The 72,089-nt window shown below is 44.0% G+C and overlaps 2 protein-coding genes across 4 annotated transcripts in view; one reads left to right on the forward strand and one right to left on the reverse strand.

Annotated features, from left to right (window-relative positions):
- Nucleotides 1-9,177: 9,177 nt before the first annotated feature.
- Nucleotides 9,178-32,067, forward strand: STX5 (syntaxin 5). Of its 3 annotated transcripts, none has more exons than XM_040328977.1 (11): nucleotides 9,178-9,387; nucleotides 17,146-17,357; nucleotides 21,590-21,660; nucleotides 23,059-23,114; nucleotides 25,973-26,043; nucleotides 26,131-26,247; nucleotides 28,878-28,934; nucleotides 29,551-29,626; nucleotides 29,943-30,043; nucleotides 30,133-30,254; nucleotides 30,969-32,067. In XM_040328977.1, exons 1-11 carry the CDS (start codon nucleotides 9,333-9,335, stop codon nucleotides 31,126-31,128), a joined length of 1,098 nt encoding a protein of 365 aa, XP_040184911.1. In that variant the 5' UTR covers nucleotides 9,178-9,332; the 3' UTR covers nucleotides 31,129-32,067. The 3 variants fall into 3 exon arrangements, with proteins under 3 accessions (XP_040184911.1, XP_040184913.1, XP_040184912.1); XM_040328979.1 differs by having other exon boundaries at nucleotides 9,178-9,329; XM_040328978.1 differs by having other exon boundaries at nucleotides 9,180-9,319.
- A 23,307-nt stretch (nucleotides 32,068-55,374) lies between these two features.
- LOC120916932 (protein RD3-like) overlaps nucleotides 55,375-72,089 on the reverse strand; it is an 18,926-nt gene continuing 2,211 nt past the window's right edge. The window contains exons 2-3 of the mRNA XM_040327855.1: nucleotides 68,190-68,503; nucleotides 55,375-56,052 (exon numbers count right to left, since the gene is read on the reverse strand). Of these exons, the coding sequence (XP_040183789.1) occupies nucleotides 55,740-56,052; nucleotides 68,190-68,494 (618 nt within the window). The 5' untranslated portion in view covers nucleotides 68,495-68,503 and the 3' untranslated portion in view covers nucleotides 55,375-55,739. The remainder of the gene's footprint in view (nucleotides 56,053-68,189; nucleotides 68,504-72,089) is intronic.

Here is a 72,089-nt window from a genome sequence, read left to right on the forward strand (position 1 = left end):
CCTATTGGGAACCTCTGTGGATCCATCTGGCAGCACTAAGCTTAACCTTGCTACTATAGAGGTAAACATCTCCATTGAGCTTTCATTAGATATTTTCTTTTCCATTACTATTAAATGCATTAACAATTCATTTATACAATATATATTTATAGACATATTTTTCAATATTCTCTACTATTACCTTTATCTTTTTGCTTGCTTTTAGGAAGAATATAGATACATTTTTTGTCATCTGTATCTTCTCCTTCTTTGTGTGAGGAAATCCTCATAAACATTTCATTGTCCGCACCTGCCAAAATCAAGTGGATCTGGCTTCCACTGATTATAAGTGGAATAACTAATCTCCTGATTGCATCCAGTGCTTCTTTGCTGACTTCTGGGCAGGCCTTTCTGCCCAGCTCTCGGAGCTCTTTTTAACGGAAATGGTAAGCGCACTATATATCCCTCCTTATGTGTATATGTGTTAAAAACACACATTTTTTCAAATGTTTAAAATAAAACATATTAAATTATTGTACTATATCTGTATTAATGATGAATCTTTATGTCATACACAGACCGCTACATGCATTAAAGGAACAGGAACATTATGCAAGCCCTGATGAAGCACACATAGTGCGAAACTAGTTGGCTAAATCCGCATTAATCTTCCTTAAAATAACCAATTTCCCCCATACCTTGTTTTTCATGTAATTGTGGTTCTGACCATATATATATCTCATTGTATTAATGACTGTATGAAATATGATATTTTATATTTATATTGACATGATTAAATTATTTTTTGATACTACTTTAAACCTTGTGTTTTGTGCGCCTACCTTGGATACCAAGAGCAACACATCTCACATCAAAAAATCCCTATATTCGGAGAGGAACTGACCTCCCCTAATATATGCCAACTCCTTTTTATCTTTTACAAATTTTGATGGGATTGTGAGTGACTGTTGCTCGAGAGGAAGTCATTCATTCACTTACATAATTTATTTCTACACTTCCCTTTTCTCCGCCAACTTCTATCCCCTATCACTGCTATTATGGCAGCCATTTGTTAACTGAGAAGATTCCCCAAATATTCAGGAAGAGAAAGAAAAGAGAGGAAAAAGAGGTAGTAGTAGCAAGCACCCCCGCTGATCCTGGGAGATGTCTTTTCTAGGTTAGCAAGTTGCATCCATTACAAATTTGATCCAAGGGTCCCATGTTTTTTCGAAAAAAAAAGGCATCTTAGCCTGCAATAGTGCCAAAAGGCGTTCATTGATCATGATCCAAGACACCTTTAGACACCTTGAATTGCCTTTAGCAATTCAAACCGGATTGTATGGGATTTCCACGATCTAGCTATTGTGATTCTTGCAGCTACAAAGAGAAATGCTATCAATCTTCTTGTGGATTTTGGGACTCCCTCCACTTGATGGCCAAGTACTGCCTGTTGTAGAAATTTAATAAGGTTGGCACTGGTAAGAAAGTAAATAAAAGTATAGGTGTGACTCCAAAATCTTTTGACCATAGGTGAAAAGCTACAGTATCTGAATAACTTTTGGAACACAATACTTATTAGGTGTTATGTGTTCCCTACAGCTGGGTCTCCTTCTCTCCTCCTATGGCAGAACCTCTGCCCCTACACGGCTTCAATACCTTGGATTAGGGTCCCACACCCAATTTGGGCGTGGAACACATTGGTGTCCTAATTATTGGCCGGACTAGAGATTGTTTTCTCCCCATCTGGGGCGGCAGGTCAGCATTCGTCTTCTTTACGAAGGCCAACAATGTAGGTTTAAATACCTAAATATATAATATTGTATGTGATTTTGTCTTACATGCTATTTTTTATCGTTGTTAGAGCTGGCTACCCACTACTGGTCTTAGTCAAACCCCTGAGGAAGCCTGTACTAGGCGAAATATATTGGGTGACACCATCCTAATCAACCAGCTATCCACTCCTATTGGGACCTCCAGCGACCCTGAAATTCTATGTTTGATATACTACATATGTTCTTAAGTTGTGTGTCATGCGATGTATAATTTCTCATGATATTTTAATAAATCATTAAAATGTATTTGTTATACTTAGAATTTATTTAATTTAGCACCGTTATAATCCCATTACCTTCTCCGTTCTCACTTATGCCTATTAGCATGGTTGACAGACATCAAACTTGTCTCAGGGATAAAGCTCTGCTGTGGTTTTGTAGACATGGTTGTGCGGTTTACTGCCCGGGTTGGGTCTCTGCCCTTGGGGTTTGTGGGGGGTGGGGGTACTCCACGCTGCGCAAGCTCTATACCCCCCCAATGATGGATAGTTTCTCCATTTCGTCCTGGAATGTCCGAAGACTGAATTTAGCGGTCAAGCACTCCTGAGTGTTTAATTATCTTAAAACATATAGTCCTCAGATTTGTGTCCTGCAGGAGACACATCTGGTGAGGTCCTGCATCCTTGGTCTCAAAAAGGCTTGGGTGAGCAGTCACTATCATGCTACCTACTCTAGCTATTCCAGAGGGGTCAGCATACTGATTCATAGATCCCTTTCCTTTCCAACTTCGCATCAGGACAGACCCGGGCGGGAGATACGTAATCCTGCATGTCACCATTGCTACAGCAGACTATGTATTGGTGGGACTTTTCCTGCCATCTGCAGATATTTCTCTTTTTTCTGAAATCATGCAACATGTTATACAATGTGGTACGCCTAATTTCTAATGTCATTTTGCTGGGGCACTTCAATGTGACTCCATGTCCGACACTAGACAGACTTTACCCGTTGGATAGGAGGTCGCCTGATCTCCTACAATGGGCTGCCGTTTTTGATCCGATAGATGCTTGGCGTCATTATAATCCCTCCGATAGAGTATACACTTGCCACTCGGCTACATTTCATACCCTCTCCCACATTGACCTGGTGTTTATCACTCGGGCTCTGTTGCAGAGGGTGTTGGGGGTACGGATCCTTCCGAGGGGCATTTCGGACCATTCCCCCCTCATGGTAAATGTATCAATGGGGCCTTCTGTGGGTCGGAAATTGTGGAGACTGTCTGGTCACTAGTTGGCCGATCCCAAAGTTCAGAAGGACATGCCTTAGGGGGGAATACATCTCCCGTATTGCTAAAAGCCGGAAGAAGTCTGTGCGATCTTTGGAGGATCTGGAGAGAGAACTGAGAGAAAGGGAAGACGAGTATGTTGCTGCCCCAACCCCCTCAACTATGGGTCATGGCAGTATGCTCTCAGAGCGGTAGAACTACATAGAGTGTATATGACCAAAATGCTCAGTACAGCCCAACGGGTATTTGAATGTGGGAACGGGAAAATGCTGGCGTGGTTGTCTCGGGGGCAGTAAACCAGTACTCATATTGGGAAAATCCGGGATGAAAGGGGGGTCCTCCTTACAGGTCAGGATGATATTAATAATAGGTTTATGCATTATTATAGGCCCTTATATTCTACCAGGGTTAACTATGTGGTGGCGGATTTAGTGAAGTATCTTGATGGGGTGGATTTTCCTACTCTATCTTCGGAAACGAGCACCCAGCTAGAGAGGGAGATTACCTTGGAGGAGGTCCAGACCGCCATGGCACAGCTGCAACCTGGTAAAACTCCACGGGCGGATGGAATCCCGACCAAATTCTATTCCACATATTAGGAGCTGCTTTCCCCAAGGCTCACCCAACTGTTTGGCCAGCTCTCCCGGGGGGGTCCCTCCCTGAGTCTATGTCAGAGGCGATAATTGTGTTGGTGCCCAAGCTGGGTAAGGATCCTGAGGACTGTGCTTCGTATCGCCCAATTTCATTAATGTGGATGCGAAGTTGTTGGCGAAAAATTCTTGCCAACCGCCTATCCCCGGTCTTGGACAAACTCATCCATGTGGATCAAACGGGGTTCATGCCTGGCAAGGGCACTGATATCAATTTGAGACGCCTCTTTCTTAACATGTCTACTGATTACGATAATGGTGGCACCAGAGTCATTGCCTCTTTGGACGCCAAAAAGGCATTTGACTCGGTGGCGTGGGGCTACCTCTGGGAGACACTGGGCAGGTTCAGGTTTGGCACTCAATTTTTGCACTGGCTTAGACTACTTTACCAGTCCCCTACAGCTTGCATACGTACAAATGGCAGGATTTTAGAGAGCTTCCCGTTGCAGTGTGGCACACGCCAGGGATGTCCCCTCTCCCCTTATCTTTTCGCTCTAGCACTGGAACAACTGGCCATTCTGATCAGGGCCTCCCAAAAGGTGGTGGGGATGCGGGTTGGCCCCTTAGGGAAAAAAGTGTCTTTATATGCAGACGACACCCTGCTATATTTGCATGAAGCGGATTCTTCCTTGAGGGCAGCCTTGGTCGTCTTTGATGAATTTGGTTGTTTTTCTGGGGTTCGAATTAACTGGTCCAAGTCTGTCCTCTTCCCCTTAGATCCTATGGCACGAGCTACTGCGGCCCACACTCCACTACAATGGGTCGATAGTTTTAAATAATCTTGGTGTTCATATTCAACATGACCCGAATAAACTCTATGACCTCAATATCCACCCTGTGCTGGTGCAGCTGAGGGCTAAATGCGCCTCCTGGGGGTCTCTTCCACTGAACCTGCTTGGGCGCATCAATCTTTCAAAAATGGTATTCCTCCCGAAGTTTACCTACCTATTTAGGAATGCTCCGGTTTGGTTGCCGGGCTCTTTTTCCCAGGAACTAACCGGTTGCATTGGGGCCTTTATCTGGGGGGGGGGGTCCACTCCTTGTTTGACACGAGCTAACTTATGTCTTCGGTGCGGGGGGCTGGCGCTGCCGGATTTCCAGGTCTACTATTGGGCGGCCATATCGGTCTCAGTCCGTTGGTGGTTTGTCCACTCCAGAGCCAACGCCGCTGTGTGCCTAGAGGCACCTTACTAGGCTCCCTCTGTGATCTGGGGAACCTGGTGTACCGGGCCCTGGGGCCTACACTAGCCTGCCACTCCCGACTAGGACGACTCTTAAGAGTGTGGGTGGTAGCCAGGAGGAGATTTCTCAGACAAAATTCCTGGTCGCCCTTTCAACTGATATGGGGTAATCCTAATCTTCCTCACTTTCGGTTAGTTCCTGGACCCACAGGTCTGGGCGAGACATGGTATCAAAACCCTTAGGGATATAATGCCGGCAGGGAAGATGCTTGGATACGGGGACTCAGGGTTTGACAAATTTGCTTGTAATCTAGGAGCAAGCTAAAAAATTTAGGAGCCAGAAAACGCGCCCCGTCCCACCGAGCTTGCGCGCAGAAGCGAACGAATACGCGAGTAGCGACCGCATATGTAAACCTTATTCAAACCACACATGTGAGGTATCGCTGCGATTGTTAGAGTGAGAGCAATAATTCTAGCCCTCCTCTGTAACTCAAAATATGCAACCTGTAGAATTTTTTAAACGTCGCCTATGGAGATTTTAAAGGGAAAAAGTTTTTCGCCATTCCATGAGCGGATGCAATTTTGAAGAGTGACATGTTGGGTATCAATTTACTTGGCGTAACATTATCTTTCACAATATAAAAAAATTGGGCTAACTTTACTGTTGTCTTATTTTTTAATGAAAAAAAGTGTATTTTTTCCTCAAAAAAGTGCGCTTGTAAGACTGCTGCGCAAATACGGTATGACAGAAAGTATTGCAAGGCCCACCATTTTATTCTCTAGGATGCTAGGATGTTGGCACCTATCTCAATATGTTTTGAACTTGCCCCAGAGTGGCTAGGTTTTGGGCGGCAGTTTTCGAGAATATAAATGAGCGCCTTCAGCTGTCCTTGGTAATGTCTCCTGAACTGGCCCTAATGGGTATACAGGAGGACGACCAGAGACCCCGATATACTAAACTCCTGATATCATATCTCTTGTATTATGTAAAAAAAAAAAAACATTTTACTTAAAGCGGAGGTTCACCGGTAAAATCCTGTTTTTACCCTTAGATCAGGCATGTCCAAAGTCAGGCCCGGGGGCCAAATGCGGCCCCCCTGTTGATTTAATATGGCCCCCCTGGGGATTTGGATGTATATATTGTTTGTGGCCCCCAGGGCCATTTATGGCACATGTGAGGCTGCATTTATGGCACATGTGAGGCTGCATCAGTTGCAATGGTAAGGCTGAATTGGTTGCAATGGTAAGGCTGCAATTATGGCAATTGTAAGGCTGCATACATGGCAATGGTAAGCCTGTGAGTGTTATACGCCGATAAATACGGTATATCCAAATAACACGCCCAAGCTCATCCTTAGTCCTAAGCAGCGCTCTGGGATTCGTTGGTGCCACAAATAAAATATATACAGTAGATCCAAATAACACGCCCGAGCTCATCTCTTCACCACACACAGCCACAAAGGCAAGAGAATTCTTGTTGGGCCGTGTATTAGTGCTCAGACGAACACACTTAGGCAGAATTTTAATGGTTCAAAGAATGTCAGGCAAAATAGTCGGCCCTTCACGCATGTTCACTTAATCAAATCTGGCCCTCTTTGAAAAAAGTTTGGACACCCCTGCCTTAGATGGATGCTCATTTAGGGGAATCGGCTAGTTGTTTTAAAATCCGAGCATTACTTACCGTTGTAGAGGGCGATCTTCTCCGCCACTTCCGGGTATGGGTCTTCGGGACTGGGCGTTCCTTCTTGATTGACAGTCTTCCGAGAGGCTTCCGACGGTCGCATCCATCGCGTCACGGTTTTCCGAAAGTAGCCGAACGTCGGTGCGCAGGCGCAGTATAGAGCCGCACCGACGTTCGGCTTCTTTCGGCTACTCGTGACGCGATGGATGCGACCGTCGGAAGCCTTTCGGAAGCCTGTCGGAAGCCTGTCAATCAAGAAGGAACGCCCAGTCCCGAAGACCCATACCCGGAAGTGGCGGAGAAGATCGCCCTCTACAACGGTAAGTAATGCTCGGATTTTAAAACAACTAGCCGATTCCCCTAGACTAAATGAGCATCCATCTAAGGTTAACAGAGCAAAAAACATCATTTATCGGTGAACTCCCGCTTTAAGTGGACCTCCGCGTCACCTCCAACAGTGGCTTTCTGGGAGAATGCTATTAATAGTGCTCTACCACTGTATAAACTGACCTATCTAAACAGGAAATGCCCCAAAAAGTTTGATGGTATTTGGTTGCCATGGACGGCATGAGTGGCTCTCTAACGGCGACATATGTTTGCAGGCGATCTTCGCCGGCCCCGCTCCCCCCTTCATCAGGCGTCCAATCACAGCGCCTGTTGTTTCAGCCAATCAGGTGACAGGTAACCAGACCCGAGCACCTGATTGGCTGAGAGGCGGGTCAGTGTTAGGAAAGCGAAAAAATCGATTTCCTAACACACCACTGAGTAAACAGCGAACGCACAGCATTGCGCCCACTGTTTACCAGAGTCTACGGCTCTAATCAGGCTCTTCCAATAAAAAATTTTAAATAACAGCCGCTGTAATTCAGGTGCCCGGCGCCCGACAAGGGGCTTCGGACACCTGAATATGGGGTGGCAGCGGCAACCATAGATAGATTCATGCAATGCATGAATCTATCTATGATGAAACAGAGGTGAAAGGAGAGAGGGGGCGGCGCTCCTGCGCCCTTTATGGACGCACCGCCACTGCATCCTACTATATAGGAAAGTTCCATTTGGCCCGAGTCATATAAATCTTAAAATATGGCACCCTTTAAAGCCATGCATTTCAATCGGAAATTCCGAAGAAGAAGCCAAGCAATTCCTATATGAAAACCATCTTGGCTCACCCATATTCCACTTGTTTTATACTCATTGGGCATTCTATATAGAAAAGTTCAATTTGGCCCGAGCCAAGTAATAGAAATCATAAGTAGAATTTGGGTGAGCCAAGATGGTTTTCAAATATTTACTCTAAATTTCCCCTTTACCACTTCAGACCCGCGCTGTAGAGGAAAGACGTCCACAGCACGGCTCTCAAGTGCCGGGTGGACGTCCTGCTATTTACATTCCCTGCGCACGCCGCCGAGGGCGCGCAGCGGGGAAAAACTGTGCCCCACGTGATGCCGATGCGCGTGCCTGGCGGCCGCGATGTCCGCCAGGTACCCGCGATCGGCAGTGACAGTGCAAGGACGTGGAGCTCTGTGTGTGTTTTTCAAAATGTTCTGTCTTTTTTTGTTTAGAGCGCAAAAAAAAAAACGGCAGAGTTGATCAAATACCACCAAAAGAAAGCTCTATTTGTGGGAAAAAAAATATAAAAATATAATTTGGGTAGTGTTGTATGACCGCGCAATTGTCACTCAAAATGCGTCAGCGCTGAAAGCTGAAAATTGGTCTGGGCAGGAAGGGGGTTTAAGTGCCCAGTAAGGAAGTGGTTAAAGTGGAGGTTCACCCTTTAAAAAAAATTCTGACATCACACGGAGTCGCCTCCATCCTACCGACAGAATGCCAGTGTTTTGTTTTTTCTCAGCACATACCTCTTAATCCCGATTTTTACCTCACGGCAATCCCGCGGGAGTGGGCGTTCCCAAGCACTGCCTGTGATTGACAGGCTTCCGAACGGCGCATACTGCGCGTCACAGGTTGCCGACAGAACCCGAACGTCGGTGCGCAGGTGCCGTATAGAGCCGCACCGACGTTCGGGTTTTTTTGGCAACCTGTGACGCGCAGTATGCGCCGTTCGGAAGCCTGTCAATCACAGGCAGTGCTTGGGAACGCCCACTCCCGCGGGATTGCCGTGAGGTAAAAATCGGGATTAAGAGGTATGTGCTGAGAAAAAAAAAAACACCGGCATTCTGTCGGTAGGATGGAGGCGACTCCGTGTGATGTCAGAATTTTTTTGGAGGGTGAACCTCCACTTTAAATACATACCACTTAGGGAGACAGAATTGTTGTTAAAGTTTACAATTTTATTAAAAACATTGCAGATGATTGTTAAGTAAATAATCACTTTTGTGAATTTTGTGAATAAAGATCCAAACTGAATAAGAAGCTGGCCGAATAAGGAGCCAACTTCATCAGTGCTGAGAAAGAGTACCGCCATGTCAGCCTACCATTGAGCATTCTTGCAGTGAGTACTCGCCAATGGCAGCCTCCATGTAGAAGATTATCTGCCATAAGAATGGCAGTCAATAACACGGAGTTCATTGTACGACGCTCCAGCAGTCTCTCAGTAAACAGACCTGATTTGCTCATCACCTCAGTTTCTCTGCCCACTTCCGGGTTGTCATATGAGCGCCTCAACAGCACGTCATCACCCTGCGCCGCCAGCCGCTTAGGAGCCAGTGACGCTTGAGTACGTGGCGCTGACGTCAGCGAAACCCCCGGCACGGACGAGGATTGCAAAGGCGGCCGGTGAAGCAGGAGGGATTTGTGACAGATCAGGAAGGACAGTAAGTGTCGGTAATGGAAGACTTGGCTGGATATTTGTGGCGAGGAGCGCGTACTTCGTATGGACATGGTGTGTGGTCTCTGAGGAAACCAGGGGGGGGGTCGTTGTTATACAGGCTGGTGACGTCATTACCTGGAGTCACCAGGGGCAGATACACTTTGGAGGGCTTAGTGTTATGATGTCAGCAGTGGTCACTCCACATGAATGATCAAAGTGCTTGTTGATGTGCCATTAGTTACCCCCTCCCCCCACCAAAGTGTATATCATCAGCTTCATTCCAGGAGTGTCATGGGGGAGCTCTAGGAATGTCCCCTCATCTCCCCCCCCCCCACCCCATTCCCTGCCTGGCACTGCCCATTCCAGGCGGTTACCGGCCTCATAGTGACCACATGAAATGTTTGTACTCCCTGTGAGATGGGGGTCACCAGCAGGCGGAAGGTGGTCCTGGTTCCCCTATACAGATCTTTAGTTATCATTAGAGGGGTCACCAGCAGGATGAAGGTGGTCCTGGTTCCCCTATACAGATCTTTAGTTATCATTAGAGGGGTCACCAGCAGGCGGAAGGTGGTCCTGGTTCCCCTATACAGATCTTTAGTTATCATTAGAGGGGTCACCAGCAGGAGGAAGGTGGTCCTGGTTCCCCTATACAGATCTTTAGTTATCATTAGAGGGGTCACCAGCAGGAGGAAGGTGGTCCTGGTTCCCCTATACAGATCTTTAGTTATCATTAGAGGGGTCACCAGCAGGAGGAAGGTGGTCCTGGTTCCCCTATACAGATCTTTAGTTATCATTAGAGGGGTCACCAGCAGGAGGAAGGTGGTCCTGGTTCCCCTATACAGATCTTTAGTTATCATTAGAGGGGTCACCAGCAGGATGAAGGTGGTCCTGGTTCCCCTATACAGATCTTTAGTTATCATTAGAGGGGTCACCAGCAGGAGGAAGGTGGTCCTGGTTCCCCTATACAGATCTTTAGTTATCATTAGAGGGGTTACCAACAGGCGGGAGGAGGTGGTCCTGGTTCTCCTATACAGATCTTTAGTTATCATTGGAGGGGTCACCCGCAGGAGGAAGGTGGTCCTGGTCCCCCTATACAGATCTTTAGTTATCATTAGAGGGGTTACCAACAGGCAGGAGGAAGGTGGTCCTGGTTCTCCTATGCAGATCTTTAGTTATCAGTATAGATCTTTAGGATGGCTTCCCACTGTCTTGTTTCTCTTTGGCCGTAGCGCTGTGTACCTGCGGAATAGCTGCGCTTTGCCACTATAGACTTCTATGATATCTCACAGTTTTGGTGTGTGCACAGCGGGCAGTGTGAAGATGCCCTTAGGCCTCATTTAGAATACTGTGTCCAGTTCTAGAGACCTTACTTACAAATATTTATTGATAATATAGAACGGGTCCAGAGACTGGCAACAAAAATAGTGAAAGGTCTGAGGGGTAAAACATACCAGGAGAGACTTCAGGAACTTAAAGAAGAGCTCCAGCCTCCCCACCAAAAAAAACAAATCGGCAGCTACAGATACTGTAGCTGCTGACTTTTTTAATATTAGGACACTTGTCTGTCCAGGGATCCTGTGATGTTGGCACCCCAGCTGATTTTTCAATTGGCCCTCAGGTGCTGCCACCGCCGTTCCTTGTAAGGCCCCTTTCAGACGTCCGCTCCGTCTGTCCGTTCATTACAAGTCCGTTAACGGACTTGTAATGAATCCCTATGGGGACGCGTCCGTTAGCGGATGGAGCATCCGCTAGCGTCCGCGTCAGTCGGGTTCCGCTTTTCCGAACGGAAAAAAACATATTTTTCTTCCGTTCGGCGGAACGGACCGGATGCAGACGGACCGTCTGCATCCGGTCCCCCATAGGGGAGAGTGAAGCAGAGACAGGGCGGTCCCTGCACTGTGTGCGGGGACCGCCCTATCTGCCGACAGCTCAGCGGGGATCCCCGCTGAGCTTTGGCGGACACACGGAGCGGACCGAGAAACGGTCCGCTCCGTGTGAAAGAGCCCTAAGGGAAATCGGCATGTGAAGCCGGTTCCCTACTGCGCGAAGCGTGCTCCACTTTGTGTAAATGGCCGGGCGACGGGGTAAGGTGGAGGGGGGCCGAACTTCCTGAGGACCTGGCTGTGGTGAGGTCACCTGTCAAAAACGCTCCCCCTCCCCCTCTGCTGCCTCATTTGGCACCTTTCAGGGGTAGGGGGAGCGTTTTTGACGGGGAAGAGGCAAACAAGCGGAGCTTGCCTATTTGAGGGAAGCTCTACTTTAAAGTGAAACTTCTCTCCTCCATACTTGGCCCTTTTTATATTTTTTTTTGGGGGGGGGGGGGGAGCAGGTACCTGGTTTTGTCAGGTACCCACTCTCCCACTTTCGGTCGGATAACCGTGGCGATCTAAACGGAAGTTCAGCCCACCCTGTAGCCTTCTGGGACATGCAGAAAGCTGCTGGACCATTAAGATAGCACGTCGTGGCTTACACATGCGCAGTGAGCAGCCAGCTGACCACAATTAGTATGCTGGGGACTGAAGCCTGGTGAAGAAACCGGCTGGGTGAGGACAGTGCTGGATCCTGGGGCAGGTGCGTGTCCTATTAAAATTCAGCAGCTATTCCACAATGGGCCCATTTGTGCCTCCTAGTTGCTCGCAGAACTATTATGTCCCACTGGATCTCACCAGCGCCACCTGAGCTAGGGGAAGTAAAGAGAACTATGTTATCGCTCTTCTACCTGGAGAGGCTTGACACTATTACACTAAACTTTCGCTCTACCTCACGCTTTTACACGAGATGGCGTACCTATATTGCGGCCACATTAACCCAGACAATCCTGCAAGAAGTCATGCAACCATTCCGCTATACCGACTGGTATTTGAGAAGAGATCTCACCAACTCGCTGGGCCACCTCAAGATCTCTGATCTATCTGACCCATCTACCTTTCGGCCTCCGTAGAACGACCATAGTTTCTTGGAGCCCCTTGACTTCCGTGACTCTTCTAAACTTACAGCTAATTAACCCCGTAGCTGTGCTAGCTATGGTTAAACCACTATATGCGACAACCAGTCTTTAATATATATACCATGCTTCTGCTCCCGAGGGTATTGTTACTACTACTGTCTTTGTTATTCTAGTATAAGTCATCACTTCCGATTGTCTGTCATACTGTTCTGCTATATTACTTACTTACAACTGCTCTGGGTTTGTTTTTGCCCTGTATGATTGTACTGTGAAAATCCGAATAAAGATATTTAGGAAAAAAAAAAAAAATTCAGCAGCTACAGTTTTTGTAACTGCTGACTTTTTTAGTTTTTAAAAATAAAATAAAAGATTGAACATCTGCTTTAAAATGTACAGTCTGGAGGACAAAAAGGAAAGGGGCGACGTGATTGAAACCTCAAAATACATCATGGGGTTGAATTGGGGGGCAGTATTTACAATATGAAGCCAAGATCAAGAAGGATCTTAGAAAGTTTTATTTTGCTGAAAGAGTAGTTGATGCTTGGAATAGATTTTCATTAGAGGTAATGAGTCAGGCAACAGTAAGTGGATTCAAACATGCTTGCAACAAACATAAATTTACATACTCGGATTAATATATATATATATATATATATATTAAGGTCTGGAGGTGCCATCTTCTCCAGGTGGTGGGAGATGGCAAATAGCCCTCCAAATCTCACGTTCTCTGCTGGGCCATACTTTGTGGGTAGGAGGCGAGCCCACAGCCCCTTCCAAAACACACAGACAGTGGGTTCTGTCACACTTGTATAGGGTGCAAATCTAGCTTTTAGACGCCTGAAATGAGATTCGTGGCCACGTCTTCAGGGGAAGCTCTTTTCCCAGGATCTGCTCCCACTTTCTCATATAAGCCTACTGAGCTGTGGGTAGAGTGGGAATAAAGAAAATAAGTTTATACACTTGAGGGATCGTACCCTCCAATTTAGAGAATTGGAAGCTATTCATGAGGGATTGGGCATAGTGGTGTGCTTTAGGTCCCAGAAAGTGCAATATTCTAAACTGACCAAAGTGAAACCATGTATTTTCCTTCTAGAAGTGGGACATCTGCGAGTTCAAAATATCTGGGATTGTTAGGTGTAAATAAAAAGAGGTTGCTAATGAGGCATTGGCAGTAAGGGAGTATGGCTGCTTAGCGCGCCTCCATAAGGTTTGCACGAGACATGGGTCCCAACAAGTGGGAAGTAACAAACATGGCATCACTTCTCCTCAGCATAGAGTTGGGCCCCTTTCAGACGTCCGCTCCGCCTGTCCGTTATTACAAGTCCGTTAACGGACTTGTAATACATCCCGAAGGGATCGCGTCCGTTAGCGGATGGAGCATCCGCTAGTGTCCGCGTCCGTCGGGATCCGGTTTTCGGACGGAAGAAAACCCTATTTTTCTTCCGTCTGGCGGAACGGAACTGATGCAGACGGACAGACGGTCCGTCTGCATCCGGTTCCCCATAGGGCAGAGCGGAGCTGAGACAGGGCGGTCCCTGCACTGTGTGCGGGGACCGCCCTATCCGCCGACAGCTCAGCGAGGATCCCCGCTGAGCCGACGGAGACACACGGAGCGGACCCAGAAACGGTCCGCTCCGTGTGAAAGAGCCCTTAGGATGGACATGCGCTAACCACAGTTTCTCAACCTCTGCCAGCGGTTTTATGCACAGAGGCAAGAGGCAAAGGAGCGCAGCTGAGCAGCCAAATAGTATTTAGCAACATTCAAGAAAGGCCTCCTTGATCCTGGGGGGCATAAAGGACAGATTTAGCAGACCTGTTTTTTGTAACCCCCCCAAATGAAGTAAAGTGGATTAAAGTTTAAGGTGTGAGGACAGAAATAGGGATGGTCAACGTCTCCAAAAAGGTAGAGAAACTTGGTCATACAGGGAGAGTGCTTGGCCTCTGGTCTGCAGTTGCCATGCTGCTACACATGTGAGTTATGACACTGCTCATCTAATGGCTTGACAGTTTAGAGCTCACCTAAACACACTAGTAACTACGGTGATCATTGAAGGCATGTCTTAAATGTAACTATTTTGGGGGAAAAATCATGGAGTTTAGTTCCACTTTAAAACAAGTAAAAAGGGGCATTGTGTTAGGGAATTTGTTATTACAGAAATCTGTTGCAGGGGAGGAATTTATCTGTATCCCCGAGATTGGCTGTAAAGTATATATAAAGCTGAAATTTTTTTCGCTTGTTTTTCAATGGGCGATTTTCTTTCGCATTCAGTCTTGAGAATGAAACAAGCGATCTGGTAAGTTAGGGAAATCTCCTCTTAGACAGTTTCTGGAACTTGTGTCCACATAGAAAGATTTCTCCACTATCTGTGTTCTGGTGGCAACTGAAAACTTTCATTTTATTTTCTCCCTTTCAGGGACTGGAACAATGGTCATTAGAAAAAATAGAGGGTGAAGTCACCAGTGGGGACACAGAAGGCAATAAACACCTGATGGGGGTTCTCTAACCCTTCCCTATACAATTTTTTTTTAAATGTGGTTCAAATACACTTTAATTAGCAACAATCTCTATGGGAATATTGTGTGAGATTCTGTTGTGTGGTGTAGAACAGTGCTGTGTGGTGCATACAGTTGTTGCACTGGAATATGATATTTGATCAGCAACATAAAATTCACAAATCGCCAGTTTTCAGATTGGACTACGTATGCTGTTGATGAAGGCACCACTTATGTCAGGGGTGTCCAAACTTTTTTCAAAGAGGGCCAGATTTGATGAAGATTTGATGCGTGAGGGCCGACCATTTTGCCTGACATTCTTTGAACCTTTAAAATTCGGTCTAATTGTTTTTGTTCGAGCACTAATACACTGCCCAACAAGAATTCTCTTGCCTTTGTGGCTGTGTGTGAGTAAAGACAGTAAATGGCGTATTATTTGGATATACCGTGTTTACCTGCGTATAACAAGCACCTTCACTTTAAAAGGGAAGTTTCAGGAAAAAAAAACGTACATTTTAAATAAAGAACTGTGAAGCAAAATAAGGGTCCGTGCCCATTTGCAGCCTCACAAGTGCCCATCTGCAGACCCACCATTTCCAGGAATGCAGCACCCACCATTGCCAGGAATGCAGCACCCACCATTGCAGCCTGATTGATGCCCATCCATCTGCAGCCTTGGAGGGGACAGGTAGGGGTTAGGACGAGTAAAGATTACTACCTACAGGAGACTCTCCTGTTTACACGGCAAACTCTTTAATAGAAAGTCCTGCCTCCTTTGATGGACAGAACAGTCGTCCAATGGCAGCGCCGGAGACAGGACTTCCTATTACAGAGGTTACCGTTAAACAGGAAATTCTCCTCCTGTATGTACAGCACTAGCCCCGTCTCCTCCCTGTCCCCCTCCAAGGCAGCCAGCATATACATCTTTTGTGGCCCCCTGACACTGGGAGATCGTCTGGGGCCACAAAAGATATATATATATATATATATATATATATATATATATATATATATATATATATATATATATATATATATATATATATATATATATATATATATATATATAATGTCCAAATAACCAGGCGGGCCATTCAAAACTGGAACGCGGGCCGCGATAGGCCCGCGGGCCAGACTTTGGACATGCCTGACTTATGTATTACTCTACAATTGGCATCATGAGGGGCCACAATTTACAGTATCATGCCAAATGAATGTATGTCTATTAATTTACTGAAAGAAATAGAGGCTGTTCATTTAGCAAAGTGAAGGAATCGCCAGTAGCTTGCAAGAAAAAAAGAATTCATTTTTTTTTGACTGGTACCTATTTGGCTGATGTGAGCACAGCTGGCAAAGTGAATGTTCAGTCTTGTTTTTGAAGGACAGATACGGGCAAAATAAAAAACTTGCAAACATGACCCTACCTGCATGGAGTTTGCAGGTTCTCCCTGTGCCTGCGTGGGTTTCCTTCCACATTCCAAAGATATGCTGGTAGGTTAATTGGCTCCTGTCTAAAAAGGCCCTAGTGTGTGTATACGTATGAATGTGAGTTGGGGGTCCTTGGATCACAACACAAGGCCCGCAGGCCCAATCTGACCCTCCAGGCCTTGTTATATGGCCCTTGCACCTAGTTTTGCAGCTGGAACATGGCAGAACTCCATTCTGCCACTTCCAGCTCTCACCCTCTGCTCCCAGCTGTCACTTGTAAACAAAATCTCCTTCTGTGTTTACATGGGACGGATTTGCTCTCAGCAGTTCCTGGAACTAAGCTATATGCTAGATATCCAAAATCTGAGAGAGAATGATCTCCCTGCGAGGCAGAGACATCTGCACAGGGAGGTACTAGAGCTGGGCCAGGAAGGGGAGAGAGATGTGAGGAAGCATTAGGGGGGGTTGGGGGTTGCACACTGTGTACAGTTGTTTGTGTTGCGACCATCTCTTGTCAACAGTATACTGCTGAGAATAATTTTCCCTATGTCTGTCTAATCCTCATCAGATCCAATGGAAATATTTGCTTCTATAACAAGCCTTAAAGGGCAACCTAACAAATCACAAAAAAATAAAACTATGCATGACATACTTCTTTTGGAAATCGAGGTAATGAAATTTCAGACCATTTTGAAGTTGGTAGAAAATAACATACATTAAATGTGTAGAGCAAGTACGTTACAGGAAATTCAAATGCATAGTATGTCAACAATGATGTGTGGGCAGGTGCCCGTCCCATAAACCATTAATCGTATATTCCTTTCGGGTTAGAGAAGGTCGATTTTAAAAAGTGTTTTGGGTAATCTAGCCCAGATTCTGCGAAGGGGGGAGGATTAATATATGCACAAATTATACTTCAATTTTAGATTGTTTGCATGGATTAATCTTAGTTTACCTTTCAGCTGGCCCCGGACTCATGAACACTCGTAAACGCCACGGCTCCCGCAACACTGATAACGGAGTTTACGTGGGACCCCCTCAGACTCAAGTCCTGCCCTCCACTACGACTCAAGTTTTCTCTCCACCTGTACTTCCTCCTCCAACTGACGTGATGTCCTGCCGGGACCGCACTGCCGAGTTCATATCTGCTTGCAAGTCCCTGCGTGGACGCCAGGTTAGCATAATAAAGTGTGTAAAACGCAGAAAAATGTTTTGTTTCCCATAAAATATTATATGGACACAGGAATGTAGAAATTCTGAGACATGTGGGTTACATGCCTATAGGAATTTTGGCCCCAGCCCCCCGTGTAACCTTGCCCTTCACCGTTGTGCTTCAGTTTTTTTATGGTGACCTTTTTTATGCATGGTAGTGCATTCTAGACCTTTGTGCATGTTGTTAATTAGAAGCAGAGTGCTTTTTGGGTGCAGAGCTATGGTATATTCTTTGTTTTCACCCTGTCTTTTAAGGCTCACTTAGGCCCCTTTCACATTGAGGAGTTTTTTACAGGCGGTACAGCGCTAAAAATAACGCTGCTATCCCGCCTGAAAAACTCCTTCACTGCCGACTCGATGTGAAAGCCCGAGGGCTTTCACACTGAGGCGATGCGCTGGCGGGAGACAAAAAAAATCTCCTGTCGGCAGCATTTTTGGAGCGGTGAGAGGAGCGGCATGTATACCGCTCCTTCACCGCTCCTTCCCATTGAAATCAATGGGAAACCGCGGCAATACCGCCCGCAATGCGCCTCTATAGAGGCGCATTGCGGGCGGTATTAACCCTTTATCGGCCGCTAGCGGGGGTTAATAACGCACCTATAGCGGCTGATTCCCGCGGCAATCCCGGCGGTATAGCGCCGCTATTTTTAGCGGCGTTATACCGCCACCGTGGCTCCCGCCCCAGTCTGAAAGGGGCCTTAGTGAAAAGGGTTGACTGAGCTGCTGCAGCAGCAGCTACACCATTTTTAAATGCCCTGCAATTTTCACCACAGTAAGGATTAAGCGGTCAAGTGCTGACGTCATCCAACAGGTGGAGTGCTGCAAGCATGCTCTGCATTTTCCTACCCATGATTTACCATTGTGCTGCTGCTCCTGGAGAACCAAGTGGATCTATGGTTCTGTTCCACTGCAGAGGCTTGGTCCTCTGAGCTCTCCTAAAACTCTCATCAGCATCAGATGCCTGGTTTGTTGGTACTTGCCTCACATTAGGTCTAGTTGCCTACTGCTACATGGTGCAACATGTTTTCTAAAAGAAACAAAGCGACAGGACAGTCCCTGCACTATGGGTGACTTAAGTCCATATCCCCCTAATGGCTGTATGGGCGTTTACCCATTATCTCCAGGTGGGACTGATGCCTGTAATCTGGAACCTGGGACCGCTTACAATAAAGGGTCTTCTGAGCTCTGTCGGGTGGGGCTGTGGCCTCCCCCAAGTCCATGGGGTATTCCTGGCTATTGGTGTACAGCTATTGTACAATTCTGTACAAGGCCTCATGTACACTGCTGCTGCTAAACGAACGTTTAGGAGCAGTTGGGCATTTTTTTTATTTATTTTTTTAACTACTCCTGAATTCTCCTCTGTTACATGTACACATGGTCGTTTCTAGGCAGTTGAGTTTGGAGGCCTTTATTTGGAACGCAAAAAAGGGGTTCAGAAGCTGAGTTTAGAGGCATTTCCAGAGCCAAACTCGTGTTTTCATTTTATAGGCGTTTAAAAATGTTGACAATTTTGAGAATTTTTGTGACGCTTCTAAACGCAAATGCGGCAAAACGGACGTTTTAATAGTGGGTTACTATCTGTCAAGTTAAAGCGTTCAGGAGAACTGTGATTATTTCTGCTTCAGAATCCCTACAGTTGGGCAAGGGTGTTTTTTGTTACCACAGTCAATTTGGGTAAAAAGGCATTGTTTCACATCTAATTTTTGTTGAACGTATCTCCCAGCATTTGCTGAATCTGCCTTCTGTTTTAGGACTGCTTTTCCCAATGCAATTGGTGTAAGCAAGCACCCCTTAGCCTTATGTTCTGGATCAGTCAAGCAGGCCCTGCAGTCAGATTCTAGTAACACTGCCGAGTGTCCTTGTGGACAAGTCTGCTTGTCCTACTGTTTTCTGAGATTGCTGCACAAGTATGGGGTGGGTGTCTTTCCATTCCTGCCTGTTCCTGTCATCAAGAGAAAAAAGGTGACGGGGAAGGGAGCTTCAACTGATTGACAGCCTCAGCTTTGTTCCTGTGTGAAGGGGCACACTCCAATTGGCTCTGAGTTCTTCTTACTGAGCTCTGGAGAGTTTAACTTCAGCTCTCCGCCCACTTTTTTCTGAACGCTCAGGTAGCTTTTTAGATTCTAGACTTTTAATGGATGTAGAGGAGAGAGGGCTGCATACAAGCATGTACAACTTACGTAGGAGGAGTTATTTCTCTGTGTATCATCTGAGGCCAGTCACTTCACTGGGTATACAGAGAGGGGGAAAAAGGTATTTAATCCCCTGCTGATTTTGTATGTTTGCCCACTGACTGAATGATCAGTCTATAATTTTAATGGTAGATTTATTTTAACAGTGAGAGACAGAATAACAACAAAAATATCCAGAAAAACGCATTTAAAACGTATAAATTGATTTGCATTTTAATGAGTGAAATAATTATTTGACCCCTTTGCAAAACATTACTTGGTGGCAAAACCCTTGTTGGCAATCACAGGGATCAGACGATTCTTGTAGTTGGCCACCAGGTTTGCACACATCTCAGGAGGGATTTTGTCCCACTCCTCTTTGCAGATCCTCTCCAAGTCATTTAAGATTTTGAGGCTGACATTTGGTAACTCGAACCTTCCGCTCCCTCCACATATTTTTTATACTGTTAATGTCTGGAGTAAGGATGCGCTCCGGCGTGTTCGCATAGAACACGCGCAGAGCCCGCCAGGAAGTGTGCACGGCGCTGCGCTAATAACAGCCAGGGAGACATTTCACGATCCCTGCAGCCGAGCATCGGGACAATGTCTCCCTGGCTGTGATTAGCACAAGTTCTATGCGAACACGCCAGAGCTCATCCTTAGTCTGGAGACTTGTCTGGAGACTGGCTAGGCCACTCCAAGACCTTAATGTGCTGCTTCTTGAGCCACTCCTTTGTTGCCTTGACCATGTGTTTTGGGTCATTGTCATGCCGGCATACCCATCCACAACCCATTTTCAATGCGCTGGCTTGAGGGAGGGAGGTTCTCGCCCAAGATTTGACAGTGCATGTCCCCATCCATCGTCCCTTTGTGGTGAAGTTGTCCTGTCCCCTTAGCAAACCCCCCCCCCCAAAGCATAATGTTTCCACCTCCATGTTTGATGGTGTTCTTGGAGTCATAGGCAGCATTCCTCCTCCTCCTTCAAACACGGCGAGTTGGGTTTATGCCAAAAAGCTCTTTTTTTTTTTTTTTTTTTTGTCGTCTCATCTGAGCACAACACTTTCACCCAGTTCTCTAAAACATTCAGATGTTCATTAGCAAACTTCAGACTGGCCTGTACATGTGCCTTTTTGAGCAAGGGGACCTTGCAGGCACTGCAGGATTTCAGTCCTTCACGGCGTAGTGTATTATAAATTGTTTTCTTGGTGACTATGGTCCCAGGTGCCTTGAGATCATTGACAAGATTCTCTTGTGTAGTTCTGGGCTGATTCCTCACCATTCTCATGATCATTGAAACTCCATGCGGTGAGATCTTGCATGGAGCCCCAGACCGATAGAGACTGACGGTTATTTTGTGTTTTCGTCCATTTGCAAATAATCGCACCAACTGTTGTCACCCTCTCATGAAGCTGCTTAGCAATGGTCTTGTAGCCCATTCCAGCCTTGTGTAGGTCTACAATCCTGTCCCTGACATCCTTGGACAGCTCTTTGGTCTTTGCCATGGTGGAGAGATTGGAATCTGATTACTTCTGTGGACATGTGTCTTTTATACGGGTAACAAGCTTAGATTAGGAGCACTCCCTTTGAGAGTGCTCCTAATCTCAGCTCGTTACCTGTGTAGAAGACACCTGGGGCACAGAAATCTTGCTAATTGGTAGGGGATCAAATACTTATTTTCACTCATTAAAATGCAAATCAATTTATAACTATTTTTATTTTTTATGCGTTTTTCTAGATATTTTAGCTGTCTCTCACTGTTAAAATAAACCTACCATTCAAATTCTAGACTGATCATTTCTTTGTCAGTGAGCAAACTTACAAAATCAGCAGGGGATCAAATACTTTTTTCCCTCACTGTATGTGTTGGGGTAATGTGTTTAGGATGTGCAAACAAAGGTCTGCTGGATGTGGCCACATAGCTCACAATTGACAGTAACTAATACATAGAAATATATATTTAGGTAGAGCAATGATTACCTAATAATGTCATTTTCATGCTGATGATCTGATTTATACTTTGCAGAATGGTGTTCAGCTGTCCAACCCTTCTCTCAATGCTGTGAAACAAAGAAGTGAATTTACTCTAATGGCCAAGTAAGAAACTTATTTTGCTCTATATTTTTCTTCTCTGCTCATAAGTACCTTTTTTTTTTTTTTTTTTTTTTTTTTTTTTTTTTTTTAATTGTTTTTTATTTTATTTTTAGCACCACAAGTAGGTACAGTAAAACGATGCAAGCATAAGTGTATTTGTAGCAGGGAAGTCTCCCCATCATTGCAACATAAAAAATCAGCTATGGATGGGGGAATAGCGTAATATATTTATTTTTTCCATTCAACTTGCTGGTTGAATGGGGGGAAAAAGAAATTATTCATCTACGGCAAGGTTAAAGAATATGTTCACTTTTTAGAAAAAAAGAATAAATGCACATTATGTTTTTTTCGGAGCCTGTAAAGCAAGGGTCTCAAACTGGTGGCCCTCCAGCTGTTGTAAAACTACAAGTCCCATCATGCCTCTGCCTGTGGGAGTCATGCAGGTAACTGTCATTCTTGCAATGCCTCATTGGACTTGTAGTTTTGCAACAGCTGGAGGGCCGCCAGTTTGAGACGCCTGCTGTAAAGCATTGCACCAGCGATCAGCAGATCACTGGTGCCATGTAAGTCTCCTGCAGATCTGTTGGTGTATCTCTGTGCATGTATAGGCAAGCGGATACAATCATTGAGAACTACAAACCGACAGCCGCAAGCAATGCCGAAGCTTGGAGTTCATTCACGCGCACGGCCATGCCGATTTCAAAAAGTGATGGCTATTATGGGAAACTTCTCCCCATACTGCTGTCACGGGGGTAACCGGGCTGCAGCATATGGAACACATTGCATCTTCCACCCTAAAAATGGAAGGTGTAACATGTTCCCAAAGGTGAACTTATCCATTAGGGCCATTTCACAACAGATGCAGTTCCGTGCACTTTTCTGCACAAAAATGCATGCACAGTGTTTTCCATGCATTCCAATGACTCTAGTTCACACCATGCAGTCAGTTTCTGGTCAGCGTCTGCATCGGAAACTGACTGCACGGTGTGAACTAGAGCCATTGGAATACATGGAAAACACTGCATGCATTTTTAATGCAGAAAAAAAAGCGCACAGAATCGCCTCTGGTGTGAACTTATGCTTAAACGAATCAAATGTACAACTTTTGAAGAACAGGAAGTGTTGCAAGTGATCTAGTTGGGACAAAGCTGTTATTTCTACTGAAATTCCCCTTTTTGAGCAACTGTTGCTTCAATATTATATCCAAAGTTTATTTCTAAGTTGGTGATGTAATCATGCACATTGATGCAGGATAGAGACCATTTTGGTTTACTATAATGGAGCAAGAATGTAAATCTGTTTTGTTATGTTTTCAGTCTTCTGCCTCAATTTTTCTTTAAAAAAATTAAATAAATAATAATGTTCTAGCTTTTTTCAAATTTCACATTCTGTCTTTTACAGACGAATTGGAAGGGATCTTAGCAACACCTTCAGTAAGCTGGAAAAACTGACAATATGTAAGTCTAAAGAAGTTTTTGCATATTTATGTACAGAGAAAAAACGGCTTACTGTATATACTTGAGTATAAGCTGAGTTTTTCATCCCTTTTTTTTAGGGCTGAAAATATCCCCCTCGGCTTATACTCGAGTCGGTGTACCTGAAGGGCTGCGAGCGTCCATTGTTTAAAAGTCACGGCTTCCCCTTGGTCCCTTCTGTGATGGGCAGTTTCCCAGCAGACACTGTGTTCAGTGTTCAGCCAATCACGGACGTCTTTTCATCCTCGGACAAGAGAACGTCCGTGATAGGCGGAACACTGAACACAGTGTCTGCTGCGAAACCGAGTCCGAGGATGAGAAGTTGTCCGTGATAGGCGTTTCTCAGCAGTCTATCACGGAATGGGACAAGGAGGAGATCGCGACTTTTAAACAATGAATGGACGCCCGCTTGTTAATTAGAAATGCAGAGTATAGTTGAAATGTATGAGGTTAATTATCTTGCTGCCTGTGAAAAGGTAAAACGGAAATAAATACTTTGAAGTTGGCCACACTTGAAAATTTGGTTTTATATAGTTTGGGCAACTAAGGCTGGCTATACATTATATAATTTTCTTATTCAATTTTCCTTTTAGATTTATCAAAACCAAATAATATGAGGTCAAACCTAAACACTTTCAATGTGTATGCTATCAGGCAGGCCCTTGTACTGCATAGTTGAAGGTAAATCTAAAGGAAATTGAATAAGAAAATAGTATAGTGTATGGCCAGCCTTAACCCAAATTTCTGATTATTTTCCCTTTCACTGCTCAAAATAATAGGATTTTTGTACTCACCGTAAAATCCATTTCTCTGAGTTCATAGACGGACACAGCACCCACCCCTCCTTTGTTTGTACTGCTTGTTACGAACTGAGGCTGCTAGAGCAGGGTGTGGGTTATGCCTGGGGAGCCACGCCCCCTGGGAGGAGCGGCACGAAGGAAAGGTTTTAACACTTTAAGTGCTGTTAAATTCGGCCTAAATCTCCTGGTAGGAAGAAGCATAACCCTAATGTCAATGAAGGCTGTGTCCGTCTATGAACGGAAGAGAAATACATCCAGATGTTCTATCAAATGGTCTGATTAAAAACTACATATTTTTCTGGAGTAGCAAAAAACCTATTTGGCCCTATGTCAACCTTTCTAATATATCATAATTCTGCTTTAACGCTTTCCCTTCCACTATGATGCAGCAACATCAGTATGTAAACAAACTCTTAGCCGCTATTGCAAGAACATTTAAAAGTCCTATCCCCCTTGTACATACAAAAACAATACCGGTAATATTGCCACACACACATCAGAGTGAAAGCAATAAATAAAGGCCATCATTCACTGTTACCTGTACATCAATGACCTGTGAAGGTTTTTAACCAGTTCCCGACCCCCGCATGTACATATACGTCCACAATATGGCACGTACAGGCACATGGGCGTACATGTACGTCCTTGCCTATTAGCGGGTGGGGGGTCCGATCAGGACCCCCCCCGCTACATGCGGAGGTCGGGTCCGCTCGGGGAGCGATCCGGGACCACGGCGCGGCTATTTGTTTATAGCCGCTCCGTCGCGATCGCTCCCCGGAGCTGAAGAACGGGGAGAGCCGTGTGTAAACACGGCTTCCCCGTCCTTCACTATGGCGGCGCATCGATCGCGTCATTCCCTTTATAGGGAAGACACGATCGATGACGTCATTCCTACAGCCACACCCCCCTACAGTTGTAAACACATACTAGGTGCACCCTAACTCCTACAGCGCCACCTGTGGTTAACTCCCAAACTGCAACTGTCATTTTCACAATAAAGAATGCAATTTAAATGCATTTTTTGCTGTGAAAATGACAATGGTCCCAAAAATGTGTCAAAATTGTCCAAAGTGTCCGCCATAATGTCGCAGTCACGAAAAAAATTGCTGATCGCCGCCATTAGTAGTAAAAAAAAAAAATTTAATAAAAATGCAATAAAACTATCCCCTATTTTGTAAACGCTATAAATTTTGCGCAAACCAATCGATAAACGCTTATTGCGTTTTTTTTTTTTTTTTTACTAAAAATAGGTAGAAGAATACGTATCGGCCTAAACTGAGGAAAAAAAATGTTTTTATATATGTTTTTGGGGGATATTTATTACAGCAAAAAGTAAAAAATATTGCATTTTTTTCAAAATTGTCGCTCTATTTTTGTTTATAGCGCAAAAACTAAAAACCGCAGATGTGATCAAATACCACCAAAAGAAAGCTCTATTTGTGGGGGGAAAAAGGACGCCAATTTTGTTTGGGAGCCACGTCGCACAACCACGCAATTGTCTGTTAAAGCGACGCAGTCCCGAACTGTAAAAACACCTTGGGTCTTTAGGCTGCATATTGGTCCGGGGCTTAAGTGGTTAAGGGGATACCTATGTACAGATTTGGGTGCTTTCATTTTTTAACTATTTTGTATGTTTTGAGGTTGAGATTCCGTGACTATTTGCTGCTTTGTGTTTTTTTTTTTTTTTTTTTTTTTTTACTTGTGTACATACAATTTTATATATATATAATTTTTTTTTTTTCTGAAAATATAGATTGAATGAACAATGGTGCAACTATCATGTGACATAAGTTGTAACATCTACCATTCTATTCTTCAGGGCCTATGCCTTCAGAAAACATATAATGTATTGGGGGAGTTAAATAATCTTCAGGCCTAAAACTTGCGTTTTATCCTGACCACAAATGAAAAATATGGCTCCTGCAGCAGAAGGGTTAAGGAATACGCACATACCATTTGATCATAAATATGTCTGTTTTTGTGAACAACAAATGGTGCCAGAGATATAGTTTCTTTGATTATTCCCCTTTTTTTCTTTAGTGGCTAAAAGGAAATCTCTGTTTGATGACAAAGCAGTGGAAATTGAGGAATTGACATACATTATTAAACAAGTAGGTGTCCCTAGATTATGCCGATTCCTTACGTGTTTATATATAGTGTGTTTTTTGCTAATCTGTGCCTGTCATTCGATTATGTAGGACATTGGAAGCCTGAATCAACAGATTGCTCAGTTACAGTCCTTTGTAAGAGCACGAGGCAATCAGAATGGGCGTCATGTTCAAACTCACTCAAATACGGTGGTGGTTTCTCTTCAGGTGAGGTGATCCCAAGTGTCTATATTATGACAGCAGTAAGGCAACAGGATGAGTGACAAAAATATTGGATCAAACAAGTGTGATGCTGAGACAAAAGCAGATGCCAGATCCTAAACCTCTCTACTATAGCAGACCAATCCATGAAACGCATGGATATTCAGTGCAGTCAGCGCTGGGCATGCCTTTATTAACTAAGTGAATTTGAGATAATGCAGTGTGGTTTTTATGTCAATACCGATGAGATTTTTTCCCAAAATGTCACGCTGTGACTGCCTGCTTTTCACTTTTCCTGCTGCATTGGTTATCTGTAGGTGTGCCAGTGCTGCCTGCTGTAAACGAGGATGTTTGAGAGTTAATCCACACTTCAGCTTGTAATGATTGGCAATGCCCCTCTTGGTGTTCTAAAACGTTTTTTGCCAACTGGTTAAAAAGGTTACTTACTGGCAAGTTAAGCCAGTCTGCAGTTTGACCTTTTCTGACCATTAACTTGGGTGAAAATCCTGTCTACAGCATTTGCATCTGAACACTTTTCAACCAGAATAAATTCAGCAAAAGAAGGATGTTTGCTTTGCTATGTATGAGAGGTGTTGGTTACCCTTAAAGGCTAGGTTTACCTTTTAACTACTTAAGCCCCGGACCTTTAGGCAGCTAAATGCCCAGGCCAGGTTTTGCGATTTGGCACTGCGTCGCTTTAACAGACAATTGCGCGGTCGTGCGACGTGGCTCCCAAACAAAATTGGCGTCCTTTTTTCCCCACAAATAGAGCTTTCTTTTGGTGGTATTTGATCACCTCTGCGGTTTTTATTTTTTGCGCTATAAACAAAAATAGAGCGACAATTTTGAAAAAAATTCAATATTTTCTACTTTTTGCTATAATAAATATCCCCCAAAAACATATATAAAAAATTTTTTTTCCTCAGTTTAGGCCGATACGTATTCTTCTACCTATTTTTGGTAAAAAAATCGCAATAGGCGTTTATCGATTGGTTTGCGCAAAATTTATAGCGTTTCCAAAATAGGGGATAGTTTTATTGCATTTTTATTAACAATTTTTTTTTTTTACTACTAATGGCGGCGATCAGCGATTTTTTTCGTGACATTATGGCGGACACTTCGGACAATTTTGACACATTTTTGGGACCATTGTCATTTTCACAGCAAAAAATGCATTTAAATTGCATTGTTTATTGTGAAAATGACAGTTGCAGTTTGGGAGTTAACCACAGGGGGCGCTGTAGGAGTTAGTGTGTTTTTACAACTGTAGGGGGGTGTGGCTGTAGGACTGACGTCATCGATCGAGTCTCCCTATATAAAGGATCACTCGATCAATGCAGCGCCATAGTGAAGCACGGGGAAGCCGTGTTTACATACGGCTCTCCCCGTTCTTCAGCTCCGGGGAGCGATCGCGACGGAGCGGCTATAAACGAATAGCCGCGCCGTCGTCCCGGATTGCTCCCCGCGGGAATCCGACCGCCGCATGTAGCGGGGGGGGGGGTCCCAATCGGACCCCCCACCCGCTAGAAGGCAAGGACGTACCTGTACGCCCATTTGCCTGTACATGCCATTCTGTGGACGTACATATACATGCGGCGGTCGGGAAGTGGTTAAGAACAACAAATGTGTAGGCTGTGGGGGAGAGGGACGCTTGCAGGCTGTTGTGGGGGAAAATGGGGGTACTTGGGAACAGTTCACATGTTGCATCCAAAATACAGGTGTAAGATGTTCCTAAAGGTTAATGTATTCTCTAAAGAACTAGATTTTAAGTGCTCACAGCTTGGAATGGGTTTAAAACCAAGTCTTTTTGTTCTGAAAAATGTATATTGGGTTGGTCTTGGGAAATATCTGGATGCAGAGACAAGTATTTATGTGTATCCAAGACAAATGGCATGCTTAAGCATAGCATTTTAATAAACATCTGTGGAATTCAAGATATAATGAAGATTAAGACCAAATCACTTTTGTGTTGCAGTAGTGCGAGCAATGTGCGTGGGGGGAGTGTTATGTTGCAGTTCAATTTCGAAAAATACTCCAGCATACTAAGGCAGCAAAGATACTTTGTATTGCAATACATGGTGATGTGTTGCATTACAAAGAGTCATGTGCGACATAATTCATGTCAATGGGACCTAATGTTCAATTTCTACATTCAGGGTAAGGACCATTAGTCACGCTTTAATATATTGGATAGTGTAGACTAAATGGCAAAAAGCCGAAAATAAGTGAATGCATGTAAGGGAAAGTGCTTCATCTCCAGGCTGCTGCAGGTACAAACGCATGAATGAAGAGATTTGTGACGACTCAGTCATGTTGGTGACCCTGCATGGTTTCACAGCAGTCTGGACCTCTTAGTACAAATAAGAACCGTGGGAAGCATTGGAATTCTGCGGATGCTAGACTTTGTCCGTCCCGTCCCCCACCCCGCATTGTGAGGATGGTATAAGGAGTAGTGACGGAACTTCACAACTGTAGAAAATGTGTACTGTTGGCACAACACAGACCATACATGGACCACGTTTTATGGCCTTTATTAATCAATGCACCATTCTATACATAAACCATCTTCCTATAACTAGTTTTCTTAGCCATGTTCTTGTTTTCAGAAGTTAATGCTTTAATTTTTGTCTTTCTAGTCAAAGCTGGCGTCAATGTCTAATGACTTCAAGTCTGTACTAGAAGTAAGGACAGAGGTGAGTTTTTGAAATTAGAAAAAAGTCTTCCTCATATGGAGCAGCTATCCGATTGTTTGGTTCTGCTTGATTGGCCCATTACTCTGCATGCATATTCCCTTTTTGAATCATGCAAAATTATCTTTTCATTGCAATGGCACTCTGAATAACACTTCGGGGGTTATTTACAAAAGGCAATTCCACTTTGTACTACAAGTGCACTTGGAAGTGCAGTCACTGTAGATCTGAGGGGAAGAAGTGAAATGAGGGGAAGCTCTGCTGATTTTTCCAATCATTTGCAAGCTAAAATGCTTTTTTTTTTTTTTTTTTTTTTTTTTCCTTGCATGTTCCTCTCGGATCTACAGCGACTGCACTTTCAGTGCACTTGTAGAGCAAAGTGGATTTGCCTTTCGTAAATAACCCCCTTTGTGATCAATGTTATCTTTTTTGGCAAATAAATAATTGACCTTTTACGACCTAGGGGTCCCTTGCAGTGCCAATTTCAGTAACCTGCGGCTCCCCAATACAGTTGAGTGGAAATGATTGTATTATGTAGTTTTTATCCCAACTTTTGTTCCCACAGCTACTTCTCTTTGAAATTCCAACTTTTTAAACCTTTTTTTGTTTTCTTCTTTAGAATCTTAAGCATCAGCGAAGTCGCAGGGAGCAGTTTTCTCAAAATCAGGTCTCTTCTCTACATCACAACAGCATGGGTATGTGTGCCATAGTGTCTTTTTATTTGTCTTTTGTCACCTTTTTTTAACTGACACCTTTAGGGTTATTCATTACATAAAAGTAAGCATGATGAGCAGATACATATGACAACCAAACAAAACATCTTTGATTACAGTAAGTTTGTCCATTGCCATAAGATGCGACGGTTCATTTTTCTTTGTAGTACCTTTTTAGAAAGTCCATCAAGCGTGTTCGTTTTCAAAAGCAATGAGCAGCACTGTTTATTGTTTTTTTTACTTCTTGTGTCTTATTTAGCTCTGCTTTGTGTTAAGTATTGCTTGTATCTTACTGCAGGTCCCTCTGTCCTCCTACAAGATGACTCTCGCAGACATGGGGATGTGTCCATAGATATGGATTCAAAAGTCAGTCAACAATTGCAGCTAATAGATGAGCAGGTAAGAGCCGTGGACATTGTTTTAAAAAGGGACTGTGGTTACAGCATCCATAAACGTCACAAATACAACTTTGTCAATCCTTTCTTCAGGATTCTTATATTCAGAGTCGAGCAGACACTATGCAGAATATAGAGTCCACCATAGTCGAACTAGGTTCCATTTTCCAACAGCTGGCTCACATGGTAAAGGAGCAGGAAGAAACTATACAAAGGTGAGTAACTGATCCATCCACTAATTTATCCAGTAGAAATGGCAAAAAATTAAATGTGTATATAATCCCTATCACACACACACAGTGGGTGCCCGCGATCGCAGTACAGAGGCAGAACGGGGATGTAAACAAGGCGGATCCCCATTCTGACAGGGGGCAATACTGAGATCTGCTGTTCCTAGTGATCAGGAATAGCGATCTCTGTGTTGTCCCAGTAAACCCATCTCTCCCCCAGTCCCAGTAAGCCCATCTCTCCCCCACCCCCATACACACACAGTTAGAACACAGATAAAACCCCTTGGTCACCCCCTAATGTTAACACATTTCCTGCCAGTGTCGTTTATATATTAATCAGTTTGTTTGTTTTGCACTGATCACTGTAATAATGTCACTGGTCCCCAAAAAGGGTTGGATTTGTCTGCCGCATTCCCACTAAAATTCATAGATCGCTGCTCTTGGCAGTAAAAACAACAATAATATATAATAAAAAATTTGCGAAATTGACAGTTTTTTGCTTTTCTAAAAGAAATAAAATAAAAACTGCAGAGGTGATCAAATACCACCAAAAGAGAATTCTATTTTTGGGGGAAAAAGGACACCAATTTTGTTTGGGTACAGCGTCGCACGATCACCCAAAGGGGAATGAAAGTGAAGTTACTCTTTTAAATCCACCTTTTTATAGCTGTTACATATATTTTGGTTTTGTTTCAACAGAATTGATGGGAATATAGAGGATACACAGCTGAATGTGGAAGCAGCCCACTCTGAAATCCTGAAATATTTTCAGTCCGTCACATCAAACCGCTGGCTCATGATCAAGATTTTTCTTATACTTATCGTTTTCTTCATCATATTTGTAGTCTTCCTGGCTTGAGGCAATCCCGAAAAAAAATCTGTATGATGGTCCACACACACTCCATGCTACCTCCAGACAGCTCGGTCCTATGAAACAACAGGAAAATTGCAGTGCTGTCATTTTGTATGCATGTGGATCGTGGCTTTTGTGTGAGGGACATAAATTGTGTGTGGCACTTTTTCCCCCCCCCCCCCCTTCTTCTTTTTTTTTCTTTTTTAAATAAAGAGGCAGGCCTACTGTGGTGGTACCAGCACTGCTGTTTGGTGCCATAGATAGGTTATCCTTGAAATATAAAGTGCACATATTTGATGGTATAATGAAAGAATATACAGTGAATGACTGTGTGTGTATGTGTAAATAATATATCTAACTATATATAGATTTTAGGCCTTGTAAATATATATGCCTGCACACACAGTCATAAGTGAATTAGGATGTGAAAGTGGTGTATGAGTGTTTGTATATTGCTTATGAATGGCGGAACAGTTGACGCATGTATACAGATGCTTTATTTGCCAATGTATGTGAAGTGAATGAGTGAGAAGGGTGTGGCTACGATTGTATGAAAGTTGAGGTGTCTTACTGGAACGCCCTAAAATGAACCCAAGGCATGTGAAAGGATCAGCCAGCCTCCTTCTCCACCATATACAGACTTCTCTTTCTTATTTTAATCTTTTGTAGATTTTTTTTTTTTTTTTTTTTGCTTTTAAATTATTATTCCTTAGCATTAAAAAAAAAAACTGCTAATACGCAGGTTTGCCCTGTCAAAGGGGAAGGTCCCGTGTAGATGGATTAAATGACCCAGGAGAGGCGGTTATATTTTTAACACATTCCAGAACTCAACCATGGAGGACTCTAACCCCTCTTTTCCCAAATGCCTTAGGATAAAGACTATGACCTTCATATGATGTACACATTGTATATAATACAGATGAGTAATACACATTTCAGCTCAACTGTTTGTGTTTGCCTTGTTTATTTGTACAGATGCAGGTAAAAAAAAGTGCACTTTTTGATTAAGCGTGTTTCTCCATTCCTAGTTTATCGAGTAGCAGCAGGTTTTAGTCCTGGAAATCCATTTATCTTTTTATACAGCACAGATGTTCCTTGTAATCGGTTTGAGAAAACCGAGGGATGCAGTTAAATAATATGTAAAACCAACATTTCATATTGTATGAGAATGTAATCCTGTTCTCTTTTGTATTTCCTTTGTGTGAAATTTCTGGTGTTCCTGCCAGTCCCTCTGCTTTCTTATCAAAATCAGACCACACTACGCAGGAGAGTACACAGTGGTCAGTTTTTTAGCTGTGCTAAGATCTCGTTGTATAAGGTGATCAATATATCCGGTGCCTTGAAAAAGTATTTTATACCCCTTTAAAATTTCCCACGTTTTGTTATGTTACAACCAAAATGTATTTTAGTGAGATTTTATGTGATAGACCAACACAAAGTGGCACATAATTGTGAAGCGAAAGGAAAATGATAAATGGTTTTCCAAATAAATTTATGAAAAGTGTGGCGTGCATTTTTATTCAGCCCCCTTTACTCTGATACCCCTAACTAAAATCTAATGGAACCAATTGCCTTCAGAAGTCACCTAAAGTCCACCTGCCTGTAATTTGAACATGCCAAACAGGTCAGGGACAAAGTTGTGGAGAAGTTTAACCACTTGACCACTGGGTACTTAAACCGCCTTAATAACCAGACCAATTTTCAGCTTTCGGTGCTCTCACAATTTGAATGACAATTACTCAGTCATACAACATTGTACCCAAATGAAATTTTCGTCCTTTTTTTCCACACAAATAGAGCTTTCTTTTGGTGGTATTTAATCACCGTTGGGTTTTTTATTTTTTGCGCTATAAGAGAAAAATTCTGTAAAAAAAAAAAAGAATTTTTCTTTGTTTCTGTTATAAAATTTTGTAAATTTAGTATTTTTTTTTCTTCATTCTTTTGCATAATGTAAAAGATAAAGTTACGCAGAGTAAATAGATACCCAACATGTCACCCTTCAAAATTGCACACGCTCGCATTGCAGAGTATTGCAGGGATTGCACAGTATGGGGCAGAGTATTTGTATGTATTGGGCAGGGATGGATGGCTGGATCTGTGACTGCATTTGTCACAGATCCAGCCCACAGCACTGCTGCTGCCTCCGCTCTTTCCCCTCTCCTCTCACACTGTACCGTTTGGTACAGAGAGGGGAGGGAGGAACCGGCGTCATCACATGACGCTGGTTGGTTTACAACTGATCGCTTTGTCATTGGACGGAGCGATCACGTGGTAAACCTCTACTATCAGTGTCGATTTACTGTGATCCGCCGGGTCCCCAGGACCCGGCGGTCACGGACACTCCCGTGTGCGCGCAGGAGCGCGATTCTGGGAGGACGTCATATGACGTCCTCCCAGAGTTAAGGAACCACCCTGCCGCCGTTATTCTACGGCGTGCGGTGGTTAAAGCAGGGTTAGGTTAAAAAAAAATATATATATATATATATATATATATATATATATATATATATATATATATATATATATATATATATATATATATATATATATATATATATATATATATATATATATATATATATATATATATATATATATATATATATATAATATCCCAAGCTTTGAACAACTCATGGAGCACTGTTCAATCCATCATCTGAAAATGGAAAGAGTATGGCAAACCTACCAAGACATTGCAGCTCACCTAAACTGACTGGTCGGGCAAGGAGAGCATTAATCAGAGAAGCAGCCAAGAGCCCCATGGTTACTCTGGAGGAGCTGCAGAGATCCACAGCTCAGGTGGGAGAATCTGTCCACAGGACAACTATTGGTCGTGCACTCCAAATTATCTGGCCTTTTTAGAAGAGTGGCAAGAAGAAAGCCAGTGTTGAAAAAGTCAGAAGAAATTCAGTTTGTGAGAAGCCATGTGAGGGACACAGCAAACATGTGGAGAAGGTGCTCTGGTCAGATGAGACCAAAATTGAACTTTTTGGCCCAAAAGCAAAACGCTATGTGTGTCAGAAAACTAACACTGCACATCACCCTGAACACGCTGGGAAACATTGTGGCAGCATTATGTTGTGGGAATGCTTTTCTTCAGCAGGGATGGGGAAGCTGGGAAGATAGATGGAGACAAATAGAGGGAAATCTTTGAAGAGAACCTGTCAGTCTTCAAAAGGCTTGAGACTGGGATGGAGGTTCACCTTCCAGCAGGGCAACAACCCTAAACACACAGCCAGAGCTACAATGGAATAGTTTAGATCAAAGCATCTTCATGTGTTAGAATGGCCCAGTCAAAGTCCAGACCTAAATCCAATTAAGAATCTGTGACAAGACTTGAAAATTGCTGTTAAGACATTTTCCATCCAATCTGACAGAGCTTGAGCTATTTTGCAAAGAAGAATGGGCAAAAATGACACTCTCCTATGCAAATCTGGTAGAGACATCCCCAAAAAGACTTGCAGCTGTAATTGCAGGGAAAGGTGGTTCTACAAAGTGCTGAAAACAAATGTACGTCACACTTTGAACATGTTTATTTGTAAAAAATTGGAAAACCATTTTTATAATTTTCCTTCAACTTCACAATTATGTTCTGTATGTATAGTCTCCCAAGACTCTCACCTCAAATCAGTATGAATCATGCATTTCCCAATACACCTTGCATTACTTCTCCTTTTGATGGGTACCGCTCGTCCCCTGGGGTCCCTCTTCAGCTGTCTTCTTTCTGTTATTTAGGTTATAATGTATGTCTCCTCTAAATTCAGCTAAATTATTCAAGTGGCCACTCTCTCAGCCGTGGCGTAGCAGCAGCTGCACTTAGACATGATTTTGCGGAAGAGGTTTGAGCAAGCACAGCCGTTTGCTCCCTAGGCATGGGGAGGCCGAGCCCCGGCTCCAGAGCATGCCGGTGAGAAGGATGGTGATGGTGCACCCCCACTGTGTCCCCCTGGATAAGAGCAGGGAGGAGCGGGCAGATCTACGCTACGAGCGGAGAGGAGCCAGCTGCTGCCCAAATGCTGGAGAGGAGCTGAGCGGCTGTATGGAGCTGTCGCTGAGAGCTGAGTTCTAGCCAGCATCGCCATGCCTGGGTGGAGCAATGAGATGGGGCAAACCACATCTTTGCTTGCCAAAACCTCTTCTGCAAAGTTGTCTCAGTGCAGCTGCTGCTACGCCTGGGTGAGAGAGTGGCCACATAAATAATATAGCTGGATTTAAACGAACCACACAATATATCTTGCATAACAGAGAGGAGACCCCCCCCCCCCCCCCTGGGGATGAGCGGTGCCCATCAAAAGGAGTAATACAAGGTTTATTGGGAAATACTTTGAATCATATTGATTTGAGGTGAACATTTTGGGAGACTATACATACACGTGGTGTACAGCACGGTTCACTTTAACCAGATGGTGAAAGGTTAAGGGTACACCACGGATATTTCTATATAACTAATATTGTAATTATTTTGGATACACATATCTATTTGGTATATTGTACATTATTTTAAGATTTGAGCGTTATCATTGAGTTCATTTGGCTGAGCTTTTCCTCTGGGTCACAGAAGTTCAATTAGTTTTGCACTCCTGTGACAAAGTCTGCTCTCCGCTGAGGTTTCCAATATCGGTCCGGGCACCACGTCATCCCAACTCTGGGAGTTTGGATCCACCAGGGGCCTGGACTGATAGCCGTTTCAGCCTCTCAGCGAGCCGCTGAGATGGACGCTCCTCACCCCTCCAACAGCTCAGTGACCGTGGAGGAGGAGAGCTGCTCATTGTCAGGCAGCAGCTCTCTGCTCGGGGAGCCTAGAGAACCGAGCCATCAGCGGTGTTCGATGGCTCGGTTCTTGTTGGCGAGACACCGGGGGACAGATAAGGCATTCACCTAGGTGAGTATAAATCTGCAATAACCCCCAAACCCATACTTCTCTTTTAACTGTTATTGTGTTATAGTTTGGATTAGCACATTGCACTTTGACACATTTAGGCTCCATGCACACTAGCAGTTTTTTTAAACTCCTAGAAGCTGTTCTTGGCATTGTTTTTGTTCTGCTCCTAGAAGCTAAATAGGATAACACTATGGGGTTTATTACTAAATGCCAATCCACTTTGCACTACAAGTGCACTTGGAAGTGCAGTCACTGTAGTTCTGAGGGGGTACATGCAAGGAAAATAAAAAACAGTATTTTTGCTTTTACGCGATTGGTCATTAAGAGTAGCACAGAACTTTAAATATTGATCAATGATTCTAAGGTTGTGGGGGGACACAAATCCTTGCTAGCGGCACACTCTAGTCATTGGCACTAAACGCACACCACACATTTACATTATAATACTGGTAGTGCAGGAGTACTCACATTAATATTGTTTTACAAGGTTAGAGTTCACACATACTTTAACCTCGCGCTCTTGATGTTATTACTGCTGCTCCTTGGGTGTCTTGTCTAGTGGTTTTCTGTCTGGCTTGCACCATGCTATGGGTGGGTGACCTTTATTGGCATGGAGCACACCTCTGTGTGTGGGTAGCTGTCTGGCACCCTGCTGTGTGTGGGTAGCTGTCTGGCACCCTGCTGTGGATGGGTGGCTGGCTGGCACCCTGAAGTGGCTGAACGGGTGGGTATGGCTGGCAAGGTGCACCCGGCTGTGGGTGGCTGGCTGGCATGGTGCACTCTGCTGTGGGTGGCTGGCTGTCACCCTGCTGTGGGTTGGTAGCTGCCTGGCATGGTGCACCTTGCTGTGGGTGGCTGGCTGGCACCCTGCTGTGGGTTCTAGCTAGCTAGCTGGCACCCTGTTGTAGGTGGGCTATATTGGCATGGAGCAAACTGCTGTGAGTGGATGGCTGACTGGCACCCTGCTGTGTGTGGGTAGCTGGCTGGCACCCTGCTGTGTATAGGTGGCTGGCTGGTACCCTGTTGTGGGTGGGCTATATTGGCATGGAACACCCTGCTGTGAGTGGATGGTTGGCTGGCACCCTGCTGTGTATAGGTGGCTGGCTGGCACCCTGCTGTGTATAGGTGGCTGGCTGGCATCCTGCTGTGGGTGGCTGGCATGGTGCACTCTGGTGTGGCTGACTGGCACCCTGCTGTGGGTGGCTGGCTGGCACGGTAAACCCTGCTGTGGGTGGCTAGCTGGCATGTGCAACCTTCTGGGGGTCGGTGGCTGGCTGGCACCCTGCTGTGGGCCGGTGGCTGGCACGGTGCATCCTGCGGTGGGTGGATGGCTGGCACCCTGTGGTGGGTGACTGGCTGCCACCCTGCTGTGGGTGGTTGGTACTGTGCACCCTGCTGTGGGTGGCTGGCAACCTTGCCCTGCTGTGGCTGGCCGGCTGATGTGTCCTCTCTGGTCCAGTTCCACCATTCTACACACTGTCCGAGGTGAGGGAGGTGGCGGTCTTTGCCCTATCCGGGTAGAAGAAGCCAAGATTCAGAACATTTGCAGGCCCAGTGCGCAGAGGCGCACGGCGCATCGTACATAATGATGCAGCATGCATGTGCTGTACGCCACTGCGCACTGGGCCTGCGGTGCACCTTCTGAGTCCTGACTTCTTCTACCCGGGCTGATGATGGTGACAGTAGTAGTGGGCATCAAAATCGGTAACATCAGTAAGTTTCTGACCAATATCGATTTATTTGAAAATTTGCAAATATTGGCCATAATAATCTGCCACTCCGATAATCAATTGACCCCTACGCCTGAGACCTGGAATAAAAAAGAGAGATAAAGTACTGTGCAAAGGCAGCTGTAAAGAAATGCTGTAAAGTAAGAGAAAGTAAGAATGCTTTCAAAATATACTTTAATTGTTTGTTTATTTTTATCAATTCACAAAATGCAAAGTAAGCAAACAGAAAAAAAAATCTAAATCAAGTATATATTTGGTGTGACTACCCTTTGATTTCAAACCAGCATCAGTTCATTCACTTGCACAACGTCAGGGATTTTGTAGGAGTCAGGTATACAATTAACCAATTATTATGTCAAAGAGGTGCTAATAAGCACTAATTTAATATGTAGGTTGTTACACAGTCATTAACTGATACAAAAACAGCTGTGTAGGAAGCTTAAACTGGGTGAGGAACAGCCAAAATCTGCTACTAAGGTGAGGTTGTGGAAGACCTTTTCATATCAGAGACCATATACTCTACCAAGACTGAGCATAGCAACAAGACACAGGGTAGTTATACTGCATCCGCAAGGTCTTTCTCAGGCAAAGATTTCAAAGCAGACTGGGGTGGTGTTCAAGCTCTTTTGAAGAAGCAACGTTGAGGACCGTTGGCGCAGTGGTCAGCCAAGGAAACTTAATACAGCAGATAAAAGACACATCATGCTTTTTTTTTTCCCCTTCTATATATCGTAAGATGTACAGAACTGCCATCAGCACAGAACTGGCGGAAACTAGTGGGACCCGGGTACACCTATCTAGCGTCTGTCTGAAGTAGTTTTTATACCTCCGACTTGGAAACAAGGCTAAGCGTTTCAACTATCCACGAAAACAAAGGAACTGGAGTGAGGAAAAATGGCAGTAGGTGCTCTGGACTGATGAGTCAAAATCTGAAATAATTGGCTGTAGCAGGAGTGTCTGCAGGCAACAGTGAACCACGGTGGAGGTTCCTTGTAAATGTGGGTGTCCTCAATGCTGAGAAATACAGACACTTATGCCATGTACACACGATCGGAATGTCCGATGAAAAAAGGCAGACGGAATTTTTTCATCGGATATTCCAACCATGTGTGAGCCCCATCGGACTTTTTTCCCGTCGGCTTTTAGAAATAGAACATGTTTTATTTTTTTCCGATGGAAAAAATTCCGATCGTCTGTGTAGAACTCCGACAGAGAAAAAAAAACACGCATGCTCAGAATCAAGTCGATGCATGCTCGGAAGCATTGAACTTAATTTTTCTCGGCTTTTCGTAGTGTTTTACGTCACCACATTTTGGACAGTCGGAATTTGGTCTGACAGTGTGTATGCAAGACCGCTTGAATGAAATTCCTTCGGATTTTATCCCATCGGAAATTTTGATCGTGTGTACAGGGAATTACTGATCATCCCATACCAACAGGGAGGAATGTGATTGGCCCCCAATTTATTCTGCAACTGGACAACGACCACAAACATACAGCCAATGTCATTAAAAACTATCTTCAGCATAAAGAAGCACACAGAATTTGGTGCAGCTGTGCATATTAACCAATCAACTTCTAGGTTTTAGCCTAGGTTCACACTGACAGCGGGTTTCATACCTGCATGTCCGTCAGACTTCAGTAGAGATTTCAGAGACATCTGTGAGGGTTGCTGCACAAATGTCTATACAAATCGCACCATAAAGTCGCCAAAAGTAGTACAGGAACTACTTTTGGGAATCGGTGTGACGTCGCACCAATTCGGATGGTGCCATTGCCGGCAATAGATTTGGTATGCAATTTCACATGTCAAATTGCATCGATGTGACCCTAGGCTCCTTGTCAAAGCTTAATTGACCATGCTGAAGTTAGAAGCTAATTGGTTAATATGCACAGCTGCACCAAATTCTTTATGCACCAGTTTTAGTAACTCTCTCCCATACAACATATGTTGTATATACTGTACATTGTTTCTGGTAATTATTATTTTTTTTTTAATCGGCAGTATATTTATATACTTGCTGATATACTACAAGTCTACTAACACATTACCATTTAGATGTTGCCAGGTTGTGTTAATGTTGGCAGTTTATTAGTGGATAGAGAGGCAGAGAAGATAAAAGCCTCTATATTGTCATTTTGCTCACGTCTGATATTGCATATTGCCTATAGCTCAGCCCTCAAAAGTTTCACTCGCCTGCTCGCATTTGGCGATGGAATATTAATTGAGGGCGAGTATTCTGGCTCAGACGGGGAGCGGATCTGCTTGGCTCGGGCCGGGGGCCAGGTCGGCTCGGCTTGGGGAGGTCCACTCTGCTCCGTAGTTTCCAGCACAGCGGATTGTCTTCTCACTGACATGGCAGACAAACAGGTGGCGCAGAGGGGGCGCTTGTCCCAGGACAGCGAGGAGGAGGAAGAAGAACCCAGCAGGGAGAGTGCAGACTTCAGGGAACAGCCTACTAGAAAGAAGTGAGAACTGAGAGGTCGGGGAGACAGTCAGAGACAAGTCCGTATCTGTAAGTGTGCACATGTACACTGCTGGCAGTGTACAGGGATGGTGAGGACAGGCTGCCCACTTACTGACTCACACCCCTACCTACCTACCTTATTTAGCTAAGAAGTGGAGCACAGTGCAGCCACCCATAGCAGCCTATCAGAACTCAGCTCACTGAGACCACACACCAATGTAAGGCATGCTCTGATTGGTAATTAGGGGTACTGCACTGCGTGTTCATGTTCTGTTCTTGTCTCTAAAGTGTGAGGATGTACAGTCAGTTGGGTCTAGTCACTCAGCACAGCTGTCATAGCAACTGTTCTGGCTTCTGATTGGTTGCTATTAGGCCCCCTTTACAGCCCATTCATTTAAATGGGGATAACCTACACAAGGCAAAGTAGCTCATTGAGCCTTTGCCGCATCAGTTTTGGGTGTTTTTCTTTTTTACACCACTCATTTTACAGTGTTTGCACATTTTTTTGCAGTGTTTGGGATGCCATTTACAATGAATCACACAGCAAATGTAATGTGGTTTTAGCACGTTTTTATAAATGCATGTAGAACTACGCAATTGTGCATGCTTTTACAAAACACGCAGGTGTGAGTGGAGCTTTAGGGATGAGTTCAGTGCGAACCCAGAAAGAAGGTGTCACTCCTCAGTCCCCTAGTGTAGCACACCTCTCAACCCTGCAGTCTGTACATAGCACATATTTACTAACCAAGGCAGTAATGATGTGTACGGTGTCTATAGCAGCCAATCATATTTTATCCTTATTTTATTTATCACAGTCAGATCAATGTTAATACTGTTGTTGTTATTTATTTTTGAACCTTAATTCTGCATTAAACATTTAACAGTGTCAATTCATGAGATAATTTAAGAGGGCGTGTTTAGGGGTTGGGTGGGGTAACTGGTGGCGAGTAACTCTTAAGGCCTGGCTAGTAGCTCAGGACTTGAAATTTTGAGCCCTGCTTTAGCTTATTGACTATTGCAAACTTCAAATAACACAAATGTTGTTTTTCCTTCTGTATTGATCTACAGCTCCTGCTTTATCATCCATTGGAAAACCTGTGTACATTCTTATAAAAATAAGCTACGCAATAAAATAAATCCTAAAAAAACACAGTGCTGTTTAAATCAATCATTGGCATCCATATAGCCCATACATTTGGAATAATGAATACTATAAAGATAAAAAACAGTATTAATCAAAGTGCACCCCGTATCAATGAAACACTGCTACACCAATCACTGCACAGATGCATATGAATAGTCCGTTTTGGAAAGAAATCCCAATCAGATATCAACAAGTAGAGTGCTTAAAATCCTGTAATTCTTCAGAAGAAGACCAATGTATTTGAATTCAGAAGTCCTCTATACAAGAATTGGTGACATCAAATGAAGAGACACCCAAGAATAGTGCTATGTATCGGATAGAAAAGGGATCCTCTACCTCCAATACAGCTGCCGCTTACCAGAAGAATAGATCCCAAGAAGAGATCAATATTCACGGATGGCCTATACCCCAGCCAGGGTCTCTGTGTGACTCGGTCACATATCTCCGCTCCTTCAATGGATATGTCCTCAGTCCCTCTCACAGTGTCATGATATGCTCATGGCCAGATGAAAAAAGAAAAGCCAACATAGCGTAACCCAGCATAAAATATTTATTAAAACAATAGAAAAAATACACATACAGTGTATGAAGATAAAATTTGCGTGTGAATAATGTGTAGCCGGCCAGCTCTCACAGCCCGTTCCTTCCGGGACCTTGCGTTAACGTTGTGGTGACATCAGCACGCCGCTCCGCCCTACGCCGTTTCATCAAACCTAACATCGTCCAGGGACACGGGCGGCGTGCTGACTCACCGCAAATTATACCTCACATCCAGCAGGACCGCCCAGATCTGAGTTCCCAGCGTCCCTGCCGCATATATCAATAGAAAAATAATATTCAGCGCCAAACAACAAAATATAAATAAGAAAATATTGAAATAAAAGCTGCTCCTCAAAAAACAATCTTGATTGTGATAAATGAAAAAACGTGTAGAGGGCGCTAAAACCACTCAGTGCTAATAAATAGTTAGTGAATGAGAAATAGATTAAATTAAACTATATCTTATTACATATATAATTATAATAATACTAAATTCCAAAAGTGTCTCTGTGTCCAAAGGAATCTGTAAAAAAAGTCCCACTAGGTGTTCAATCAATGCATCACATGTGAATGAAAAGAAAAACAAATCTTCTTTCTTGAGTATTCTTTATGTGCAAAAAAGGAAAGCCGTCACCAACAAATCCAATCTTCTTAATCACCCTCTAATTGGTGTTAAAGCAAACAAATGTGCTTACCAGAATGAGTGGACTATTATAATTAAACAATAGTCAGCTAGACATATGCAGGATTGTGCCTGCATGCACATCGGACAGGAGATCAATAGTATGCCTCAAAGCCAGGGATTCCAGATGGGATATATAATGAAACAAAAGGCAAATGGAGATGCCAATAGTGTGATACCACTTTAAAATTTATTGTACATAAAAACAGAAAAACCAAAAAAACAAATGGCCCAGATGGCCTCTTACTTCTAAAAGTGCCTACCCGGCACTGGGGCTGCAGGCGTGTCACCGCTACCTTGCGGTGCGGTAATGGACAGGGTCGTCTAGTCCGGTGCTGTCTCTGCAGCACGGCTCGGCGTCCCAGCTGGCAGCTCGTATGGGCAGGGAGGCACGTCTCGTGATCGGGTCCGCCTCCGACGTACGTTTCGTCAGGTACAACGTCTTCAGGGGGGCGTGCCCGATCACTGGTGCATGATGGTAAATGTAGTCTCATGGAGGCTACTGATTGGTCCAAATTCAGAGGGTGAATATGCCGCATATATCGCCATGTTCACAAAGGGCAATATGTAGCTTAATTTGTATCAAAACTCTAATGCAATACTAGTGATAATAACAAATCTGCTCTACTGTACAGCTAGCCACATAATTTTCAAAACACACCTCTTGGGCTGGGGAGACCCAGGCAGTGTGTGCAGACAAAAGAAAGGGGTTGTTTGTTATAGTGAATATTACCCTTTCAAAAAAATGAAAGGGTAATAAACTGCCGATGTTACTAGAATGAACCACTAACTGATGCAAATACACAGTTGGCCCATATATGCAATATCTCCTTGTGTCAAACATAAAACCCCCAGTGGCTGACATCGGCACCACACTAAATGTCAATGCCAATGGCATCCAACTAGGTCAATGCATATCATTCACATGGAATAATGGTCAGTGGATTACATATAATATTCTAAATTAAAATTTAAAAATGAACGAGGTACTTAAATGGATGATACATCTACAGACCTCCTGTAGAGAGGGGGAGTCAACTCTACAGTAAAAGGAGAAGGAAATTTCTACAAGAAACTACAAAGATATTATTAAAAAATATGGCCTAAAATAGGTGCGTAAAGGGCACTAACCCCCCAGCTTCAAACTGCATAAATAGAAGCATACTTGACATCTCCCAATTAACAATTGGATGCAGAATGCCTCAGCAAATCAGCTTGAGATAATAAATATATACATGCTCTGATTAATAAGACCATGCCTAGATTCAGTGGCTATTCTCCAATGACATAATAACTTGCAATGGTATATTAAGTTAATAACAATGATAAAGGGGTCACCTGGGAACTCAGATCCAGTTCACATGAGGACATTTAGCTGTTGTCTATAAATGCATTGATATCTATGTCAATGTTCAGACCATATGGCAATGCACCATATGGATCCAAGACATCTCCATTCTAGATATTTCTCTAACTAGGGAGCCACCCCTCCAGTGTGGACTGTACCTGTCAATTCCCAAAAACAGTGTGTTAGCAGGATTACATTGGTGATATAAATCGTAATGTCTGGAAACGGAATGATATTTAAAGACGCTCTTGATGTTAGCAATATGTTCCCCTAGGCGTTGCGTTCTCCTGCATTGATCTTTTAGTTCTGCCTATATATTGCAGCCCACAAGGGCATTGTAATAAATACACTATGCCTTGGAGCTGCAAGTGACAAAAGATTCAATTTTATGCTCAGTTTTTTAAAATTTAGTGTTATTGAGTGTGTAAACTTGGCATCTACAGCATTGATGGTACCCTGAAATGTTTTTGAAAAAGGATACCTTTTTGGGAGGTGGGTCCATCACATTAGGTGCCACTCTATCCCTGAGGGAAAGGACACCTCTAAAAATGACCTGTGGAGCGGCTGGCAAAAAGGTATTAATGATGCGACCATTCCACAACAAATGCCAATGTTTCCGAATGATCTTTTTGACCAAAAAGTGTTTGAGTGGAATATGTCGTAACAAAAGGTATTACTGGTCTATCCCTATTTGGTCTAGGGCCTCCGTCCTGTGCATTGCGGCCGCTAGGGCGCATGCCCGCGGCAAAGCTCGCGACCTGGTGTGCATGCCCGGCGGTCACGATGTCAGCTGGGCACACGCGATTTCCGGCAAACACGGCAGGAGTGTGGATCTGTGTGTGTAAACACACAGATCCACCACCTATCAGAGGTGAGGAGACCGATGTGTGTTCCCAGAACAAAGGAACACAGATCGGTCTCCTCCCCTTGTGAGTCCCCCTGCCCCTACAGTTAGAAATCTCTCCCAGGGAACATAATAACCCCTTCAGCGCCCCCTAGTGTTAACCCCTTCCCCACATTTACACAGTAATCAGTGCAGTTTTATAGCACTAATCGCTGTATAAATGTGAATGGTCCCAAAAACGTGTCAAAAGTTTCTGATATGTCCGCCGCAATGTCACGGTCAAATCGCAGATCGCCGCCATTACTAGTAAAAAAAAATAAAAAAAAATAAAAATGCCATAAATCTATTCCCTATTTTGTAGACGCTATAACTTTTGCGCAAACCAATCAATATACGCTTATTGTGATTTTTTTTTTACCAAAAATATGTGAAGAATACATATCGGTCTAAACTGAGGACATTTTTTTTTTTTTTTGATATTTATTAAATCAAAAAGTAAAAAATATGGTGTTTTTTCAAAATTGTTGCTCCTCTTTTGTTTACAGCGCAAAAAATAAAAACTACAGAGATGATCAAATACCACCAAACGAAAGCTCTGTTTGTGGGGGGAAAAACATAAAGATTTCATTTGGGTACAGTGTTGCATGACCGCGCAATTGTCATTCAAAGTGCAACAGCGCTGAAAACTAAAAATTGGTCTGGGCAAGAAGGGGGTGAAAATGCCCTGTATGGAAGTGGTTAATTGATACGGGGAGCACTTTGATTAATACTGTTTTTTATTTTTATAGTATTCATTATTCGAAATGTATGGGCTATATGGATGCCAATGATTGATTTCAACAGCACTGTGGTTTTTTTAGGATCTATTTTATTGCGCAGCTTATTTTTATAGGTATATAAATTTGTGTGTGTCTCACATATAAAGTTGCAGCATTCTTTGAACAATATCACAGTCAATCTTTTAACGTTAGGATTGTTTTAATTGACAGTGCAGTATTACACACCTTTTTCATATTCTGTGTACATTCTTGTCTTTTTTGCCTTACTTTAGCAAACGTTTATATGGAACCCTACGGTTTGCAGTTCTGCGGATATTGGAAAGCACTATTATTAGTTTCTTCTATAAGGCATATGAAATGCGTGGCAAAATCCTGGAACTTTTGTGTTTCAGATGGCAATCATCTGCACATCCTGGAACTTTGTTTTTTTTTCCTGTTTCTTAACGTCTGTCTGTAGGTGAGTTTGAGGTAGTAAAATAGAAGCAAGATAATGGCCCAGATTCAGTAAGCAATTGCGCCTGCGTAACCATAGTTACGCAGCGCAATTGCTGACTTGCGCCGGCGTAACGAGTTCTCCTGATTCAGAGAACTCGTTACGCCGACTGCAGCCTAAAATCTGCGTGGCATAAGACTCTTATGCCACGCAGATTTTAGGCTGCATTCTTGCGATGACCGCTAGGGGGCGTTCCCATTGTGGTCAGTGTATAGTATGCAAATTGCATACTTACGCCGATTCACAAGGTTGCGCGAGCCCTGCGTACGCAAATTACGTAGTTTGCGTACGTCGGGTTTCGCGTAAGGTTGCACATCCTAATAGCAGGCGCAGGCAATGCTATAGGATACCCGTCATTCCCGTGTCGCGACGTTCGAAATTTACGTGATTTACGTAAGTGATTCGTGAATGGTGCTGGACGCCATTCACGTTCACTTTGAAGCAAATGACGTCCTTGCGACGTCATTTGCCGCAATGCACGTCGGGAAAGTTTCCCGACGGAGCATGCGCTCTACGCTCGGCGCGGGAGCGCGCCTAATTTAAATGATTCCCGCCCCCTACGGGATCATTTACATTAGGCGCCCTTACGCAGGGCAATTTTAAAGAGCGCACACGCAATTTACAGAGCTACTGCTCCGTGAATCGCGCGCAGCGCAGGTAATTTGCGGGGGCGCAGGGCAAAAACGCTGCCCTGTGCCTCCGTAAAAAAGGGGCAAATCGTACCTGAATCTGGGCCAATGTTTTTTTCTAATTATGGACCTCCTAATATGCTTAACATTGCTACAGTTTTTATTCATTATCGGCTACATATTTTCCTGCACATGAAGACTTAGATCTACAGTACTGAACAGTTTGGTCATCCCTTCACTCTCTATTCTTGTCAGCACATTTATTGTGTATGTAAACTCTAACAATAAACAGTTATTCTCTCCCTTTTGGTCTGTTAAAGAATTTCACGGATGGCATTTTATACAATTACATTCAGGGCTTTTTTTCAGTGGGAATGCGAGGGGGTACAGTTCCGGCACCGTTACTCCCGCGATCACCACCAGCTTCCAAGGCCCACGCTCAGCAGCTGCCTTGCTGCATTGTGAATACAAAAGATCCCCCGTTTGGCATGGGTGCCATTCACAGAATACTGTATGTGGCATTTTGTCAAAGAATGCAAAGCATTCTCTGATTATATAAGCTTAAAGCGGGGGTTCACCCTTAGAGGGCACTTTTTCCCCTTAGATTCCTGCTCGTTTTCTCTAGGGGAATCGGCAATTTGTTTTAAAATATGTGCAGTACTTACCCGTTTACGAGATGCATCCTCTCCGTCGCTTCCGGGTATGGGCTGCGGGAATGGGCGTTCCTTCTTGATTGACAGTCTTCCGAGAGGCTTCCGACGGTCGCATCCATCGCGTCACGATTTTCCGAAAGAAGCCGAACGTCGGTGCGCAGGCGCAGTATACAGCCGCACCGACGTTCGGCTTCTTTCGGCTACGAGTGACGCGATGGATGCGACCGTCGGAAGCCTGTCAATCAAGAAGGAACGCCCGCTCCCGAAGACCCATACCTGGAAGCGACGGAAGAAGATGCAGCTCGAAAACTGGTAAGTACTGCTCATATTTTAATACAAATAGCCGATTCCCCTAGACCGAACGAGCAGGAATCTAAGGGGAGAAAATTTTTTTTTTTAGAAATGGGTGAACTCCCGCTTTAAGAGGCGGGGAGGTGGCAAAATCTGAACTAACACAGTGTTATGGATTCCTAACACACTCCCTTTTCTGGAGTGACAATGCTGCCTAGTACAGTTGTCACCTTAGGACAGGAAGTGTGGTAATGGCAGGTAAAAGGTTAAGTTCACCCTTTTTTTTTTTATTATTATTCCAGCTCCCCTATGCACCAGTATAGCATTTATGTACTTTTTTTGCAAAAATGTCAAAGCTTTCCATAAAATCTAGACACATACCTTACTGTCCTACACCAATGATTCCAAACGTATCTATTGCTTCTGTCTTGCGTCCTTACAGACTGTAGGTTATGCATAGCTCCCAACTTTCCCTGATTTCGAGGGACTGTCTCTGATTTGGAACAATGGGCCAGATTCACCAAAGAGATACGACGGCGTATCTCCTGATACGCCGTCGTATCTCTGTTTTAGGGTCGTCCTAACTATGCGACTGATTCATAGAATCAGTTACGCATAGTTTGCCCTAAGATCCGACAGGTGTAATTGAATTACACTGTCGGATCATAGGATGCAATACCTCGGCCGCCGCTGGGGGGAGTTTGCGTCGTAAACCAGCGTCGGGTATGCAAATTAGTAGTTACGGCGATCCACTACGGTTTTTCGCGTTCGTTACATCGTTGCTAGTCTAGTTTCCCGTCGCAAAGTTAGTCGTCGTTTTAGCTGCCCTAACTTTACACAGCCCATGTTAAAGTATGGCCGTCGTTCCCGCGTAGAATTTCAATTTTCTTTTTCTTGCGTAAGACGTCCGTAAATACGAAAGTACGCTACGCACGTCGCCGTTCGAAAAAATGACGTCACTTCGCGCAAAGCACGGCGGGAATTTCAAAACGGAGCATGCGCAGTAGGTCCGGCGCGGGAGCGCGCCTAATTTAAATGGCACACGCCCCTTTGAATTACTCAGGCTTACGCCGGAGGCCGCCGGCGTAAGTTTTCACGCAAGTGCTTTGTGAATCAGGCACTTGCGATGAAAACTTGCGGCGGTGTAACGTATCTACGATACATTACGCCTCCGCGATTCTATGTGAATCTGGCCCAATGTCCCTCTTTCCTCTTCATTTGTCCCTCATTTTGGTCTGATCCATTAAGTTGTATATAAAATGCACTTTTTATATTTAAAAAAGTGTTTCCCAGTGCTAAATCTTTCCCCCAATTTGAAATTGCTGCATTTGTAAATTTTAGAAGCCAATATAAAAGAATAGTAGTGGTAAAAAAAGCCCTTGTGGATTAATTCTCCTTTAAGGGGGTATGGCAGTGGGTGTATCCTATGCCTACATATGTTTGATATTAGGTGTCCCTCATTCCTATGTCAAAATGTTGGGAGGTATGGGTTATGGCACAGTACTTGTATAAAGATGGCCATACACTATGCAATCGTATTGTGTATTTAGTAAGAAGGGTGATCACTGATTGCATTTCATTTAAAAAAGCAGCTGGGAGTGGGAGGGTAGATGATGCAGGGTGTGTGCTATTGAGATCAGCTGGTCAACTCCTTCCTGTGTCATGACCTACATCTATCTGTCTGTAAGTCTGTTGCCATAGGAGACAGCAAACTTGCACGTGTAGAAGTGGAACCTTATTGTCTTCCTATTGAAGTCTCAGAGTCTGCCTATTAAAATTGCAACTACTTAAAGGTGTCCTGGCCCTAACCCTCTTTTCCTTGCAAAATATAAAAATGACTGTTAAAAGAAATAAAACCTTTTTTGCATCCAAGAAGCGTCTGGCGCCCAATGACTTTTAACATCTTTACACCCACTATGCCTCACAACCCACTACATATTGAAGGATGTCAGCTGTCTGTGACCTCAAAGTTTATCCTTAGCCTGGAAGAGGTTAGAGATTCTGCTACATACAGTTTACATACAGCCTGATTGGCTCCTTTTTGCTGTCCATTCTTCTTGCAGTTTGAATGCTACTGTATAGAACATTACAGTAGGTCAATAATGAGACAATTTCAGCTGATTACATTAGTTGTAGCAAGAACCAGATAAGTGTTTGGACTGCACATGATCCATAGACCCATCAATATCTCCAACTTACAAGCCAACCTCAATGCACTGTTTAATTGTGCAACTATGTGGCAAATGAGGTTTATTGTTGATAAATTTAAACTTATGCATGGGGGAGGGGGGGGCTCAGATAATGCATGCATCATACATACTAGGGGGAGTACAACTAGGGGAATCAATGGTGGAGAATGATCTGGGTGTTCTAGTAGATCATAAGCTACGGCCCCTTTCACACTGGGGCGGTGGGGGCGTCGACAGTAAAGCGCTGCTATTTTTAGCGGCACTTTACCGTCGTATTTGCGGGGGTATTCGGCCGCTAGCGGGGCACTTTTTACCTGCTACCGGCCGAAAGAGGGACAAAACCACCCGCAAAGTGCCCCTGCAGCGGCGCTTTGCCAGCATTATAGCTGCGGTGCCCATTCACTTCAATGGGCAGGAGCGGTATACACACTGCTCCTTCACTGCTCCAAAGATGCTGCTAGCAGGACTTATTTTTACCGTCCTGCTAGTGCACCTCTGCAGTGTGAAAGCCCTCTGGACTTTTTACACTGGAGAGACAGCAGCGACTGTTTCAGGGTGCTTTGCAGGTGCTATTTTTAGCATTACAGCACCTGCAAAATTTCAGAATTCGAAAATTCGTAAATTTGAAATTTCGGAAATCCGAACATTTGGAAATTGAAAAATTAGGAAATTTCAGAATTAACTAATTTGTCCAAATTTGGAAATAAACAAATTGCACATGTCTATCGGATATTCTCTGGACTTTACCCATAAATAACCCAGTTAGATTATGTACATTTAGGAAATAATCCAGGCCTTTTTTTAAGCAATCTACTGAGCTGGACAGAACCACCTCTGGAGGGACCCTCTTCCACATTTTTACAGCTCCTACTGTGAAGAAACCTTTATGTATTTGGCATTTCAATCTCTTTTACCCCAGGCGTAAAGAATGCCCCCTATGTGATGAACTTAAAGTGATTAAATTAACACAAAGTTCACTATATGGATCACATATGTACTTGAACATGTTGATCATATCCCCCCTCAATCTCCTCTTCTCAAGAGTGAATACATTTTGTTCCTCTAATCTTTCCTCATAGCTGAGCTCCTCCATGCCTCTTATCAGTTTGGTTGCTCTTCTCTGCACTTTCTCCAGTTCCCCGATATCCTTTTTGAGAACTGGGGCCCAAAACTGAACTGCATATTCCAGATGAGGTCTTACTAATGATTTGTACAGGGGCAAAATTATATCTCGCTCTCTCTGGAGTCCATACCTCTCTTAATACAAGGAAGGACTTTGCTCGCTAAATCCGAAAATCGAAATTTGAAAATCTGAATTTTCGAATTTCCAAATTTCAGAATTTTCGAATTTGCGAATTCCGAATTTTTTAAATTTCCAAATTTGCGAATTCCGAATTTTTTGGATTTCCGAATTCTCGAATTTCCAAATTTCTGTTTTTTTTTTTTTACCTTCCTCTGGATCAACTGTGAGTATAGGAAATTCCGACCGTGTGTACGTGGCATATGAGTTTACATACATGGTGCTATACAAGTACCTTTAATAATAATGTATTCAAAAGGCGCCTTGTGTCCATAAAAAATGCTAGACAATGTGTTTTATTGTAAACAAACGTAAATTTATTTAAAAAAAAAAGTTATAAAATAATTGCCTTACACTGATGGAATGCATCCGTACAGGCCTATAATTGGACCTAGATATAATTACATTTAATTTATGGGTAGTTTATATACATGTGCATATATAATTGGAGATGTTTTCATTATCATTTTAGCCAGTTAACAGTGCTTCTTTCCACTATGCTTAACCAGCATCTTGGTCTATGCAAGTGTGTATCTAAAAATTACCAAATATTCATTAAAGGGTCACTAAAGGAAAACATTTTTTTTGCTGAAATGACTGTTTACAGGGTATAGAGACATAATAGTTAACTGATTCCTTTTAAAAAATGATTAAAAATAGATAAAAAAACAGTCATATAACGTACCTACAGTTTAGTTTTGTTTTTGCTGTTGTTTCCTGGTTCTCTGATGTACAGAGCCAGAGAGCCAATAGAGGGCAGTGAAGGTTTTGCAAAACAAAACTGGATTGGTGCTGAGAAGTTTTAGACACACAGTAATCACACCTCCTTGATTAGTCACCACAGTGAGAAATCTCCCAGTACTGTGGTTATCAGGAAACAGACAACCAGGAAGTGTCCAGAACAGAGAGGAATTACAGCAACATCAAAGCAAAAACGAACAATGAGGACATGAAACCAGAACTGCAGTAAGGTAAAGGAAGCTATTTTTTTAAAAAAAAAATCCTTTAGTGACCCTTTAAGTCACAGCATACAGTACATTGGATCTTCATTATAAAGGACATTAAAGTGGTGTGTGTGTGATTTGAGGTTTTCTATATACCATATTTATCTTCCTATAGCGCGCACCGGCATATAGCGCACACCCATACTCTAGAAGGGAAATTCCTGGAAAAAAAATGAATTACTTACAGTTTGTCGGTGTCTTGCCCGGCGGCCTTGTCCGGTCTGGCGTCTGTCTGCGGCCTCGGTGGTGTCCTCCCCGTTTCTCCAGGGCTGTCTCTGAGCACCGCCGCCGACATATACCGAGCGCAGTACACTTGGGTACACTCGGCTATGCTCGGCCACGCTCGGCTCCTCTCGCATAAAGGCTAGGAGGCGGCACAGGGCGTGACCGTGAGTGGAGCCGAGCGCGGCCGAGCATAGCCGAGTGTACTGCGCTCAGTATATGTCGGCGGCGGCGCTCAGAGACAGCGGATCGGCGTATAACGCCCACCCACGATTTCCCCCTGATTTTAAGGGGAAAAAAGTGCGCGTTATACGCCGATAAATACGGTATATATATATATATATATATATATGGCCCATGTCCTTCACATATCCGTATTGGCATATAATCTGTGCCATGCAGAGCTCTCATTACAGCAGACAGCTCTTTTGAAAACTCCAATGCTCTCACCTGTGCTGAGTGCAAGATTTTATTTGTGAACATGCATATACATGTAACTGCGAGGACATAAGGTGCATAAAAATGTGCATAAGGTGCATCTTTGATCTTGCAGGATTTTTGCTGCCAGTGACAGCATTAGTAATGAAGAAAATCTAGAAACCAATAATAGGTGATGACCAGTAGCAGTAATCAATGTGCATTTTCTATAAAACACTGCAATGATTGGAATGTATTTCCCTAATTTTTAATTCTTAAGGCTTTGTTCATATATCTTCAGTAAAAAATGTGGGTTAGAAAGACTTGTGGTTTTTAAAGCAGGTGGTGATAAGATGTCATAGGAGGATGATTTTATATAAAGTGTACCCTGGCTGCTACATACAGACCATTGGATGTGTTTCCTTATAGCACATATGCTAATACTACTATGCTATTGCCCACAAGTGTCATTCTCATAAAAATTTGCCAGGATAGGAATATGGGAGCTGCTTTTGCTAATGCAAGTTCTGGGGCTTTCATGCTTATTCTTTCTTCAATTCTCATGGATCCAGAATAAAGCCTCGTACACACGACCGGACTTCCATCGGACAAATCTGTGGATTTTTGTTCGAAGGGCGTTGTCCGTGAACTTGGTATGCATACACACGGCAGAACATTTTCAGCCAACAAACGCGAATATAGTGACGTACTAGACGTACAACGTGTTTTTTCAGCTCTTTAGCACCACCCTTTGGGCAACTTCTGGTAATGTTGTCTTATGGTTAGCATTGCTTCTGAGAATGCGTGTTTGTAGTTTGGATTTTAGTCCGACAGATTTGGGTACAACGATCAGATGATCCGACGTAACACATTTGTTGTCGGACAATTTGAGAGCATGCACAGCCAACATTTGTTGTCTGAAATTCTGACAACAATTGTCCAATGGAGCATACAGACGGCCGGATTGTCCGGAAAAACATGTCTGTCGGACAATTGTTGTCAGAATATCGGATCGTGTGTACGGGCCTTTAGTATATTAGAAGATATGACACCTGATACACACATGCTTGTGCCAGGTGAGTCATTTCCTAATTATTGATGGAAAGACAAGAATAATAGCCCCTCACCCTCCTCTTTAGACATTTTTTTTCGTGACTGCGGTATTATGGCGGACACACCGGACAATTTTGACACATTTTTGGGGCCATTGTCATTTTCACAGCAAAAAATGCTATAAAAATGCATTGTTTACTGTGAAAATGACAATTGCAGTTTGGGAGTTAACCACTAGGGGGCACTGAAGGGATTAAGTGTGACCACATATGTGTTTCTAACTGTAGGGGGGCAGGGCTGGACGTGTGACGTCATTGATCGCCTTTCCCTATATCAGGGAACAGACGATCAATGACAGCGCCACATTGAAGAACGGGGAAGCTGATCGGCGGCGATCAGGTCCACGGGTCCTGCGGCCGAGGTTAGGGAGCTTCAGACCGGGTCGCAGGCGTGTGCCCACGACCCACGGCTGGGCACTTAAAGAGGACTTAAAGAGGACGTACAGGTACATGCTTGTGCCCAGCCGTGCCATTCTGCCGACGTATATGTGCAGGAGGCGGTCCTTAAGTGGTTAACAAGGACCACTTTTAAATAATTTAAAAGGAGAAGTGCAGCCTGAGCTTTTTAGGCTGGGCTTCTCCTCTGGGTCACAGGAGTGCAATTAGTTTTGCAATTCTGTGCCCCGTTTTCAGCGGAGAGCGGTCTGAAGTCCGCTCTCCGCTGATGTCACTGATGTCACTGCCGTCATCACGACTTCCCAAGTCGGGTTCCACCAGCTGCCCTGATTGATGGCAGTCTCAGCGTATCAGCGAGCCGCTGAGACACTGGGACAGCCTCTTCCTGCCCCTCCATGGCTCAGCACTTCAATGAGTGTGGAGAAGCAGAGAGGAACTGACAGTCCTTCTGGGATCTGTGAGAACCGAGAACCGGGCCACCGATGTTCGGTGGCCCGGTTCTCAGTGCACAGACGGCGGGGGACAGCTGGAGCATCGATCTGATGCTCCATCCACAGAGGTAAGTATAAAAACTCAAAACCCATACTTCTCCTTTAAAGCGGATTTCCGGCCACAATTTCACTTTTTAAATATAAATACCCCTGTAATACACAAGCTTAATGTATTCTAGTAAAGTTAGTCTGTAAACTAAGGTCCGTTTTGTTAGGTTGTTACAGCATTTAGACACTTTATAAAATAGAAATTGACTGGGGCCATCTTAAGTGTGGGCATCATGAAGCCAGACTGTATGATTTCCTGGATTTCAGCCTTGCAGATCTCGCACATGCTCAGTGCTCACAAGCAGTGTAATAGGTTTCAGATCAGGTTTCAGTACCTGTACTGTCCAAGTCACATGATTCTTCAGACTCCTGGAAAGTTACACCCACTACATTTCCAGGAGTCTGTGCGGTGTAGGATAGGAAGCTTAAGCACCTAGGTGCAGGAAGAGGGAAGATTAACTATTCTGCCTAGCAACAACACTTTGAAGGCATCTAAAAATAATATAAAAATTCTTAAAGGACTAATGACATTTTTTTAAAACTACTGATGTAATGTTATATTTATGGGTGGAACTCCACTTTAAATAATAAAATGATTTAATGAATCTGTTTATTAGAGAGCAGAAGTGTTTCATAGCACCCCATTTCTTTTATCTCCAACTTCACTTTGACTGACAAGTCCTTCTTCCTACACAACAGAACATTTGGTGCAAATGTTAACGATTGACAAAATAACATCATCATAAATTGGCTATAAAAAGTAAAAATAATTAAAGTCACTCTATAACTTTTATGTACACATAACAGGTGGTGGAGATGATCTTTACAGGAACTCCCGGAATATACAGTCTGAACAGTGTTGTAGTCAATATGCGTTGTTTTTTTTACATACAGTATACTGTTAATGAGAACCTGTGCAATGACTGTATGTTACACCCTTGGAGGTACACTAGCTTCAATCACAATGTACTTCCCTTGTCATGCTAACTTCTGGCATACTCTTGCTCCTTGCTCTGGAAGCACCTGCCAGCTCACTTTCAGTATCTGATCCATGACTGTCCTCTAGCTGGAAGGGGTTAACACGAAGACGAGGAGGCTTAAAACTGAAGGTTGCCAGGCTCTTAGCTCTCCTACGCTTCTCCCAGGGCACATCTTGCTTCTTCCTGCGCTGCTCCTCTTCTTGGGACACAAAATCTTGCAAAATTGAACGGAAGAGACGTGGGATCTCTGCTCCTTCAGGCTCAAACTCCAGCATCAATCTGCGAAACCTGCACGATAAGCCAAAACCCAAAAGTCATTTAAAACCCATTGGTTTTACCTACATTATTTTACTTAAAAAATTATTCATGCTAAAAATTGCAGAGGCCTTCTGAAAACGGACTTGACCATACTGTGAAGTCATATACAGTAAAACCTTGGTTTGCGACCGCTCTAAAGGCTACTGATCCCTCAGATTGCTTCAGTCCTACTAGGACCGACAGGTGCTGACTCTGCACAGGTGCATGGGATTAGAAAAAAATCCTGGACTGCCACACTCTGTTAAACGACGTCTTTATTGGATAAAATCAAAATAGAGTGTGGCAGTCCTGGATTTTTTTCTAATCCCAAAATTCGTTCCAGAAACATGTTTGTGATCCAAAGCACTTGTATATCAAAGCATTTTTTTACAGAGTACAAAAGAGAAGAGAGGCACCCCTAAGTGTAGCAATAAGTTGCTAAATGTTGTACCTTCATTAAATGTAACCATATTGCTACACTTAGAGGCTCCTCTCTTTTTTTATACTCAGTTGTGACATGACGCTACTCTTATATCAAGACATCGCTAGTATATCAAAGCAAAATTTATTAAAACATTTTGCTTGTCTTGCAAAACGCCCTCAGACCAAGTTACTCTCAAACTAAGGTTTTACTGTACTATGAAATGTTTGCACAGGTATGCTCTATAGCAGGGATCTCCAAATTACGACCCTCCAACTGTTGCAGAACTACACGTCCCATGAGGCATTGTAAAAATCTGACATGATGAGGCATGATGAGAATTGTAGTTCATGAACAACTGGAGGGTCATAGTTTGGAGACCCCTGCTCTACAGAATAGCTGAACCAGTGGCTTAGCATGAGAGTTGGTGGTTTCCCTTTTGCATTAGAGCCCAGGTCAAAAATTGTACTCCATTACAAACATACACTTAAAGCGGAGGTTTACCCTAAAAAACAACTATGTACCATGCCATCCAGCATACTAGCGTCAGCTACAGTATGCCTTTATTTATTTTTTTGGCGCTGTACTTACAGTTTAATCCTTTAGTTTAGTTTCAGACTCCCGCAGGGAGTAGGCGTTTCTATGAAGAGGGGAACATGATTGACGGCCGGCTATGGCGCGTCACGCGTTTCCGAAAATAGCCGGAGTAGGACTCGGCTCTTCACGGCGCTATACGGCGCCTGCGCACAGACTAGGAGCTGACTGCGCAGGCGCCGTATAGATCCGAGTCCTATTTCGGCTATTTTCGGTAAGCGTGACGCGCCATAGCCGGCCGTCAATCATGTTCCCCTCTTCATAGGAACGCCTAATCCCCGCCGGAGTCTGAAACTAAACTAAAGGATTAAACTGTAAGTACAGCGCCAAAAAAATAAATAAAGGCATACTGTAGCTGACGCTAGTATGCTGGAATGGATTGTAGACCAAGAAAACATTTTTTTTAGGGTGAACCCCTGCTTTAAGTTTGTTAACCTATTGTCCTTCTCCTATAGTATAGATTGATAGTTACAGACTATAGTGGAGCAAGAGCACACTATTGAGTATAATTTGTATGTACAACTCAACTCACTTGAATGATCCCCTCCTAATAGACTTCCCTTTTAGGAGCCATATGTACCGGTATTTAGTTTGGGCTTTAGCTAATATTATTGTGCAGGTAGCCAAAATGTGGGTTAAAAAAAGAACTCCATCCACAAACAGTATAAAAAAATTCTTAAGGTAAAGAAAACGGTTCACTCTTGTCATATGGTATAAAATGTGATGGTAAATCCAACATTTCAAAGTTACATAGGTACTTTAGTCAGGTTAAAAAAGACACAAGTCCAACTAGTTAAACTAAAAAAATAAACGTCACCAGAACAGGAGCTTAGGGGAAATCTTCTAATAGGAAGACCTTTTTCAGTGACTGTCTGAGAGTAATTTTCCTTTTGGTGTCTCCGAAAAAAAAAATGGCAATGGTTTTAACCCTCTCTTAAGAGAGAGAGAGAGACTTGTAAAGCGCAACACATGCGAACTGAATCGCCTCTGGGCTCTTAAAATTGAGTTCCAGCAATTTTTAGATTTATTAAAAGTCAGCAACTACAAAAAGTGTAGCTGCTGACTTTAAATTAACAGCCACTCACTTGTCCCATGATCCAGCGGTGCTCTCACCCCTGCTGTTCTCACCCTGCGTCCTCTCTCCCACTGGGCATGCGCGAGCGACGCTGCGCTCTGGGACCTGTCATGTATCTCAGAAGACTTTGGGAAGGAGAACTTCCGATTGCCCAAGGAACAGAAGTGAGACGTGGGTAACTGTCAAAATCGGCTACATGCTCCTCCTCCCCAAAAGCTCAATTTCACAAACAAGAGCCAAGGAGGAGGTCTTAAAGTGGAACCTCCCTTTTAAGCAGGGTATACACACTGGGCCGGATTCAGAAAGAAGATACGACGGCGTATCTCCTGATACGCCGTCGTATCTCTGAGTCCGGCCGTCGTATCTATGCGCCTGATTCATAGAATCAGGTTATGCATAGATATGCCTAAGATCCGACAGGTGTAAGTGACTTACACCGTCGGATCTTAGGCTGCAATTCCAGGCCGGCCGCTAGGTGGTGCTTCCGTATCTTTTACGCGTTGAATATGCAAATGAGCATTTACGCCGATTCAGAAACGAACGACCGCCAGGCGCTTTTTTTTTACGTCGTTTGCGTTCGACTTTTTTCCGGCGGAAAGTTACCCCTGCTATAGGAGGGGTAAGTGCGGTGTATCCTATGTTAAGTATGGCCGTCGTTCCCACGCCGAGTTTTGAATTTTTTACGCCGTTTGCGTAAGTCGTTCGCGAATACGGCCGGACGTAATTTACGTTAACGTCAAAACCAATGACGTCCTTGCGACGTCATTTGGAGCAATGCACGCTGGGAAAATTTGTGGACGGCGCATGCGCTGTTCGATCGGCGCGGGGACGTGCCTGATTTAAATTTTAGACGCCCCCTACCCGCGGAATTTGAATTCCGCCGGGGGATTTACGATACGCCGCCGCAACTTTAGAGGCAAGTGCTTTCTGAATAAAGCAACTTGCCTCAAAAACTTGCGGCGGTGTAACGTAAATCAGATAGGTTACACGGATCTAAAGATCCGCTGACCTATCTGAATCTGGCCCACTGAGTTTTTTCTTTCAACCAGCGGGTTGAACCAAAAAAAAACCTCTCATTATAACTTTATCTCTGCTCTGATTCCAAGGGTGTTCACAGGTGGGAACTATGGCACACGTTTGGTGGTCTTGTCCGAAGATGTGCAGAGTATGGGTCAGGGTCTATACCCTTCTTTGTAATCTTTTTTAAACTTAAAGCAACCAATAACAAAAACAGATACATGCCGGTGGCAGTCGTCCATAGATTACATATAGATTATAAGGGAAGTGATGCACTTGTAAACTCACATAATTTGAGCACATATACTGTATATACATTCCAGATGCTCATATACAAAATCTACCTTATGGAACCATATTACATATACACAGCCTCCAATGTGTTTTTTGGCATACCTAGCTTAGACTAAGCTGTTCTGTCTGGACAATGCAAAAGCCGTAACTGAACAAGTTCACGCTGGCTAAGTCCAGAGGTGTCCAGCCACGGTGCTCATAAACTCTCAAACTTTCCTGAGGGACCCCTGTGTTAGTATGGCCCATATTTGTTACCCACAGATGAACCACAGGGTCAGATGATTTCCATAGCAAAATAAGTATTTTACAGGCTTGAAAGAGAGCACGATTCCTTCTTCGTAATCTATTTCATACTGATCTCAAAAGAGACCCCTAGGTGTAGAGCTGTACAATTAATTGATAAAAAATTGTGATCTCGATTCAACCCCCCTGACGATTCCCAATTCAGAGTTTGCATATTCTTTCATATAAGTGGAGAGACTTTATCTGCTCACTCGGCTGTCAAAAGAAAATATCTGGGCAGTCTGCCAAGTTTAAAGAAAACTACGATTGTGACTTTAAATGAGGCATATGAAAAACATATGCCTCCATCCCTGTTGGATAACAGAAGGGGGAGTTTTTGGGACTTTAAATGAAATGTTTTTTAAAAAAAGTAAGTATAAATAAAGTTGTATACGTAATAACCAGGCTCACACTTACCACCCAAACAGAAAACCAAATTCAACTGTCTAACTGTGTGCATTAAAAACAGAGGATTGGTTGCACGCATTTGCAAATACATGATTAAGCTGCAGGCCATCGCCAAGGCTCTCTGCAGTCCTAACTAAACGTTTTCAGTCTCCTCAGTAGAGGCATATAAATACTGATGAGTAGATGGGGGCAGGTGACTGGGGTGTGTCACTGCCCCTACCTATGCTTGGTATAGTAGTAAAGAGCACTGGAAAAAACGCATAAAGGTGCAACCAATCCTACAACGGCAGCAGCAAGGCTTCCAAGATGGCGCCGCCACAAAGGCTGAACGTGGAGGAGGATATGGAGGAGTGTGAGGTCTCACTCCTGGCTTCTGAGGAGTCATCCAGAGGTAATGACAATACTGATATCCCTCTGACATATGTGGTAATGACTGTCATAGCTGCAGATATTAAGAGCTCCTTTTCAGCCGCCATCACAGACATTAAGACTGAGTTACTAAGGCTTACGGAGCAGATGGCTGTAACAGAGCGTGCAGGAAAAAAGGAGAGACAGGGCCCTGCTCAGACTTGATGATATCTCTACCTCCCATTCTCAACATTTAATCGACATGAACAGGCAGATTGAAGACCTGGACAATAGGGGAAGAAGACATAATATCAGAGTGCGGGGTGTCCAGGAGTCAGTTACCCCTGAACAAGTAAGACCGACCCTAACCGCCATCTTTAACAGCTTAATAGAGAGGCCGGAGCAATCCCCCATTGAATATGATAGAGCACACAGGGCTCTCAGACCCAGGGCACCACATGCTGATGTACGTTGGCAGAATGGCACGGATGCACAAATGGGCGTACCCGTATGTCCCGTCGTAATCCCAAGCTAGCGGGCATGTGACCATCGCGGGAGCGTGCCCACGAGTCCCACAGACTCGATGTCCGCCGGTGACCCGCGATCGTGACTAGGAGAGGCAGAATTGCCATTTCCCTGTTCTGACTAGTGACATGACAGCGATCTACTGCTCCCTGTCATCAGAAGCAGTGATCTCTGTCATGTTCTAGGTAGCCCACCCCCCCTAGAGTTAGAAAACGCTGAGAAAACACATTTAACCCCTTGATCGCCCCCTAGTGTTTATCCCCTTCCCTGCCAGTGACATTTACACAGTAATCAGTGGCTATTTTTAGCTCTGTTTTGCTGTATAAATGTCAATTGTCCCAAAATAGTGTCAAAAGTGTCCTGTCTGCTGCAATGTTGCAGTCCTGATAAAAAACGCAGACCCCCGCCATTACTACTAAAAAAAAAAATCCATAAATCTATCCCCTATTTTGTAGACGCTATAACTTTTGCGCAAACCAATCAATATACACATATTGAGATTTTTTTTTTTTTAACAAAAATATGTAAAATACATATCGGCCTAAACTGAGAAAGAAGTTCTTTTTATATATATTTTTTGGGGATATTTGTTATAGCAAAAAGTAAAAAATATTGCTTGTTTTTTCAAAATTGTCAGTCTTTTTTTGTTTATAGCGCAAACAATTAAAACCGCCAAGGTGATCAAATACCACCAAAAAAAATCTCTGTTTGTGGGAAAAATAGTATGTCAGTTTTGTTTGGTTACAACATCGCACAACTGCGCAATTGTCAGTTAAAGCGATGCAGTGCCGAATTGCAAAAAATACCCTGGTCATTAAGGGGGTAAAATCTTCCAGGGCTGGAGTGGTTAATAATGTTTTGGCTAGTAGTATTACTACCATGGGTGCCGAACCTTGAACAGGTATATTTCTGTTCTGTTCTTGACCACTATACAACGTAACCATCTAACTGTTGACTTTGTGTTGGACTGATTATTAATAAAATCCCTTACATAAAAACCTCAAAGATTCCTGCATCAACACAAGCAGTGCCGATCCTGACCTCCCTGGGGCCCTAAGCAAAATGACATGTCCCATTAAAGTTGAGAAGCGGGGGGAGGGGGTGTTCTGCGGTCAGAAATGACATCTTACATTAAAGTGAGAAGCGGGGGGTGCTGACTTCTTACCTCTTCTCCCGTGCAGCCAGCGAGTTGAGAAGCGGGGTGAGGGGCCAAAAATGACTTCTCATCAGGCAGGGCCTCTAGTAATTTGGGGGGCCCTCCGCAGCTTTGCGGGGCCCTAAGTGGCTTGCATAGTGAGCCTATAGGGCAGATCGGCCCTGAACACAAGCATGTTGATCCTGGGATCTCTACCACTGTGTTTTTTTATTCTGACAGGGGGGACTCCCCCTCATTAGAATACACAGATCAGTGCGGCAGCCATTGGTTGCAAGCACTGGTCAAGTGCTGATTTTCCAGCATGACCGTTCGACAGAAGCCAATTTTCGGTACATGTACAGTTTTGTGTTCATAAGTTTACATTTATGAACAGAATTGACAGAATTTATGATTTCTTGGTAATTTTTCAGGGAATATGAATGATAACACAAAAAGTTCTTTCACTCATGGTTAGTGTTTGGATGAAGCCATTTATTATCAATCAACTGTGTTTACTTTTTAAATCATAATGACAACAGAAACTACCCAAATGACCCTGATCAAAAGTTTACATACCCTGGTGATTTTGGCCTGATAACATGCACACAAGTTGACACAAAGGGAGTTTCAATGGCTATTAACCACGTAAGGACCCCTTCACGCCGATATACGTCGGCAGAATGGCACGGCTGGGCACAATCACCTACCTGTACGTGTCTCTTTAAGCCCAGCCGTGTGGTCCTAAGCTCCGTAACCGCGGGACCCACAGATCCGATCGCCGTCGGTGTCCCGCGATCGGTCACCGGAGCTGAAGAACGGGGAGAGGTGTGTGTAAACACACCTTCCCTGTTCTTCACTGTGGCAGTGTCATTGATTGTCTGTTCCCTTATATAGGGAAAGACGATCAATGACATCACACTTCCCGCCCCACCCCCTACAGTTAGAAACACATATGAGGTCACACTTAAGCCCTTCCGCGCCCCCTAGTGGTTAACTCCCAAACTGCAATTGTCATTTTCACAGTAAACAATGCATTTTTATAGCATTTTTTGCTGTGAAAATGACAATGGTCCCAAAAATGTGTAAAAATTGTCCGATGTGTCCGCCATAATGTCGCAGTCACGAAAAAAATCGCTGATCGACCCATTAGTAGTAAAAAAAAAACTATAAATAAAAATGCAATAAAACTATCTCCTATTTTGTAAACGCTATAAATTTTGCGCAAACCAATCGATAAACGCTTATTGCGATTTTTTTACCAAAAATATGTAGAAGAATATGTATCGGCCTAAATTGAGGGGAAAAAACATTTTTTTATATATTTTTGGGGGATATTTATTAAAGCAAAAAGTAAAAAATATTTTTTCAAAATTGTCGCTCTATTTTTGTTTATAGCGCAAAAAATAAAAACCGCAAAGGTGATCAAATACCACCAAAAGAAAGCTCTATTTGTAGGAAAAAAAGGACGCTAATTTTGTTTGGGAGCCACGTTGCATGTCTGCGCAATTGTCAGTTAAAGCGATGCAGTGCCGAATCGCAAAAAGGGGAAAGGTTCTTAACCTGCATATTGGTCCGGGTCTTAAGTGGTTAAAGGTAACCATCCTCACCTGTGATCTGTTTTCTTGAAATTAGTGTGTGTATAAAAGGGTCAATGAGTTTCTGGACTCCTGAGAGACACTTGCATCATGTATCCAGAGCTGCACTGACGTTTCTGGATTCTGAGTAATGGGGAAATCAAAAGAATTGTCAAAGGATATGCGGGGAAAAGGTAGTTGAACTGTATAAAACAGGAAAGGGAATGCCAATCAGAAGTATTCAAACTCTAATCAAGAGTTCTGTTGAAACCAAACCACGGTCAGGTAGACCAATTAAAATTTCAGCCACAACTGCCAGGAAAATTGTTCGGGATGCAAAGAAAAACCCACAAATAACTTCAAGTGAAATACAGGACTCTCTGAAAACATGTGGTGTGGCTGTTTCAAGGTGCACAATAAGGAGGCACTTGAAGAAAGATGGGCTGCATGGTCGAGTCGCCAGAAGAAAGCCATTACTACGCAAATGCCACAAAGTATCCCACTTACAATACGCCAAACAGCACAGAGATAAAACCTTCTGGCACAAAGTAATTTGGAGTGACGAGACCAAAATGTTGCTTTTTGGCCACAACCATAAACACTACATTTGGAGAGGATTCAACAAGGCCTATGATTAAAAGGTGCACCATCCCTACTGTTATACACAGAGGTGGATCGCTGATGTTTTGGGGATGTGTGAGCTACAAAGGCACAGGAAATTTGGTCAAAATTGTTGGCAAGATGAATGCAGTATGTTATCAAAAAATACTGGAGGAACATTTGCATTCATCAGCCAGGAAGCTGCAAGTCCAAGTCGACCTGTCATTGGCTACAGCAGAATAAATTGAAGGTTCTGGAGTGACCATCTGTCTCCTGACCTCAATATCATTGAGCCACTCTGAGAAGATCTCCAACATGCAGTTCATGCAAAACAGCCCAAGAATTTACAGGAACTGGAGGCTTTTTGCCAAGAGGAAAGGGCAGGTTTACCATCTGAGAAGATAAAGAGCCTCATCTACAAATACCACATAAGACTTCAAGCTGTCATTGAAGTTAAAGGGGGTAATAAACAGTATTAAGAACTGGGGTATGTAAACTTTTGATCCTTTGGGTAGTTTCTGTTGTCATTATGATTTAAAAAGAGTAAACACAGTTGATTGATAATAAATGACTATAGCCAAACACTAACCACGAATGAAAGAAAAGTTTTGTGTTATCATTCATATTCTCTGAAAAATGGCCAAGAAATCATAAATTCTGCCAGGGTATGTAAACTTATGAGCACAACTGTATACCCAGTATTAGTCTTTCAAAAAATGAAAAGAAAAAATAGAAAGAAAAGTTTTAGGCATCCCATTACATTGCTCTTTTTTACCTGTTCAACCAGCTACCATATTTTCCGGCGTATAAGACGACTCGGCGTATAAGACGACCCCCTAATTTTCCAGGAAAGATTTTGATTTTGGGATATACTCACTGTATAAGACTACCCCCATCCTTCTAGTCTTTCTGGAAGCTGAGGGGGAGCCAGAACCGCTGACAGAAACAGGCTTTTTCAAATCTCACTGTGCCATTACATTCCTCACTGTGCCATTACATTCCTCACTGTGCCATTACATTACATGCCCAGACTGTGCCATTACATTACATGCCCAGACTGTGCCATTACATTACATGCCCAGACTGTGCCACTGTGCCATTACATGCCCCCACATTGCCACTGTGCCATTACATGCCCCCACATTGCCACTGTGCCATTACATGCCCCCACATTGCCACTGTGCCATTACATGCCCCCACATTGCCATTGTGCCATTACATGCCCCCACATTGCCACTGTGCCATTACATGCCTGAACTTGTTGCCCCCCCAGTGCAATAACACTCACTTTTTTTTCCCCCAGCGGTGACAGTCTCCATACGGCGAGCGCGAGCGTGAATGATTTCAAAGCCGCGCCTTCACTTCAGAGTGTTCTGTGATAGGCGGCACACAAATCTTCCCAGCAGCGCCTCTGTTCTGTTTCCGCCTATCACGGACGTCTTCTCATCTCGTCCGAGGATGAGAAGGCATCTGTGATAGGAGGAACACAGAACAGGGGCGCTGCTGGGAAGATTTTTGTTCCTCCTATCACAGAACACTCTGAAGAGAAGGCGCGGCTTTGAAATCATTCACGCTCGCGCTCGCCGTATGGAGACTGTCACCGCTGGGGAAAAAAAAGTGAGTACTGAGACCGTACCCGGCGTATAAGACGACCCCCGACTTTGGATGCATTTTTTTGCATCCAGAAAGTCGTCTTATACGCCGGAAAATACGGTAGTTAAAAAATAAAAATAAATTATCTAAATCTCTCCTACTGTGTTATTGTAGTTGAACCTTCCCAGTTGTCAGAGTACACTGATCAGTGTTGCCGGCTATAACCGGCGGTGCTGATCAATCAAGAAAAACAGACAGGCTGGTTGTATAATTTTGATAGATCGACTTGTGTACAACCAGTCTGCCCATGCATGGATCGAAATTCAGCAAGTCCCTGCTGAACCAGATAAAATTTGATCCATGTATGACCAGCTTAGCACTTATCATTGTATTCTGACAATGGTCAGAATACAATACCACAGCGGGAAGGATTCCCCTATTCACATTAAGTGTATTGATGGGGAAACCAGATCATTTTTTTGTCCGTTCAACCCACCGGTTGAAGGAAAAAAATTATCCGTATGTGGGCTGCCTTACTATATTAATACTCCCTGGTGCTCTTAATGCCACACTCCATGACCAAGCCATTTATCCTACTATGATAGTACTCCCTCATATTTGCTTCAATGTGAATTAGTTCCTTAAACTTCTACAAAATGCTATAGACTCAGTTTATTAAAGGGGTTGTAAAGGTACAATTTTTTTCCCCCCTAAATAGCTTCCTTTACCTTAGTGCAGTCCTCCTTCACTTACCTCATCCTTCCATTTTGCTTTTAAATGTCCTTATTTCTTCTGAGAAATCCTCACTTCCTGTTCTTCTGTCTGTAACTCCACACAGTAATGCAAGGCTTTCTCCCTGGTGTGGAGTGTCGTGCTTGCCCCCTCCCTTGGACTACAGGAGAGTCAGGATGCCCACTAACACACAGCTCCTTTCTCTATCTGCAACGTATAGAGCGTCCTGACTCTCCTGTAGTCCAAAGGAGGGGGCAAACACGTCACTCCACACCAGGGAGAAAGCCTCGCATTACTGTGTGGAGTTACAGACAGAAGAACAGGAAGCGAGGATTTCTCAGAATGAAATACGGACATTTAAAAGCAAAATCGAAGGATGAGGTAAGTGAAGGAGGACTGCACTAAGGTAAAGGAAGCTATTTAGGGGAATTTGTTTTACCTTTACAACCCCTTTAAGATGAGTTATTTAGACCTCCATTATGTCTTGGATTTCTCTTAGTAATATTAAATAAATATTACATGGGTGTGGAATCGTATTTGTTGCATAAAGCCATCAAGCAGCTGTTGAAAGCCATATTTTCTTAGGAATCATTATTTAGCTCACAAATGGCTATTTTATCACCACCTCATACAGTTCTTCCTCCTGCCTTGCACAACAGATTCCTCCTTTTATAGTAGCAATTATAAAAAAAATAATAATACGGTAGCAACTATAACCAACCTAAAGCTAGCAGTATCTTAAGACAGCCGACCTCTCTTTGTGAATTGCCTTTTATATACTAAACAGGTAAATTATTAATTACAATTGCAGATTGAACTGTATTGTAATGGCATTACTGCATTAAAAAAAATTATTGTGAAAAAACACCACATGACAATAGAAATACTGCATGTATTATCAGGGCCGCTGATAGGGGTGGACCACCTGCCCTCCTGTAGGGGGCCCAGGTAAACATAGGGGCCCGGACTGCAGAGGGAATCATTGTGGTCGGATGGAGGGGCAATTACAGAATTACTTCCCCGCACCGATCCCCCTCCCTGTTGTGCCTGCTTCTGATCCCCTCTGTGCCCCCTGTCACTGTGCTGCCCCCCACGGCACTGCTGGCTTACCTGTCTCGTAAAAAAAAAAAAAAATAGTAAAATAAAATCAATTTTAATACATTTTAACATTCTTTAAAAAATTATATATAAAAAAAGTTTAAAGATTTTTAAAAATGGCTAATTCACACAGGTTCTCTGTTATGTTTGTGTTCGCTAATAAGGATTTTAGTGTATTTGTTTGTGAAAATATTGTTTTGATATATTTTGGGGGGCCCTGTCAGGTAGGCTGTACAAGGCCCCGTGATTTCTAACGGCAGCCCTGTGTATTATGCTCTTGTGAATAGAGCTTTGAGGACACATCATATGCTACACGGCAGTTGCCATCTGCTGTTGTCGGTAATGAAATGTGTCAGAACGAACAGGATTCCTGAAGACACATCACATCAAAAAACATTACTGAAAAAGCATAGTTATGGTTTGTCACTGTACCTCAGAATGGCAGGACCACACTGCGAGGGGCTTATTTTGGAGCATATGTCTCTAAGCTCCAGCTGGTCACCTGGGGCGATCTCATAGCCTTGGCGCGGTACGGAAGCAAGCCATGAATAATCCACACCACTCTTCACTCGACGGTACTCAATAAAGCGCTCCCGTTGCTGCTTTTCAGCGCGTTTCAGATGGGTTCCCAGTTCTAACATCAGAGTCTCTGTAACAAGCTCTGCACTACTCCTGGGTGCCAATTTCAGTGCAGAGTTTCCTGAGTCATTCCAACCAAAGAGTCCTGCCAGGAACATCCTCTGGACCTAGTAAAGACAATATCACCATTAGGTTACAGGCAGGGGCGGACTGACAACTCGTGGGGCCCCCGGTCAATAGGAGATTATGGGGCCCCCGGGCAATAGACATTATGGGGCCCCGTGCAATAGGAGATTATGGGGCCCCGTGCAATAGGAGATTATGGGGCCCCCAGACAATAGATTATGGGGGCCCCAGGCAATAGGAGATTATGGGGCCACACAGTATACACACATACAGTATATCGGGCATCACTAAATGGCGGACCGCGGTCCGGTTCCGGCCCCAGTGGCCATTCTATCCGGACCGCAGCCCCGCCAAGTAGTTTCCCGTGTGTCCTCTGTCACCGGCTCGCTCGCCCGCCTGCCTGCCGCTGCGGATGCCGCTATATACACAGCATGGCAGGTGCGGCAGGTCCGTGCCTTCTCTCACATCGCTGCACTCCCCCCTCGCTGCACTCCCCCCTCCCCACACTGCCTGTCTTAATCACACGGAGCGCCACTGCTCTGGACAAAGGGCGGGACTTTTTAAGTTAAAAAGTGGGTGATTGGTTGCTAGGCAGCGGGGGCGGTCCCAGCAATAAATCACTCACTTTTAATGGGCAAAGTCCCGCCCATTGTCCAGAGCGGCCATGCTTCATTTCCTGTGTGATTAAGGTAGGGTTCTGTGGGGAGGGGGGAGTGCAGTGCAATGCAATGTAGGACAGGACAGGACAGGGGAGGTCTGTGATGGGGAGTCTGATGTGTCAGGACCCGTCTGTGATGGGGGTTTGTGATGGGGGGGTCATCCTGTGATAGGGGGTCTGTGATGGGTCAGGACCAGTTTGTGATTTGGGGGGGGTCAGTCTGTGATAGGGGGTCTGTGATTTGGGGGTAAGTCTGTTATGGGTCAGGACCAGTTTGTGATGGGGGGAGGTCAGCCTGTGATAGGGGTGGTCTGTGATGGGTCAGAAACAGTTTGTCATTTGGGGGGGTCAGTCTGTTATAGGGGGTCTGTTATGGGTCAGGACCAGTTTGTGATGGGGGGGGGGGCAGCCTGTGATAGGGGGCCTGTGATGGGTCAGGACCAGTTTGTGATATGGGGGGGGGGGGGGTCAGCCTGTGATAGGGGGTCTGTGATGGGTGAGAACCAGTTTGTGATTTGGGGGGTCAGTCTGTGATAAGGGGTCTGTGATTTGGGGGTCAGTCTGTTCTAGGGGTCTGTTATGGGTCAGCAGGACCAGTTTGTGATGGGGGGTCAGTCTGTGATGAGTCAGGTCAGTCTGTGATAGGGGGTCTGTGATTTGGGGGGGTCAGTCTGTGATGGGGAGTCTGATGTGTCAGGACCAGTTTGTGATGGGGGGGTCAGTCTGTGATAGGGGGTCTGTGATGTGTCAGGACCAGTTTGTGATGGGGGGTTTGTGATGGGGGGGCAGTCTGTGATAGGGGGTCTGTGATGGGTCAGGACCAGTTTGTGATTTGGGGGGTCAGTCTGTGATGGGGGTCTGTGATGGGTCACGTCAGTCTGTGATGGGGGGGGGTCAGTCTGTGATAGGGGGTCTGTGATTTGGGGGGGTCAGTCTGTAATAGGGGGTTGGGGATTTGGGGGGTCAGTCTGTGATAGGGGGTCTGTGATAGGGGGTCTGTGATAAGGGGTCTGTGATGGGTCAGGACCAGTTTGTGATGGGGGAGTCAGTCTGTGATGGGGGAGTCAGTCTGTGATGGGTCAGGTCAGTCTGTGATGGGGGGGATTAGGCTGTAATGAGGGGTCTGTGATTTGGGCGGTCAGTCTGTGATGGGGGGGGGGTCTGTGATGCGTCAGTCTCTGCAAGGGCAATAGAAAACAATTGTTTTCTATGTGTCCTGTTCACACTGCAACAGCGCCCCTACGTACTGAGCAGTGTGTTGCAAAATGCATTCTGTTTCTATGCACCGCAATTGAACTGTGGTGCATAAAAATTAATAAAAGGTATTTTTACATTTCAATGAGTTCAGTTGAAAGAAAAAAAAGTGCGATGTGTGTGGGTCATAAAGGTGTGTGCATGTGTGTGGTGGTGGTGGGGCGCTGTGATGGGAGGTTGTCAAGTGGAGGATATCATGTGGTGTCATAGCACCAATTTGGCATTCGGACCTCCGCTGGAAGAATTTTCTTCCGACTGGACCCCCGTGAATTTTAATTCAGTACCCCTGCAGTATATATACACACAGAATACACATACACACACTGAAAAGGTACTGGAGAGGTGGGGCAGCTATAATCTTGGGATTTTTAGACCAAAAGGATGTCGGTAAGGGACATTTCAGGGACAGATGTAAAAAAAAACACAGATTTTTACATACTGTCCCTGGTTTTACTGAGGCTGGCAACCCTGATGGGGCCCCCTAGTGGCATGGGGCCCTCGGGCAGTGCCCGAGTGCACGAATGGTCAGTCCGCTCCTGGTTACAGGTCATTTAAATAAATAGCACTTTTAGGGCTCCTTCACACCAGAAACTGCACATAATTGTGTGTTTTTTACTGTTTACATGCATTTGAAGCATGCTTGACGCAGGCATGAATACATTTTGCGATGTGTTTGCAGTGCATATTAAAGGAAAGCAATGAGCATTTGTTTTTCATATTAAAGGAGAAGTCCAGCCTGGGTTTGTTTGGCTGGGCTTCTTCTATGGGTCACAGGAGTGAAATTCGTTTTGCACTCCTGTGGCCCGTTTTCAGCAGAGAGAGGTCTGAAGTCCGCTCTCTGCTGACCTCACCAAGATCAGTCCAGGCACCACGTCATCCCGACTTTGGAAGTCTGCATACGCCAGGTGCCTGGACTGATGGCAGTCTCAGCCTCTCAGCAAGCTGCTGAGATGGCCGCTCCCCACCCCTCCACAGCTCAGTGCTCCAGTGAGCGTGGAGGAGCATTGGCGGTGTTCATGGTTTGGTTCTCTGTGCAAAGACACCAGGGGACAGATGCAGCATCGGACCGATGCTGCATCCACCTAGGTAAGTATGAATATGGGAAAAAAGCCAAAACCATACTTCTCCTTTAGTTTCTGTTAGTCACATGTATTCCCTTCTTGTCAGATCAGACACGCCAGTTTAGATTTGGCTATAAGCCCCATTAAAGCTGATATGTCTCCTTCTCCAGCTCAAGGCGGATAATGAATAGTCTGTGTAGCCCAGTGAATGAATGTAAAACAGTACGTTAACAAGATCTTTTGCTTTCCTTAGTGTAATCCAGACAGATCGTTTGTTGTATAATTGTTCTTGGGTATCTGTTATTAGATGCACTGAGCTTAGGCACATGGGGCCAGATTCATAAAAGAGATACGACGGCTTATCTCCTGATACGCCGTCGTATCTCTGAGATACGATTGTCGTATCTATGCGCCTGATTCATAGAATCAGGTTACGCATAGATAGCCCTAAAATCCGACAGGTGTAAGTGACTTACACCGTCGGATCTTAGGCTGCAATTCTAGGCCGGCCGCTAGGTGGCGATTCCATTGCGGTCGGCGTAGAATATGCAAATGACTAGTTACGCCGATTCACGAACGTACGCTTTTTCCCGTCGCTGTAAATGTACGTCGTTTCCGTAGAGATACGCGGCGTAAAACGAAACCTGCCCTCTA

Source organism: Rana temporaria, chromosome 11 (genome assembly GCF_905171775.1).
Source record: "Rana temporaria chromosome 11, aRanTem1.1, whole genome shotgun sequence".
NCBI lineage: Eukaryota > Metazoa > Chordata > Amphibia > Anura > Ranidae > Rana > Rana temporaria.

Excerpts from the sequence above, each read along its gene's own strand:
- STX5 (XM_040328977.1), top strand. The coding sequence starts at position 9,333 with ATGGAAGACTTGGCTGGATATTTGTGGCGAGGAGCGCGTACTTCGTAT. Across the intron at positions 23,115-25,972 it reads GCTGGAAAAACTGACAATAT|TGGCTAAAAGGAAATCTCTG; the intron begins GTAAGTCTAAAG and ends TTTTTTCTTTAG. Across the intron at positions 30,044-30,132 it reads TGCAGCTAATAGATGAGCAG|GATTCTTATATTCAGAGTCG; the intron begins GTAAGAGCCGTG and ends TCCTTTCTTCAG.